This window comes from Scophthalmus maximus, chromosome 11 (assembly GCF_022379125.1).
Source record: "Scophthalmus maximus strain ysfricsl-2021 chromosome 11, ASM2237912v1, whole genome shotgun sequence".
NCBI classification, from domain to species: domain Eukaryota; kingdom Metazoa; phylum Chordata; class Actinopteri; order Pleuronectiformes; family Scophthalmidae; genus Scophthalmus; species Scophthalmus maximus.
In genome coordinates this window covers 1,065,483-1,137,571 of record NC_061525.1, presented here as the reverse complement: position 1 = coordinate 1,137,571, position 72,089 = coordinate 1,065,483, and the positions used below count along the sequence as shown (strand labels likewise).

Genomic DNA, 72,089 nt, shown 5'->3' with positions numbered 1-72,089 from the left:
TCACAAGCCACATTGTAATGTGTAAAACAAAAGGTTTCTGCCAATATTTCCCTTAACACTAAGAAGTCAATAGTTTGGCAAAGCTTCCGTTGCCTTCTGTTGGTCATTTCCTCAGGCCCCAGCCTACAGTAGCATGTTACCACCTCATGTCGAATACAGCAGCATAGACAGCAGCTCATACGACCGGTCTCCAGGTCGCTCTTTCAGGAGCGACGTGCGGTGTTGAGGAGCAGTGTGCTCGGGCAGCTCTCTGCCAGAGTACGTGAAACCTGAGCTGTGGACATGGAGCCCGGCAGATAACCCTGCTGCACGGGCACACTGCTCCTCCTCACTGCCGGCCCCAAAGCCCCGCACGAGAGACCACCGTAAAGTCAAAATTGTTCAGCGGCGTAAAGTCAAAAGTGTTATGTCCGTCAGAGCAGCGGAGGCTACCCTCCAGGGCCGGAGTGGATAATCGGGAGATTCGGGCGGATTCCCGGTGGGCCGCTTCACTTTCACTTCACTTTTGGGCCGGTCGAAAAAAACAACAACTGACAATTGTCCTGTTAGTTCACTTGTCTTTAAGTCCACAGGGCAGCCTCTGAATGACAATCTCTCAGAGGGGTTGTACCATCGGAGGGAGTTCCCGCCTCCTCCCAGATAGAGATGGACAGACGGTAGAAAGAGGCCTGGAAGGGCTGAAGAGGCCAGGTTCAAGAGAAGAGGCCATTGAAGGAGGGTGCTGCCAAATGTGCCAAACTCACAGAAATGTTTTGGAGAGGACAGACCCAAGTGGCAGCTGGGAAAGAGAGATATAGGCCTAATGATTAGCAGTGTAATTATTAAGCTAACATTTTAGGCTTAAATATTAGCCTATTTGTATCGCCCATAGTGAATCACAGAATTTGCTAATATTAAGCCAATATTGCTAAAATAAACAACAACCTCAAGCTTGATCTGTATCTTCATGATTTTTCTTGTAGCCTCTGAGCAACAGATAAGCCAGTCCCCTGCTGAAAATGAGGAGGAGCCAGAGGCCACGACTGAAGAAGGGACAGGTAGAGAGGACAACAGAGCAAACAATATCAATTCAAGTTATTTCATGTAGGATTAGATTACACACACATAGAGCAGGAGAGGTGATAGATTATATATGATATCCAGATATTCAGAATGGTGTTAACATTAGGCTATAGATTCAGAGTTACGCTAGACAGTGTAGTGTCTTTTTGTCAATATATGCAATGTGAGTAGCACATGTGGCTTACATTTTCTTACCCCGAAATGCCAAATTAGGGGCCTCCTGATGACCCCTCACCTCTCCTTGTGGCCCCTATAAGTTCCACGTCTCACATATCATACCTCAATTCGAACCAGATGTTCCTACTCAAGCCAACGATGGGCCTATAAATATAACCCCCAAGAAGTGTCCGGAGGGTTGTCTTTTTGGCCGGACACTCTCCAAGTTCTGCAGTGCTTGTAATCGATGCTAGTCGTTTTGTAATAAACCTTTATATACAATCAAGACGGTGTCGGCGGACTTCTCTTCAATACATCTTCACATCATCACTACTTAGTATACAACAACAGAATTCATTATTGCATTACAATAAAATGATTGAATAAATAATAGGTTCAAGTTGTTTAATCAAGAGTTCCTATATGTGGTCATGACATCACAGCATCTATGCCCTTCTGCCTTTTAATGCCATGCAATACAGGGGAGTCAGATGCTGAGAGAGGAAATACAGAGACAGTATCCAGTGAGACGACAGCAGCCCAGCAGAAGATCCCAGAGGTACAGACAGATGCTAGTGTAGACGAGGAGACCCATCATTATGATTATTTTTGCTCATCTTCAACCACAGGATTTAGACACGTTTTTCAATTACCATCCTCAGCAACCCACAAAACATCCTCTGCTAGCTAAAAAGGGAGACCAAATAATAGCGCAAAATGACGCAAAAATAAGCACAAATCTTTGCCTGCAACCCAACTCCTGCGGGCAAAACGCGAAATTTAAACATTGAGGTAAGAGCCGTAACTTTAACTCAGTCATGATATTCTGATGTGGTATTTCAAACTAAAAGCCCTTGAACATGTCCTGTAACAGACATCATTCCTATTAAAAGGAAACTTCCTGTTTCCACAGACTAAATCCACCTGAGACTGATAGTAGACCACCTCCCAGTGTCACTCAGTAAATTTCAGGATGTTCTGATATGGCATTTCAAAAAAAAAAGCCCAATAAATATTCATATTTCAGCCATCATTCCCATTAAATTCAGATAGGAATTTAAAGTAAACTTCCTGTTTCCACAGAATAAATCCACCTGCGACTGATAGTAGACCACCTCCCAGTGTCGCTCAGTCAAATTCAGGATGTTCTGATGTGGGATTTCAAAAGCCCTTGAAAATGTCCCATTTCAGACATCATTCCTATTAAATTCACATTAGAATTAAAAGGAAACTTCCTGTTTCCACAGACTAGTACCACCTCAGACTAGTATGGGTAAGGTCATGGGTTCAACCCCCATACTGGCCGGTGGTCACCAAACTGTACTGTAGCAAGGTGGGTCTAATCACCCTCCATTTGGTGATGTGAGGCAGGACGCAGATTTATTGATTAGAAGGTTCAATAAACTCATTTCTCTGGTAGCCTTCCACAACAGTGATAGAATTCAAGTTCTCTTGCGTTACATTTTTATACAAGATGATTTTCTTTGGTCCTGCACTTAAAAGTCTGGGGATGGAGATGTTACACGGAGTGGAGGAATATTTGTGATATATATAATAATATGTGATATTATTTTATAACAAAACAGATGACAAAAACATTGGGATACTCTTTTGTGCAGATTATTGGCCAGTATGGAGGTTGAACCATGACTTTGGCATCATGAGCACCACACTCTAACCATTATCACAGTTTGACACAGTTTAATTGAGTGGAAACATAACACCAGCCTCAGTCATGCTTTAATGTTGCACTTCCACAAGGTCGCAACATAAAGTGTGGATTCTTTTTGGATTTTGTCTCTGAGACAATTTGGCTACAGCTATTAAAAAATTCAGCAATCGACATTTGACTGTTATTTTTATTCCACCTGATTCCACCAATATAAACAGGGAGAGAAAAGCTGATGTTGAAAATATTGAAGATGGGTTTTTTGGATGGGAGGATTCCAGGTTTGGTTCCTTGAGTAAGGGTTGGATAATGGCTTGTTTGAAGTAGCTGGGGACTGTTCGGCGGGATTCTCGTCCTAGACCTCGGCCATGTCCTCGCCGTGTGTTCGTTTATTCAGAGGGAGAAAACAGTCATGAGTTCAATGCATTCAATCAAATCATGTTTATTCGCTCCAAGCAATAACAATACTTACAGAGTCTCTGGGTTTCTGTCTCACGAGTCACCAACCAGGGCTGGATCGCGCACAGGACAGGAACCTGATACAATAGTTAATTTGCTATTTATCCCGCATGGTGGGTGCGGTCTGTAGGTGGGTGAACCACCTGACTATGTGTCACGTAGTGCAGGCTCTGCAAGATTTGTTATAATGTATGTCAAGCTTTATAGATGTCAGTATTTATTTAGCTATACGTTATTCCATTATTTAGCTATATGTCATTAGTTAGCTATATGCTAATATGTCAATACAACAGTACAAAATGTTATTTCAGTACAAATCCCCCTGTTGACGTATGGAACATAAGTCACACACAAAAATACATCAGAAAAAAACCCCAGAACACAAATCACATGAAAAGAAAGTCGACTCGTCCTGTATGTTTTGCGTCGCCGCCGCCACGTCAATTGCCTGTACGGCTACTGCTGATGTCGCCGCCCCCAGCACTGCTCTCATGTCTCCTACGGCCAACTGCAACCCCACTGTTAGAGACTCAAGTGCCCGGATCCATGCCGCCCCCCCTCCCCTTATGCTGGGCAATTTTTTCTGAAACAGTTCTAGGTCGCACAACTTCCATGGTTTATAAATCTGGGTTGCGCGAGGGCTCGTTCCCTGTAGTAAAGGGAATTATGTTTGCGGAAAATTCTATAAATGATTCTGATTCCGCTCCTCTACATCTCGTGTTGTGAGTGTGTGTCGATGGCTGCACCACACCGCCCTCTGTCTCAACTTCCCCCATATTGTCGTTGTCAGATTTGTCACTTTTGGTTTCGTCTGGGTCATAGTCGGTGTCGTCATGTGTCATAGTACCTCTTATCACCACAGTTTCCACACGGCTGTCAGTAGTAGAGTGCCCTTCATTCTTACTTTTCTGCCCCCCCTTTATCATCTTTGCCTTTCCACTTCTTGCTTTTCTTACCTCCTTCTGTAATCTGCCCATCCCCTTTTCCTGTAACCCTTATGTCCGCTGTAATTGCTGACATTCCTCTTCCTTTTCTCTAATTCGCTTCTCCTCTCGTCTCTTATCAGCGTCTTCCATGTCGAGTCGTTTGAGGTTCATGACCTCCAAGTCGTCTTTTATTTTCTCAATTTCATGTCTTAGTTGTAGTCTTACTGTCTGTGAATCATTCAACATCTCCTTAAGGTCCTCTAGCCTTTCCGCACTTCCTTCTTCCTCCTCTCTTACCTCCTCTGAGGGAATCTCTTTTAGTTCTCCCTCTAATTTTATGTCTCCTTTGAATTCTATTATGGGAGCCATTAACTCGGGTACCTTCGGGTTGTACGGTGGGGGTCAGTTGGGCTGTCCCGTTGTTTCTAGTCGGCCTAAATGCTTCATCATGTACTCATGCCAAAAGTGGGTATTTACTGCTTTTTTAATATTTTTTCTTCAATCCGCGCGACCCACAACAGCCTGTGCGATTATCACATTGCTGTCCTCGATATTTAACCTCGGCAGCGGCGGTCACCATGTGTTGTTGAAACAGATATTTAACTGGTTTCAGGTCAGAAGGTTGTGGCCACCATGGTTTCTGTTCCTCTCTTTTCACATAATTTTTAAACCCTTTTCGGAGGGTTTTAGCATTCATCAAATTATTACCACATTCTGACAGTATCGTCTCGAGTTTTACCTTGAAACTAGACATGTTTTCTTATTTTAACAAAGTATACACTTCGAGGAATTCCGTGGAAAGGGGACGCAATGCCAGTGATACCGGGACGATTTCAGAAGCTTCTACACCCGAAGGTACGCTGAAATCCTGGGTGTTAATTCACGTCCCAAGCACCCCCTTTCCTTTTCGTCACGAATACACTCCACTACCATTATACCACTCAATCCCCACAGACTTGTGACTGCAACACTTTGTGTGTTGGCAAAACCTTGTCTTAGTCACAATAAACCACGCACATGCAGTTATTATTGTAGTTCCCCGAACAACATTCACTTTATTAGTCCCAGACTATTCGTATGGATCCCTGATCCTTCTATTTGGTAAGGATCCCAGATCCTATGGATCCCAGATCCGTCTATATAGTTATTATTGTAGTTCCCCGAACAACATTTACTTTATTAGTCCCAGACTATTCGTATGGATCCCTGATCCTTCTATTTGGTAAGGATCCCAGATCCTATGGATCCCAGATCCGTTTATTTGGTAGAATGCATTTAATTTGATCTAAGGAGTCAGATTCTGTGACTTAATCAGTTAATTTAGAATGATCAATATGCAGTATTTTATTACAAAAGGTTACTGCTTACCTTTTTTGTTGACCGGTCTGCACTGAATCAGTCACCGTCCTTGTCCCCCGTATTCGAGTTTGTTCTTACAATCGTTTCTCCTTGAATCACGTCGGGGTCACCAAATTGATTGGCGGGATTCTCGTCCTAGACCTCGGCCATGTCCTCGCCGTGTGTTCGTATATTCAGAGGGAGAAAACAGTCATGAGTTCAATGCATTCAATCAAATCATGTTTATTTGCTCCAAGCAATAACAATACTTACAGAGTATCTGGGTTTCTGTCTCACGAGTCACCAACCAGGGCTGGATCGCGCAGAGGACAGGAACCTGGTACATTATAGTTAATTTGCTATTTATCCCGCATGGTGGGTGTGGTCTGTATGTGGGTGAACCGCCTGACTATGTGTCTGGACTTATCGTAATCGTTATTGTGTAATTATTTTGCTGTCCTAGGCTAAATTTGGTCTGAACAGAACATCTTGTGACATCTACTGTCTGTATGTTAATTAGTCTAATGCACGTAGTGCAGGCTCTGCAAGATTTGTTATAAAATCTTAAATATAACGTATGTCAAGCTTTATAGGTGTCAATATTTATTTAGCTATATGTTATTCCATTATTTAGCTATATGTTAGTTCAGTGCAAAGTGTTATTTCAATACAACAGTACAAAATGTTATTTCAGTACAGGACATATCCTGACAAAAGGCAGTGGTTTATGATATTGACTCTATAGAGAGGTTGGAAGGACAACTAGAGGGCTAGAGGAGGATGTCATCTGTGTAAAAAAGGCCATTCCACTATGCACCCTGTTCTGTTCTTTAGATGTAATAGTATATCTGAGTTATGAGACAGTGATCTGCTGACTACAGCGGTAAGCATTTTACTCATCAAACTTATGTATAAGGATCAAAGGTATACATCCTCTGATCTAGAACACCCACTCCTGAGATCAAATGATCAAACGCATACACCCTCCTGTGATATATAACACACCCACTCCTGACATCGTAGGATCTTCTCGTATACAAGAGGCAGTGAATCTTCCTCTGATTTAGTGTCATTGAAGACATCTTCAAGGTTTTTCTACATTGTCATACAAAATCCCTTCTCTCGTGGTGACAATAGAATATTGTTAACAAGTGCTAACAACATTATCAAAAAACAGACTCAACAGACAAGGCTCCACCTTGACTGTTACTATTCTCTCTGTTAGTTCTGTCTGTGTATGTGTGTGTGGCAGTGGGCGATTTCCTCGCTGAGCTGCACACCGTTTCCTGATGAGGTTTGTTATCTCCTGCATTACAGTTGTTCAGGGCCGCAACTAAGGATTATTTTCATAATCGATTAATCGATTAGTTGTTTGGTCCATAAAATGTCATAGAATCGTAAAAAATATCCTACGTGTTTTCCAAACCCTAAGATGATCTTTTGTTTTTGTCCACACACCAAAGATATTGCGTTTACTGTCATAGAGGAGCAAAGAAACCAGAAAATATTCAATTAAATATCCATTTAGAAGCTGAAATCATAGAATTTTGACTTCCCGCCCATAAACTCTATTTAAACCGATTCATCAATTATGATATGTTGGCGATTGATTTAGTAGTCACCTATTACTTATTGATTAATTGATTAACTGTTGCAGCTGTAAAAGTTGTGACTGGCTAGGTGATTTCATTTCACAATAGGTGGGCTTTGTCCGCCCACACGGCCATAAACTGGCATAAATACGGGAGCTACAACTCATTCAACCACACCTGTTGTTTGACGGACAATACTGTGTTCTTACAGCACTGCATCTGATTTTGTGCTACTGTTTTAACTCTTTAACTTTTTATTTTTCACAGTGGCTAAAAAAGCCCAGAAGAGGTGAGACATTTATTCATTCACTGTGTGGGAGCCAAATTACAATTCCACGTGTTCATGTTTAGGTTAAATGAGTGCAGTTTCTATCTCGTTTAGTACTTGATGTGAGAGTCTCTCTCTAGGAGTGGAGCAGCACCTGGATCTTCCATGCAGCCGACTAGGAGGCGGGGGAGTCGGAGGAGCAGTGTAAAGGAGATAAATGTCGAACAGGAGAGGGGCATGGTTGGACTGGAAGATGCTCTTTTGCACAGGTGATGAAGCAGCTGGACATTTCTCACTGTTGGTCGAGTGCATACCACCCAGAGAGTCGGGGAGCTATTGAGCGCTCAAACTCTGAAGTCAATGCTCCGGACTTACTGCCTCGAGTTTATCAAAGACTGGGATGAGGGTGTTCATCTTCTCTTTGCAGCTCATGAGGTGGTTCAGGCGTCCCTGGGCTTCAGTCCAGTGGGCTGGTTTTCGCAAATATGGTGCAAGGCCCTCTCAAACCTCTGCAAGACAGTTGGCTGGGCGATAGTGAACCGAAAAATCTGATTGATTATCTATTTAAATTTTGTTTCAAACTTCACCGTGCGTGTGAGTTGGCAAAGAAAAACTTTGCTTCAGCACAATCGAAAATGAAGCCCAGGTTTGATAAGGATGCAAGAGCAAGGAGTTTTACTCCTGGAGAGAAAGTATTGCTGTAACTTCCTATTCCAGGTTCTGCTCTGCAGACACGTTATAGCGGCCCCTATATAGTTCAGGAAAAAGTAACCGAACAAGACAATATAGTCTCCACTCCAGACCGTAAGGGGCAAAGTAGATTGTGTCATATTAATATGCTAAAACCTTACCTGGATCGAGGGACAGTGTCACATTCTCCTGTCAGAGTGGAGAGTAGAGAGGCCTTGTCGCTGTCTAGTCCTGGACCTATTGATGTGCTCTCCATGGCTAAGGAACTGTCCAGTGCTGATCCCGCTATGTCATCCACACTTGACCAGTGTCTTCCACATTTGATTCAGTCCCAGGGTGAAGATGTGGTCAGTTTAATTAAATCCCACGTCTTTGTTTTCAGCAGTGCCGACTCAAACCAATGTGCTGCAGCATGACATTGATGTGAGGGAGTCTCCTGCTATAAAATAGCATGCATACAGAGTGAATCCTGATAAGCGCCTCCATTTGCAAAAACAGCTAAACTTCATGGCAGAGCCTAGCATTCGTTCGTGGAGTTCGCCCTGTGCTTTGGCTGATAAATCAGATGGCTCGGATAGGTTTTGCACTAATTTTTGTAAGTAAATTTGACCACAAAACCAGACTTCTCCTCTTCCCCAAATTGAGGATTGCATTGATCGTGTTGACAGTGCAAAATACGTGTCAAAACTGGACCTGTTGAAAGGCTGCTGCCTGTGAAGCTTACTAAGATGACATTGGTTGTCCTCCACTTCATGAGAAAGCCACATTGAACAACTTCAAAATGTGTTTGGGAGATTGTGTGATGCAAATCTCACACTTAATCTTAATCTGTTCGAAGGTTGAAGCCATCCTGTCCTTCCCTGCTCCAAATTCTTTGTGTGAGCTACGCCGTTTTTTGGGGATTACAGTTTTTGGAAAAAGTTTTCTGCTATAGCGTCTCCACTGACCGACTTTTTGAGCCCAAAGTCTCGTTTTTCACTGGTCTCAGAACTGTCAAAGTGCGTTTGAGTGCGTAAAGGCCCTGTTGACCAAAGCACCGGTGCTTGCTGTGCTGGCGTTTGATTGTGTCACAGTCAGCCACCGTCATGCCCAGTAGGTTCCCACGTCACCTCCCCTCTGTCCCGCACGAGCAATCAGCTACACCCACCTCATCACCTCACCTGGCCCCGCAGCTGCAGCTCATCACCAATCAGGTCTGTATTTAACCTCCTCTCACTCAGTTACTCACCGCCAGATTGTTCTTTGTACTCCATGTCAGACTTTCCAGCATTATCCCACGGACGGATCTCCCGGTTTTGACTCTGGTTCTGCCCCCGACTTCCCCGTATCGTCTCAGCCCTGGTTACTACCCTGCCTTTGTCCCTGGTCTCCCCGCTTCGCCTCGATCCCGGTAAAGACCTCTGCCTGCTGTCCCTGACCTTCCCGTCTCGCCTCGATCCCAGAAAAGACGTCTGCCTTCTGCCCCCGACTCCGAGCCTTGCTTGTGTACTCAACAATAAAGCTGATTACCAACTGAGCTACGTGTGTCTCGCGCTTGGGTCTAAACTGGTCCGTTACAGATCGTCCATTTAGACTATGATTGAAATCCAAGAAGAAATTCCAGAGTGTATTGGATCCTATTTGCCTGAGGCTTGACAAACAGGTCCACCACAATGTCCAGCGTAGTTGCCAGGAGTAGTCGGAATTGTGTCTCCATCTCCATTCATTGGGGCTTTAAATAGTCGGGTTTTCTACTCTTTCCATGAAGTAATCAAATAGTATTATTTCCTGTATAAAAGAAAGTGCTGAAATAATTCAGGGTTGGTCTCAGATTTCTTCTTCATTGCAGTTACAAGTTACCCAACATTATAAGCCAGGTGGTCAGAAGAGTTGCAGAGACAGAGGCAAATGCAAACTTTTCAGAGGAGCAGAAATCTGCAGTGGCACATCATATGGCCCACTCTACAGAGGTGGCCAAGTCCCACTACAGAATGAGGACCACGGTGGATGTCGTGGCCACCGCCAACCTCTTCAGCAGTTTGGAACGGTATTTGTCTTCACCACAATCACACAACATTCAACTATTCTCTTTCTCACAGCCGCTCCCAAGGTCAGTCCAGCTTGTCAGTGTTTAATCATGAAATCATCTCCATCTTGCAGCTCTTCTTCTGATGAGTCAGGGAATGAGGGGACTAGTCATAGACGGAAGAGGGCTAGAGACACAGCTGACGAGGACGTAAAGGATTTTAGTGCGTTCCTTGAGTGCTTCCCGGTGGGAGTGACTGGCCAGCCGCCCACCAAGAAGCAAAGGACAGATGCTGGGTTTCTGCCAGGCCGAGATTTTTATGACGAGTGGAGGGTGGCACAGTACAACCAGAGGCCGGAGTACCTATTGTGTAAATGTAAATGATTGATTAGCAAACAAATAATTCACAAGTGTGGACAAGAATTTTCATTTAATTTTCTAACGTTGACAGCCCAGTATTCAAGACACCCTCCAACTGTACACAAGGTTGCAAAGATCATCGGGAAAGAGTGATGAAAAGGCAACCATCCCTGTCCTGAGGACATTGTAGCCAAGTGGGAACCAGCCAAAAGGGTTCAGATTGAGAGTGATCCAGGCATCATCAGTAGTCAGGCCTGGCCATCAAGGATTTTGGCGGCAGCAAGGTGAGTAAATATGTCTTGAGAACAGGAGAGCATTTATTCTGCAGTCAAATACTGAAATAATTAGAATCCTGTAGTGGAAAAACTCAGTAATGTCACCTTCTTTTGACCACAGGAGTTGTTTCCACCAAAGCCTTTCCCAAAGGCTCCATCATCTGCGATTACCATGGAAAGGTAATCACAGCAGTGGAAGGCAGGAAACTGATAGAGTCCATGCAGGATGAGATTTGTGCTACATCTTTTTCATCAAGGCTGGTGGCCGGGACCTCTGCATTGATGCGCAGACATTTCCTTGCGAGTGCCATCCTTCTGTGGAGACAATGGGCAGGAAGATCAACCATTCAAGTAAGAACTGGAATGTGAAGCCTCTTCATTGCCAAATCAACTTCCCAGAAGGAGCCAGGGATGTCATCCTCTTTGAGGCAATTAAAGACATTTCCATCAGTAAAGAGCTCTGCTTTGACTACGGAGTCAACAGGAAGTCTTTCAGGGGAGGAGGACTCAACCTCGAATGGCTGGATAACTGAACATCATAGCAGGTAATGCCTTGGGCACACTACACAATTATCAAAGTGGTCAGATCGCTGTACCGTTCATACTACACAACGTGCTGTCTTGTAATCGCAGGTTTTCAGTGAGCTGTTAACACTACGTTATTCATCTGTTATTTTCATCCGCTTTGTGGACATCTGGTGTACAACCACCCTGCGCTGTAGTGATTTTATTCCCATCTTAAGTTCCCTCTCAATTGAGGCGAACTGCACATGAGTGAGGCAGCATGTCTTGGGGGGGATTCCAACCATGAATTTCATAAAATTTTTAAGCGTTCTGGAGAAAAAAACTTGGCGGTTGTGTCTTTCATCCCCCCCTCGACGACACTTCGGGCCCATCTGTTTGAAGAGAGGGGGTGAAATAAATCAAATAGAATCTTTAAATGTACAAACAAAATTGTAATGACATTGTCACTCACCCACGGATCCTGGCCAGGTCATCCAAAAACAGCCAGTCAGATAGATGGCTGATGTTGTGGCCCATGTAGAGGATGAAGGTTTTTACCCTGCTGACCTTTGAAACCGCATTCTCTCTCATTTTTGTCATTGGGTCTAGGCCCTCGTGGTGGGCCCTGTAGGTCTGAAGGTATTCCTCTGTAACGACACACAATTTAAGGTGTTATAAAATACATGTGAGGAGTCTGCTGTCCAATGGCATGAATAAGACAAATTAATTATCATGTTAACAACATATGCTTACCCATCGATGGTGGGAGGCTTATCTGCCTCATGAGGTTCCCCCTGCCGCTGCCTGAACTCCACGGGCTGAAGGAGGATGGGCCTGCCCCCTCCGACACGGCCGAGGACAGGCCTGCCCCCTCCGACACGGCCGAGGACCGGCCTCCCTCCTCCACACGTTCCTATCAAAGTTGGTGAAAACCAAAAAAATCAGACACACAAAGACAGGGAGAATGGAACAAAGACAAAGATAGAGAGAGAGAGAGAGAGAGAGAGAGAGAGAGATAGAGAGAGAGAGAGAGAGACTCACTTCCTCCTGCTTCTTCACTGTAGAGGTGCGGCTCCTCTGGCTGCTGCTGCTGCTTTTGCAGCTTCCTGCGGAGCACTTGGACCTCGCTGCAAAATTCATCCCTCTCTGCCTGCACCTTCTCGAGCTCACGCTCATAATTACGCTAATGCGCCTACAATATGCTGAACCACATTCAGCGACAGGGGATGATGGAGTCACGTCTGGTTCCTCCTCATTTAGACTCAGGTTCAAATCTAACACGGACCCCATCTGGGGTGGTATTGGTAGCCCTGAGGTCAGCCAATAGCTTCAGTGTGTGTGTACGCTTGTGGGACTGATGGATATGCCCATCTAAACATGAAAGTTGATACTTGCACCCTGGAACAGGGCAGGATGCAGCACGGATGTTGACCCTCCCTGATGCAAAGTTTAAGAGTATCCGCCTCTCTACTGAATTGCTTACATAGTGGATATTCTTAAGGTGTTTGTTTAGAGTGCTGTAATAGCGTTAGCATAAGGGACAGCAATACATTTTTCCTGTAAAGACACAACAACAAAAAGAACAACAATATTAATAATAATTACTGTTGAAAATTAAATGATGAAGTCATAATGGTCAAGTGCATCACTGCGCACATTCAAAGTGCCGAAATAAATACTAATGTGCAATCAAAAACACATTAAACATGACCAACGGCGAGATTAACACACTGTGATGAGAGGTATGAACACTTTGATAGATAATAGAAAAGAAAAAAAATGGCAGGAATAGTTAATTGGGCTGAATGGAGTGCGAAAGTGCGTCACTCCACAGCATGGTCACTGCGCACATTCAAGGTGCCGAAATAAATACTAAAATGCAATAAAAAACACATTAAACACAACCAATGCCGAGATTAACACTGTGGTGAGAGGTATGAACACTTTTGATAGATAATAGTAAAGAAAAAAATGGCAGGAAAAGTTTTTTTTTTAATTAATGATCAATTTAAACTGCCCAAAAGATATTAAATACAAGCATTCACATCTCTCCTATTACATGGACCATTGTCAAATCAGTCATAATAATAATGATAATAAATGACATCGAACACATTCAAGACACTACATATTAAATGATAAACATGCTTTCATACTCACGTCTTTCAGTCGGCAAACTTTTCTCGCTCTCGTGGGTTTACGGGGCTGAACTATGCCGACGTACGCTCGGTTTGGAGCGGTATTATGGTGGTTCCACGTTTCTAGGACTTTGGTGCACTCTGCGGGAACGTGTCCACTTGCAATTCAAAATGAATGGTGTTTAAAATAGGGAAAATCCTACTCTAAAGTCCGTGAAGTGGACGGAATCGTATCTTGGCCAAAAAAGGCCCCGAGGTCAGCAAGTGAGTTTTAGGGCAATTGGACTATTGGCCCCTTGGGCCCCTGGTACCCCTTCCTCGGAGTCGGCAAGTGAGTGTTGGGCGAAAAGGGGCAAATTTCCCAAAGTGGACAAAAAGTCCTCTCTAGGATGTCCACTGTGGCCTACATAAAAAAGATGGATCAATTACAAGAGAGAGGACAGACTGACATCTATATTGACATTGAATTAACATACATTTGTATTTATGTGTGATTTAGAGAGCAATATATATATAATGATGTCCACATTCCTCAAGTCAGTGTAGTACAAAGACAATGCCTCCTTTACGAGCTTGATTAGGTCGTCAAGCTGTTGGATACAGTAAAGGTGAATAATTATCTACTGTTCTGCACTTTCATAAAATCACACAAAAATGTGTATATATCTATATATATATTTATAGATATATACACACACACACGTATACATACACACAAAATATAATAAAGAAAGATTTACGTATTTTTCACTGAAGGCAGATGGTCTCCCATTAAGGATCTGTTTGAGAGTTTGGTTTCGGCCAGGGTTCTGCCACAGGAACATCCTGTTGGACTTCCTTTTCCCACTTTCCAACATTTCTTTTAGTGCCTTTAATAATGACATTCAGTTGAGAACACTGCAATATTTATATGAACAACAAGAATAATAAATGGTACAAACCTTAATTCTGTCCTTTGAAATATAGCCTTTCACTCCTTGGCTCCTGAGGCAGGTCAAAGTACTGCAAAAATAAAAACAAATATAAAGTAATACAGTACGGTGTCACATTTGTCAAAGAACTGTTATTGGCAAACATATTAAAGTGGCTTTCGATTGATTAAATAAGTGGGAGAAGCCTGTTGACTCAGTTTGTCAAACCTGGTGAATGAGTACGGCTCAGGCAGGTCACATCTGCATGTGAAAATGTCTAATGACTGATTGGGGTTGGAATTGGCACAGTCCTTGTGCAACCAGCCATTGCAAGCTTTGCACTTGACCCAATCCTCCTTTTGAACATGTGGATACAACCGCCTGCAGTTTCAAAGACACAAATGAATGAACATGTAACGACTAGAGAGATGTCTTCTTTCTTTGGGCCTAATTCAGACTGCAGTGTTCAATCGCCAGCTGACATGACATGAAATTTTATTTTACACCTACCACATCCTGTACGGCTGTTCATGGTTATCTTTCTGGTGAAATATTGCCAATAGATTCAATGCAGCTGACAGTGCACAAGTTAATAGAAATTACGTCTACCCATAGACATCAATTCCAGCGAGAAAATGTACACATACAACAGTGGCCAGAACACTTACACTGAGAAATGAAACATTAACAGGTTAACATTTTTAAAGTTATGCTGGCCCATCCAACCTCCAATTTGTCCTAATTACATGTTATATTATATAACGTCAGTTCAGCACTACTTGTTACACAACATAATTCCCCTCAATTCTTTGTGATTCGACAATTCCATTTATTACTACTTTACAATAAGAAACAGATTTGAGGAGTTACAGATTTGTGTAAAGAAACATAATATAATCAGATGTAGCTCATATGTACATCTTATGGGATCATACTTTTTCTTATTGTAACGCCCATTGAATTCGCGAGACTCCGGCTCCTTTCACTGATGCTTTAATGTCGCACATCTTAGACATCATCACACCGTAAAACTAAAATCCAGACATGAAATAAGCTTAACACAATTATCCAAAAGCACATAAATTCTTCACGGCAAATAAATGAAACAAACACAATACTAACCACTTTGCCTGCTTGTAACCAATGGGGTTAACCTTGATCTTGCTGGTATATTAACCCTTAACAAACAAAATGTGGCTTGTCTTCAGCAGCACCACTAGCTTCTGGCAGCTCCCGCAGCTTCTGGGAGCTACCGGGTGAAATCAAAGAGTAAAAAACCAAGAAGGAAGCAACAGGTAGATCACAAGATATAACATGAGGGTCCACCTTGAGGTCATGAGTGGAATTGCACATTCAGTCTACAGAGCAAGAAAACACTGCCTGCAGTTACACTCCCACCATCAAACAACGTATGATTTCAGAACTAAACATTGTAAACAGCATCTTACAAAACAAAAGGCATTATTGTAATCAAGCAAATATGGTAACATCACTTTCACAAATGAATTGACCATTTACTCAGCTTCCAGCAAAAGTACAGTTTTATGTATGGACCTTTCCAAATAAAATGGTCTAGTTGTGTGTGCCTTTCCTGTCTCGTGTTGTGTCACTGAGCTGTAGTTTGAGCTTTCTGACTTTCCCATCAGCTCCTGGGAAGACTTCGATAACCTTCGCTATCTTCCACTGATTTCTGGACGTGGCATCATCTTGCAACAGGACTATGTCATTCACTTTAGCATTTCTCCTGTCCTTGTTCCACTTACTTCTCTGTTGCAGACTCAGCAAATACTCCTTTCTCCACCTGTTCCAGAACTCATTTGACAAGAACTGAACTCTCTTCCACCTCTTCCGAAGATAGAGATCTTCTCTTACAAACCTTCCAGGTGGCGATTCAATGATTGACGATTTCATTTTCAGAATATGAGGTCAAAGGTTCTGGCCCTGATGGATCATTGAGCTGCTCTGTAGTCAACGGCCGACTATTCACTATAGCCATTACTTCATATAGGAAGGTTCTCAGTGAAGAACTGTCTAGTGTTCTTGCAGACTGGTCTAGAATGGATGTAAGTACACTTCTGACTGTACGTATCTGCCTCTCCCAAACACCACCCATGTGACTGGAAGCAGGTGGGTTCATGACAAAGCTACATCCCAGTTCTTTCACTTGTTCTTGCTCGATTTCTTTCATAAGAACCTTGAATTCATTCCGTGCACCCACAAAATTCGTGCCTTGGTCACTTTGAAGCTGACTTACATTGCCTCTTAAAGCAATAAAGCAACACAGCGCATTGAGGAAGGCATCAGAGGTAAGGTCATCTAACGTCTCGATGTGGATAGCTCTTGAGCACATGCAGGTAAATAGGAGACATCTCTTGAGCTCTTTCCCCCATCCTTTACATAAAATGGTCCAAAACAGTCCATACCACTGTAAATGTAAGGTTGGCTTCCATCCTCTCTAGAGGAAGGTCGGCCATTTTTTGTTCTTGAGTACACTTCCTAAACTTCCTACACTCAACGCATCTGAAAATAAAAGATGACACTGCTGCTACAACCAAGAATCCAAATTCCTTTGGAGCGTAGATCATTGATGGTCATTCCACGGCCTTGATGTCGCACCTTCTGGTGGAAGGGCTTAATCAATAGGCGAGACACATGATGACCTTTTGGAAGGATAGCTGGGTGTTTCATCTGGGGATGAAGTGCTGCTTCTGTCAATCTTCCTCCCACCCTCAGGATATCGTGACTATCAATAAATGGGCTTAACTTGTGCAGCTTAGTTGAATTATTCTCAGGCAGCTCTTTGCTTCAGCAATTTAATTTCTTCACTTAACGCTTCTTGAACTGTATGGATTATGAATTGTTCAGCTTCCTGTCTTTCTGCAAGTGTAGTAACTTTATCAGATCCTGTTTTCAGACCCTTTGTCTTCTTTGCATGCCGCTTAAGTCTTGCTATGGCTCTTACTGCTGTCCTAAAGTCTGAAAACTTCTGTAAACGATCTGACAGTGACCTATCCTCCTGTGCTTCAGTAGTGTGAACCTGTGCCCCTTTGAGTTCTGGGTCTTCGTCATCAAGCTCTCCCATTTTAATTTCTTCTTCTTGAGGGAGTTTTCTTTGCCACAGGAAACTCGGTCCTGTAAACCAGTTGGACTCTACAAGCTCCTTTGCGGTGAGTCCACGAGAGGCATGGTCAGCTGGGTTCTCCTTTGAGGCCACATAGTGCCACTGACTTGGCTCTGTGCTTGAACACGGTTGGCTACATATACATGAAACCACCTTGCGTCATTATTAATGTAACCATGAACAACCTTGGAATCGGTCCAAAAGTATTCACAGACCTTCCAGTTCTAGTTCAAACTTAAGAATATCACTTATTCTTGTGGTGACTACAGCAGCTGAGAGTTCTGGTCTTGGGATTGTTGTCACCTTTGTTGGCGCAACTCTTGCTTTCCCCATAACGAGCACAATGGACTTCTCAAGACTTGTTAACAGCTCTGAGGTAAGAACATGTACCATAGCCAGACACACTAGCGTCGCTAAAATGGTGTAATTCATATTGCTTGTAACCAAGCTTCCCACCACAGCTCGAGGTCACCGGGAAGTGGTTCATCCCAGTCCATCTTCTCCTTTGCACATCCTGGAGATGATGCAGCACCAAATAAGTGAATCTTCATGCGATACACTGATGGGGGAGCTTTCAGATTACCTCCTTCACACCACAGGAATCTGAGGTAGTCTTGGTCCCTTGGTGCAACATGAAACTGATGGAACATATGCTCCACATCACACATGATGGCTACTTGCCCCTTACGGAAACGACACAAGACCCCTACAAGGGCATTGGTAAGGTCTGGCCCGGTGAGTAAATGTTCGTTCAGTGATGTGTTCCGATACTTTGCTGAACATTCAAAGACAACTCGCATCTTTCCCGGCTTTTGGGGATGATAAACTCCATGGTGAGGGATATACCATGTTGTCTGATTGCTCACATTCATCTCTGGAACCCCATTCAGCATCATCTCTTTCGATCATGTCCTCCATGAAAGCCACATAATCCTTGTGGTATTGTTCATTCTTTGTCAAGCGTTTCTCCAGGCATTTAAGCAGATTCTCCGCATACGCTTTGTTGTTTGGCAGATTTGGCCTTTCTTCCTTGAAAGGCAATGGCATCTCGTAGTGTCCATTAGGCTTCTGCTTGATGCCCTCTTTGATCCTTGCCAGAAACTTGATGTCCTCTTGTGACATTGAAACTTCTTCACTGGTCTTATCAATGAAGTCTGACTCAAAGACTTTGGTTATGTCTCCTGGAGTTATCATTTCTTTGACTTGGGTCCTGACAAAATGGACTTCAGATTTGAGTTCAACTGAAGACTTGACTGCTGGCATGACTTGCCTTGTGATGATACGGTGACTCATGCCTATTTCATCATCATGTTCAAGGCCAGCATTGCTGTAGCCAGGGATGCTCCAACCAAATGCAGAATTGAGCGCTCATGGCTGGTCCTCACTACCGCTGATGACGTCTCCGGGAAGTTGGGCTTGGGGGCAGTTATAGCCTAGCAGCAATCCTACTTTGCAGTCAAGCTCTGGGGACATTTCATGCTCTAGATGTTCTAAGTGAGGCCAGAACTTTGCGGTTTTACTTGTGGGTATATGAGATTTATTTGCTGGTATATAATCCCTAGTATAAGTTGTTGGAAGTTTGATTATATATTCACAGTTAATGCCTCTTACTTGTAGACCATTCACACTTTGGCTGGACACAACCTTTGTTCTTGATGTGATCGTTGACACTTTGAGTTTCACTGACTCCTTCTTGACATTCAGTGCCTCAGCTGTATCCTTTAAGATGAAATTGGGGTCGCTCTGAGTGTCAAGCAAAGCATACACTAGAACTTCTTTGCCTGGTTCAGCTGATGTGGAGACAGACTGGAACAACAGTAGACGTAGGAGTGTTACTTTCCTCTTGAACAACTCTGTTGGAGGTAGCTTGCTTTGACTCTTGTGTAGGTGTCGGTGTGGACTCTTTGATTTTAGCTTCCCTGGTTTCATTAGACTGTTCATGTTCGGTGTCTCTTCTTTGTCCCTGGCTATACACCCATTGATCTTGATGCAAGCATGTCGGGTGATTTCTTCCACATGAGTCACATACAGTGGCGGAGCCAGGAAACTCAGTGGGGTGGCCAGGATGGGGCCAGTGATAATTTTTGGGTGGCAAGCATGTGTCCCACCAGGAGATGCAGAGCTTTTTAAGACACCTACAGCAAACATCTCATTATTACGACCTGCACTATAAGTTAATTCTCTCAGTGTATCATCAGGAATACAAAACAGGGATGCAAAATACAAAGTGTAATGGGTTTTTTTAATCAAGGTCTGATCACAATATGGATTTATCCTGAAATTCTAACAATAAGTATAATAATGATAATATTATATTTGATTTATAAAGCACTATTCATGGACCCAAAGCGCATACATTACATACAGTACAGTACTATTGTTACATGACAATGAAACCCTGATGACTTATGTGTAAGCAGTGACAATGTTTCTTCTATTCTGTCCATAAACATCTATCAAACACAGAATAACAAACATCATCTTCACAATGGGTATTAGGCGGACTCTGCAAGATTAGTTTCTCACTGGAGGGTATTACATTTCCAAAAAAGCTGGGTTGAAGTTTTAATACAAGTGCCTCTTAAAAAACAACTGCCTCGAAGGCCTTGGAAATTATTTATATGGTATCTTGTAAAGCAGAACTTCTAACTGCATTATTCACACTATTTACATTATCACTTAAATGCTATTCTACGTATACACACTCAGTTCATAACAGACGTATACTGCGATTATTGTGGTTTGCAGCAAATTGATTAACAACTTAATTCAAGTCCAGGGACTTTGCTCGTCTGGACTCCACACTTAAAATACCCAGACTGCTCAGTCGATCATCATCAATAGTGGATCTCAAGTGTGTCTTAATCAACTTGAGTGTGGAAAAGCTGCTTTCACAGGAGGCATTACTGACTGGTATGGCAATAGCAATTTTACATAACCTGAAGAGCCCATTGAATACCTCTTTAAAAGGTTCAATGATTTTAGTGAGTTCTACTATGCTAGAAGATAGAAGGATTTCATTTGGTATACCTCATGTTTGAGGTCTATTTTTCCTGAGGACACTGAAGAGACACCACCTGTCTTCAGCTGTACTGACTAACTTCTACCGCTGTGTGATCGAGAGCATCCTGACCAGCTGTGTCACAGTCTGGTACGGAAACTGCTCTGTCGCAGACCGTAAGGCGATACAGCGGGTGGTAAAAACTGCCCAGCGCATCACAAGTTGTCCACTTCCCGCCATTGAGGACGTCCAGAGGAAACGCTGTCTGCGTCGAGCCCGCAGCATCCTTAAAGACCCCTCCCACCCTGCCCACGAACTGTTTGTCCTCTTGCCCTCTGGTAGGCGCTACAGAAGCCTTCGGACCAGAACCAGCCGACTGAAGAACAGCTTTTTCCCCGGAGCTGTTTCTCTATTGAACTCTGCCCCCCGAACTCTGAACTCTGTCTCCCTTCTGATCTCTGCCCCCCGCTGACCCCCCTGCCCCTGCATATCTCCTCACACCCATCATCCCCCCACCACTCCTCCTGGTCACACATCTCTCATCCACCTGTATTATTGTCCACTGCAACTAAATCTGTATAGTATGTTCATATCACCTCAATAAGTTATCGACCTGTACATTTGTCCATATTCTGTATATTCTGTATATTATCTGTTACCTAGCATAGCATGTTCACTGCACCTTAATCTGTATACTATAATCTGTAGAATACACTTATACTTATATTTATAGTATTTATTTATATTTATAGCATCCCATTAATCCTATCTGTAAATTCTGTAATTACTTTTGTACATAGCACAGACTCTTGCACTATCTGCTTATTGCACTTCTGGTGAGATGCCAAACCTCATTTCGTTACTCTATACTTGTATATGTGTAATGACAATAAAGTTGAATCTCATCTCATGTCATCTCATCTGTGTTGAATTCATAAATAGAAGCAAATGCAAACAGTGCTTCCTCTTGGCAAAATTTATTACTTGAAGGATTTTAAGCTTGGATTCCCAACATTATTTCACTATTTGGTTTAGCAAATCGTCTGTTTAGCTCACTGAGCATGGTATCAAGCACAGGGTAGAATATGCTGGTACGGAAAGTGTCCATACTCTGCTCAGAACTCTCACCTGTTGAGGACATGACAGTATGACCATCTAGCCTTCGGCTCTGTTTTGTCTTTCTTTTTGAAGTAGGTTCCACCTCTACATCACATTTTTCAGCAGTATTTAAGATTTCTCTAAGTCCTTCAAAGTAGGATTCATCCCTGTAAGCTTGAAAACTTTGCACAAGGGCTTGAACTAGATCCACAGATGAACATAAATCAAGAGAGGGAGACTGTAGAATGTCAGAGAGACACCTTGCATCACCAAAAACCTTATTGCATATCACCAAAAGTCCAATGAACTGCAAGTCAAATTGAGCGAGCAGGCCTCGTGCATCAATGCTTCTATCTCCACTGTTTTCTGAAGCCATTTCTTCAAGGAGACGCATGATGGCAGATAGTCTATCAAGCACAGTGTGGCAAGCTATATGCCGACAAGCCCACCTTGTTTCACTCAATCGCTGAAGCTCTCTGGGTTCTCCAGGATATATTTCTTTCTGTATGTTAAGCCACTTGTGAATGTAAGAGCCAGACACAAATACATTGAGTCTCTGCAACAATGCAAAAAAACATTCAGCTTGTGGGACTGCTTTAACTGTGTTCACAAGAACCAGATTAAGACAATGGGCATTACAATGTACATAAAACACTCATGATAGAAGCCCCATCATATGATTGCCCAATCAGGTTACTTTTGTATTCCAAGCCACATCTCTCAAGTACCTGTATTATTTTATCTGTCAGTCCTGCAGCATCTAGGCAGTCTGCAAAAAAAAGTGCAAAAAGCTCTCTTTTACGGCTCCTGCATAATAATATCTTAGCACTAAAGAGATCTGCTCCTTTTTCTTAAGGTCTTTAATTTCATCTGCCGTAAGGGAAAAGACTTCACTTTCCTTGACTTTGTTTATGATGGAAGAGTGTACAATTTCAGCTAATGTATCGCAAATTTCATTTGGAATTTGGTGGCTTGTATATTTTGCGTTGCGAGGCCTTGTTATTTTCTTTTAAACAACCTGGTCATGTTTAGCAATCATGTCCAATATAGCCAAGAAGTTTTCCCTATTGTCTGCATCTGCTTTCTCCCTATGTCCCCTCTGTGAAATATTCTGGGTTGCAGTTAACAGTAGGACTTCTGCTAAACTTTTTATGTAGGCACGATTTTCCTCTATCTGCTTATGATGTTCTTTAGTTAGAGTACTAATTAACAACGCATCAGCTTTATCTGCTCTCTCATTTTCTTTCCAAGCAATCATTGCATTTGTGTGACCCTCTCCCTTTGAATGTGCACAAAACCCTCCATCTCTGAATGTTGCCTTTTTCCAGTTCTTATATCCCAAGGCTGATGTAAACACTCTCTGTGTTTGGGAGGCTAAAATGCCTGCATGCATAACAATATGCTGAGTCTTGAGTCTTTGAGTATTCTAGCCAAGGGTGTATATTGTACCACGACGCTTGAAAGTTTCTGCGCCTGTCGCCCTGGAGTGTCCTGGGAAAGAGTTGCAGGCGAGGCTGGACTGGACTGTTGGCTCTTCATTTGGAAATGTCTGTTTAAAGAAGGAAAAAAAAGACAAATTAAATTATTAAACTACAGCAGAGATTAATAACAATCAAGATAACCTAGTCATTCTGTGCCTCAGCTGACTTCTTCTTGCCACTTGACTTCTTCTTGCCTGAAGGATGATGCTATATCTGCCTTCCTCTTCATTTTTTCCCCCTCTTAAAGGGCCCATATTATGCTCCAGGCACCTTTTCAGCCTGCCTCCACGTATATTTGGTTATCTGGGGTGTCTGCCAGCCCACGGAGAATGAAAAGAAAACAATAAGTCGTTGATTCGTGGTTTGGGTTGACCGTGCAGATGGTCTGTAAACGAGCCATTCACAGCCCGGGCGTCAAGTGACGTAAGTTGACCACTGCTACTGGGGCAACCACGCCCCCAACCTGAGCAGCACCTCCCCCCTTGAAGTGCGGAAAAACAGATCGCGTCTATGCCAAAATTTTCTCCCCGCAAGCGAACGACGACCGCGGGCATGGCCAAGCTAGACTCGCGGCCGGCCGGCGTAGCTAGACTCGTGGCTACGCGGGCCAGCCGGGATATCGTTAACGTTCTATCGCCCAGCCCCTTGTGCTCTGTGTGTAATTATGGAGAACGTGTTCGCAGTGCCTCCCGGGTCTCTACATCGTGTATGTGCCTTGTCACATGCGACTGTTGTCATGGCAGCGCAACGCCGTAGTTGCGCAGCAGACCCGGGGAGGAGCGAGGCAGAGCTTTGCGGAACACGAAGGGAGGGGGGCGAGGAGTGAGCAGGAAAGCGCTGGAATCGACCATAGTCTCACAGGACTGTTTATACAGAAAGAGGAGGGTGCTGTGTGGCTTGATCCTTGAGGTGTTTTGACATGGAATGGCAAAGACATGTAGTGCACACACCTGAAAACCAATGTAACTTGTGTAAAAGGGGGCATAATATGGGCCCTTTAAATGATAAACCTATCCAAAATGCAGCATATACTGTATATACCTGACACAATCATAACAAGTCCTGGCAACAATAGCAGTTAACAGCAATTAACTAGATAAATCGAAAATCGGTCCGAAGTTACAAAAAAAATAGTGTAAAGAGAGAAGATATTAAAACACCGTACAAAGTCTGTAAGACTAGCAAAATAGATACAGTCATGGGTGGGATAGTCACAGTTACTAGAAGACAATAACAACATCCATTATGATATCATACCTTACTGTTTTGGGTTGGTTTCCTTAGACTTCCCAGTCGGAGTGTCAGGTATGGTCAGGTCTGTAGCAGGCATTCATGTGTGTGCTTGCTTTTCTTTGTAGGTCCATGTGCTTGCGCTGTTAAATTCAAAGACAGGATGGGTGCACGTGGCTAAAGGGTCCGACCTTGTTCTAGCGGTGCAAGAAAGGTTCTGCATGTTTCCACAGCCATCAAAACTATTGATGGCTGTGATGTGATGCTTGGGGTGGCCAATGGGGTGGCCTAGATTCTGCGGGGGGTGGCCGCCGCCCCCCCCCCTCTGGCTCCGCCATTGGATGAGACTGTCCGACTGTGTTTGCTGGCTGTAGCTGGTGATATGAAAGGAGACAAAAGAAGGTAAGTGTTATCCATGTGTGTGTTGTTACCTGTTGGAGTGATTCCCTGGATAGGCTTAGCGGTGTTTCCCCTTGGGATTCGTCATGGGGGGCTGATAGTACTGGGGGTACGGCGGTTAGAGCTTCCCTTTTCCTTTTCCTTAAAATTGCTCGGGAGCACATCCGTGGTTTTTCGAGGTTGTTGCCAGTTTACTGGTCGCTTCAAGCGGTTGAAGATGAGACAGTCTGATACCGGGGAAACTCCGTTGTGAGCACTGTACAAACCTGAGAATTAATTTGTTTAAAATGAAGGTGTTGCAGGTGGGAGAAGCTGATCCTATTTCTGTGGGCAACGAGGGCTTGTCTCCACCAGTAACGAGTCCAGGTGCGGGTGTAACCTTTGAGCAGCAGAAAGAATTGCTTTCGTTGCACTTTAAATTAGAGACTGTGAAAGAGGTCGCTGTAGAGAGGACACACTGGGGTATGGACATGGAGAAAGTGTTGTCTGTGGAAAAGCTGAGGCAAGAAATTGAGCAGGCAAAAATTGAATTGCATTTCCAGAAGATTGCTTTGGTTAGAGAAGGGAAGGTGGCTGCTGATGTTCTGCTGATCGATAATCCCTCAGTTCAACGTAGTTCCCAGAGGTCTGATGATTTGAGTGATTTAAAGCTTGTTCTGAGGTTTGATGAGAGGGATCCTGAGACCTTTTTTTCATTGTTTGAGCGGCTGGCTAAGGCACGCGGGTGGCCTGAGTCCATAAGTACTTTAATGCTGCAATGTGTTTTAACCATCAAGGCTTAGGTGGCTTACTCCTGTCTGTGTGACAGTTTCAAATATGCTGTAGTGAAATCTGCTGTTCTCAAAGCTTATGAGCTTGTGCATGAAGCGTATCGCCAGCGTTTTGGAGTTGGAAAAAAATTGGCGACAGGTCACATTTAGAGTTTGCGCGTGATTTGTCCACTCAGTGAGATCGTTGGTTTACTGCAGCGGAGGTTGACTCCTATGAGGATCTGTGCAATTTGATGATTTTGGAGCAGTTAAAAAATTCAGTGCCTGAGCACGTAGCGACTTATATCAGTGAGAATAAAATGAAGACGTCAGCTGAAGCTGCCAGATTGGTGGATGATTATATTCTGACTCATAGTCGTGATGGCTGGAATCCTGGGTGGCAGCGGACACAGGGAAAATTCTTTTGCTCCAGGTACATGGCCAGGTTGGCCAGTTAAACATGTGGCAGCGGGGCAGAGATACTAACGTGGTCCTCGTGAGTTACTTGCCTTTCATCAGAGATGGTTTTGTGTCTTTGGTAGGGGGGTGTGAGGTGCACATTAAGATTTTGCGTGACACGGGTGCTTTTGATTTTTTCACATTAGCATCTGCCTAGCCATTTTCTCAGGCGACAGACGCTGGTGTGCTTGTTCCAGTGTGTGGATTGGGTTTGCAGACTCTGTGGGTTCCTCAGCATAAAATGGTGTTGTCTTTTGAACACTTTCAGGGCGAAGTGGCTGTTGCAGTGCATCCAGGTCTGCCCTTGGGTGGAATTGAGATGATCTCAGGTAATGATATAGCAGGGAGCCGGGTGTGGGCTGACCCTAGTGCTCTGATACCCCTCTTATCATCACTCCAACTCCCCTGGTTAACAGTAAGCCTGACAAGAGTGCGGCAGAGTTTTTCGAAGGTTTTTGCTGCATGCGCAGTTACACGTGCTATGAAAAAAGATCAGTTGATTGAGACAAATTTCTCTGAAGATGACACTTCAGGATGTGACATGTTTTGATGTACCTTGGTCTGTTTCTCACAGTGAGCTGGTGACAGAGCAGCGGGCTGATGGTTCTCTGAAGGCTCTGCTGGAGGTGACGCGGCCGTTTGGTGAGGTGAAAAACCACACTCAGTGCTACTTCATGCAGAATGATGTGTTGATGAGGAAGTGGGTGTCTCATGGGGAGGATTTTGTTGGTGAACCTGTATATCAAGTTGTTGTGCCTTCCACATTTCGTAGTATTGCAGATTTCCCATGATGAGTCTGGTCACTTGGGTGTCAGGAAGACGTATGACCGCATCCTGAGGTATTTTTTCTGGCCCAAACTGAAACGCGATGTGTTTGCATACATTAAGTCGTGCCATAAGTGTCAGCTAACCAGCAGACCCTAATCAGAGCCTAAAGCCTGCGCCACTGTGTCCGATACCAGTTATGGCCCAGCTTTTTTAACATATCATTATAGATTGTGTAGGACCTTTGCCTCCTCCAAGTCAGGTGCTAGTTAACAGTAATGTACCAGAGCACTAGGTACCCAGCTGCGTACCCTCTGCCCTCTATTACCGCCAGGTCTGTGGTGCGAGTGCTGTCACAGTTTATTTCAGTTTTCGGTTTGCCCAGGGTCATTCAGTCATATCAAGGGTCGAACGTCTCGTCTGCTGGTTTGCATAGGTGTTAACGCAATTGAGAGTGGCTCACAGTCAGGCCTCTGCATATCATGCGCAGAGCCCAGTCGCTATGGAGCGTTTTCATCAGACGCTCAAGTCCATGTTGCGCGATATATTGTATATGAACATTGACTGGGAAGAGGGGTTACAGTGGTTGTTGTTGGAGGCCAGGGAGGTGGTTCAAGAGGGCACAGGTTTAGTCCTAATGACCTTGTGTTTGGACATACGGTGCGCCGCCCCTTGGCACTATTGCAGGACAACTGGACGGAGCACAGGACGTGGCCAGGTATAATTTGGCATCTGCGCAGAGCAAGATGAAGAAGCTGTATGATCGCCAGGTTGAGAAGCATGTTTTTCTCATAGGGGATCAGGTGCTGGCCCTGTTGCCTATCATTTCATCTCCATTTCAGGCAAAGTTTGGGGGTCCATATTCTGTAGTAAAGAAGGTGTCGGAATTAAACTATGTAATCGCTACTCCCGATCATAGATCACCTACTCAACTTTGTCACATCAACTGGCTAAAACCGTATCACTTATGTGAAAAGAAAAAAGTCGATCTGGAGGCACAGGTATCTGGTGCTCACCTAGCTTGCTTAGCATTAAGCTGTTCTTTATGGTCGTCTTAAGAACTCTGAGTCTCTGAAAAAAATGGATGGCTTGTTAAGTAATTTGGATGTTTCCATGCGCAAGCAGTTAGTCAAGGTAATTGAGAGCTATCCATGTCTGCTTGGGGACACACCTAGTCGCACACATATTTTGGAACATGATATCAATGTTGGGGAGATAAACCCATTAAGCAGAGGTTTTATCGCGTTTACCCAGAGAAGCGCAAGTTTCTTGATGCTGAGGTTAAGTATATGCTAGATAATGGTATTGCACAGCCCTCTTGTTCTAGCTGTGCCTCGCCATGTCTCCAGGTGCCGAAGTCTGACAACACGCCCAGATTTTGTTCAGCCTTTCGGAATGTTAACGATGTGACCAAAGCCGGAATCTTTCCCGCTTCCTCGCATGGAAGACTGCATTGACCAGGTAGGGTCAGCTTGTACCCTAAAGGGGTACTGGAAGGTCAGAGCGGGCGAGGGGATTACTGCGTTCATCACGCCCACAGGTCTGTATTCATATACTGTAATGCCCTTTGGTTTGAGGAATGCACTGGCAAATTTTCTACGCCTTATGAATGAGGTGGTTGGAGATCTTGAAGGTTGCTCTGTGTATTTAGATGATGTGGTAATCTACTCTGACAGCTGGAGTGACCATCTTGACCCCATTGAGAAACTGTTTGACCGCTTGGCTCGTGCACAGCTGACTGTTAACTTGGGTAAGTGCGAAGGCCACAGTGACATATTTGGGGCTTGTGGTGGGCCAAGGAAGTGTGTGTCCGGTGTGTGCAAAAGTGCAGGCTATTGATCACTATGCCCTGCCTCCAACTAAGAAGGCGCTGATGCGAATTTTGGGGGTTGTAGGTTTTTACCAGTGTTTTTGTAGAAGGAAGGAGGTTTTGATTATGTGGCGGATATGGGGTTCGGGGGAGAGGGTTGAGTCGAAAATTACGCCAAGGTTGTGGGCCTGGGCAGATGGGGAGCGGGGGTGTTTTTCTTCTGTTGTTTTTTCGTTTCACTCACAACATGCACCACACATTGATCATAGCACTCACTCACCTGCACACACTACTGACTCAAACTACCACACCTCATGGTATTATTATTATTGCTTATGTTAAATTAATATGTTAGATTACTTTACATCTTGGTACATCTCCCTCATTTGATGCAGTCTGTGCGCCGGTCGTAACAGAATGTACACTCAGGTTCAGCTGGTGCAAAAGTCTACATGGGATGGCTGTGGCTCAGGAGATAGGGCCTCTGACGGCTGTTTATGAATGTGACACAAAAGTGGGGTAAATAGCAATGCTGTATGAATGTTGTATGTTTTGACCACACTTTACTTGATTTCCATTTTTATCATCTATGCTACCTTAAGAAAATCAAAACACTGTGAACCTCTCTCATCAAAAAAGGAAGATTGTTCTTCTGCTATGCGATTTTATTATGTTCAGTGATATGTATTCTGGTTCTTACCACTAATCTCTTAAGAATGATAAAATAATGATGAAAATAGAAGATTAAATGCAGGATATCTGTTCTTAAAAGTCTAAGTAAATATGTTCAGGTCATTTATGACATTAAATAAATTATCTTTACAATATGTCCTATATCACTCTGGTCCTGACAAACATGATTAAAGCTTAAAGAAAAATCATTGAACAGATTGATGGATGTATATATATTTCAGTAAGTAATAAAAAAACAATATTTTTCTCACATCAGTAATAATAATTGAAACATCACAGACAGAGCGATTCAGATAACATGAAAACATATTCTAACAGATTAAGGTTCCTAAAAACTTTATCATGTTTATGTTCAAAAGATAATTAAAACAATAGATCGAAATGTTAGGATTAGATCTGATTCCCTTTATTTCGAAGACTTAAATTATATCGGTCATGGGTTAAAACAGAGTTGTTGTTGTTAGTATAACTTATCTTAAATAAACAGTTATCCTTTTCTGAATAATAATAAACCTATCAACAACTCTGAAAACTCACTAATGAACATGTTGTACCACATTTGTTCAGTCCATTCAGACACAATATCAGTGATAGTGTATAGTTTGTCAACACAGAGAGGTTGGTTTGGTACCATTATACCTCTACTAAAGTGACCCGAATCCTAACTTCATAGACGGTGTTAATTCCTGAGATTATCAAGTATTTGAATGTGTTTTCCTTACAGTTTGGACAGTCAGATTAGCTTTTTTTCTCCCCTGCCTGCCTTTATGCTAAGCTAATTATATCCTTAGCCCAGGTCAGTAATTAACATACAGAAATGAGATCATACTTATACAAAGGTTTATGTCAGATTAGACAAACTATACTGACTATATAATGCTTACCTTAACCATGACAGTTGAATCAGCGCCTTTCTGACTGTGTCAACCCAAACTGAATATGATGAGCCTTATTAATAAGGGATTTACTGTTGTTGAATGTAGCTGAATGTACCATTTAAACAGCAACTTGATGTTCAAAATGAAATTAAAATGTTTTCCCTTGAAGAACACTTTGGCTGAAGGTTCATTCAAAAAAGGTGTCAATAAAACAGGGCGTCATGATGAAAGACTACACTACTCACTAGAAAAACAACAGAAGTGGTCACTGGGTCATACACAACTTCTTCTTTAAAGCAATAACTTGATGAGTAATCTCTAGAGGTTAAACAAACCATGACTCTTATCTCCTTTAAAAGTAATGGTTGAATTAATGTGACACCCTTACAGTACCAGAGGTTGTTTTTTGGGGTTTGGAGTACGATGAACAGCTCAGATCAGATACAATTTCTTATCAGCAGCAAATTTTGGTTTCTTATAACCATAATCGATTCTGTTTCAAAATTTTAACCAAACCTTAACCATAGAGTCAGTAAATCAGATTTGCGATTTTTGTGACAGTCATACCTCTTTTGGAAGGCACTAGCAGATATAAAGTATATTTTGGTAATAGTTAGACTTTATTCTGTTCACAGAATGGGCCCTTTTGATTTTGACCACTGTGACAGCTCCTCTTGTACCACCTTGAAAAAAAGACGTACCCTAGAAGATAATCAGCTGCTTTACACTTTGGTTTTTCATTGCAGTTTGTAGATGCCATGTTTTCATACCTCCCAGTATGAAAATAGAACATAATCTCCTGATTGTTAGACACAGCTATGACATGCTTGTTTTGTTCTTTGCTTTTGAATATCTTAACAGGGCACTTGTGAAGGCCTTTTAGTTCTTGAGATTTGAAAATTAGTGTCTAATGAATTGTCTGTTATGGGCTTCCCTGTCCCAGATCATTCCCATCACACCAGTTCTGTCTGAGCGTTGATGTTGATGAGCTACTCTCCGTGTGGCTAGTCTATTCTTAACAGCTAGCTCAGGGAACTGTTGGGTGTAGAGATGTTCTGTGTATTGCAGTTCCGGAGTGATAAGTCTCTGACATTTAGTTCTGGGTTCTTTGTCTATGTGCGGGTTTAGGTTATAGCCCTGAATTACAGCTGCTCCATATTGGAAAGGCTTCAGCCCTGCATCTTTTATCTGGGATGGATCTACTGCCCCCCCATCTTTCAAGCAGGTGTTTGATAGTTTGAGCTGTAGCTCTCTCAACTGAGATACTTCTGTGATCAACTGCTCTTGACCAACCAAACTGTTCACTTTTTGCCAGAAGGTGGTGTTAAAGTGCAGGTAAATCCTCCAGTCCAAAGCATTCCACTTCTTGATCTTCTCTGCAGTATTTGCTAAGAGTGGATGACGGGTTTGTTCACTACGACTGTTGAGCTTAAAGGAAACCACATCTTCCAAGGACCAGCAAAGGGCATGTTTGAGCAAGATCATGGACTCATCAAAGTATTCAGAAATAAGAATAAGGTGGAAGTCTTGTTCAATGGCTGCTATAGCCATACTGGCTCTCTCCTCTAGGTGTTCAGAATCAGCAGCAATGTTGTTGTCAAAGCCAAAGTCAAAGGCCAGGATATTATGAGCATAGTGGTTGTTGATCAGTGATGAATTGTAGTTTCTCCAGTTGTTGTTTAAGAAATCATCCAATCTTTCTGTCTTGTGGAATGCTTGAATACTCCTGTAGTAAATAAAGATGGACTCCATCATGGCCACAGGATTCCTCAGGATGGAGAAGTAGAAGGTATTTTCCGGCATCACTTTTGCTACCTATGGCATAACAGTGGAAGAAATGTATTTTTGAGATGTAATTTTGGCAAGTAATGCTTTAATGTCACACAATTAATTAAAAATCTAAATATTCAGGTCAGAGAAATAAAATCTACAGAAATTGGTAATAAAAATCGGTTAAAAAAACTAAATCTCTAACTAGTCCATAAAGTTTGTCCACCATTGTCATTGATACTCATATTAATACCATACTTATATGAGGGGCCCATACCGTAAATTGGGGACATCTTATATGTCAAACATACAGCACACCCAGCCCCAATCCACCCTACTTATTTGACTTCAGTAGTTCCACTTATGACATGTAAAGACATATTGCAAGGACTATTTGTATCTAATCTGTAACATGTTCCCTATTGATCCCTACACTGGTCCATTTTTTTTTTATCAAATTCCATTCTGAAATTCAAGTCGAGAATAGCATTATGTTAAAGGTGATCACCGAGCCAACATTCCCACATATGTACATTACACATCGCCACTAACTAAATGCACTACACTATACTGCTCCTCAGCACCCTGCACTGGCTTCCAGTGGTGGCTCACATCCAATTCAAGGCACTAGTACTTGTCTCCTGTGCTGCGAATAGCTCAGGCCCTTCCTACATCCAGAAAATGGTGAGACCTTACACCCCAGCCCGTCCACTCCGCTCTGCTACTGCCAAATGGCTTGCTATGCCCTTGCTACAAGGGGTGGGCAGCCAACGCTCATCTAAATCCTGCTGTTTTCATTCCTGTCTCTCAATGGTGGAAGGGAGCTCCCCATTGACATCAGATTTCTTGTCTTTTTTCATAATAAACAAGGTGTACAGTCTCTGTAAGTACCGTAAAAGTGTCAAAATGGTCAATAAACAGACAGCTTTTTTTACGATGCCCCAGGACCTCCGTATAAATGTGATGTCATAGCGACGCAGTCAACAACACAGGAAAAATCAGGAAGCTACATCCTTGCACAGGATTCCTAAGGATATTAACACAAGAGACCAAAACTAACTCAGAATTATTTTACCTCGGCAAAATTCAAAAAACCTGTGTGGGCCGCGGCCTGCGATGTGGAGCTGCTGCTGGGGCAGAGATGCCGGCTGTTCTGGTGAAGGAGCAGGCGGATCGGCCGCTGTGACTGTCGACATGCTGCCAGTCACAGCTGCTGGTCCACCAGCGTCTCTGCCTCTGCAACTCCACTTCACGTCAGCTTTGTCCAGCTTCCAGTCCCTCAGCAGATCGCCCTGGCGTCTTCCGCCTCGCGGGCTGCCACCGACACCGGTTACCGATGAATTCTGAGTAGTCACGGAGCAGGGAAATAGTTTCTCCAGGGCAGAAGCTGCCTCGCTCCGGGACAGAACGGACAGAGCCGTCTCTGAGCACGGTGAACAGACACACAGTGAACAGAGGAGGTGGTTGGCCTGACCGTGCGTCACTCAGAAAACAGTCGGACAATCAAAAAGAGGCACATAACATTATAAGTAGACAGGCTCAAATGGACCTCTTTCTTTGCAGAGCTCCTTAAAAAGAGCTATAAAAAATGTTTTTTGGTGCTAAAAAAACCAAATGTATAGGATATCAAACTTAAAATAACTGAAAACTGACCTGTCCAGACAGCACCATAGTCCCTTAATTTATTATTTTTACAAAATCACTAAGAATAACCTCACTAAAATTACCCAAATATGGCTCAAAGACTAGCTCATCATCAACAAGCATACATGAAAAGGTTGGCTGGGCATAAGGGTCAAGTAAGTCCATTATATTTCCTCTGGATATTTTGCTCCTTTAATTGACTACCATCTTCTTAGAGATATGTATTGTATTAACTGAAAACCTGAACGCTTGAAATAGGTTTTAGCATATCTATCAGCGTACCTTTCCCACACAGGACCTAGGGGGACTTAGGGCGGCATTGCAATTTGTCCATATTGTGAACACATTTAGCCCATATGGACTCTGTATGGTGTAAATGTAATAAAACAACACAAAATGTATTATTTTCTGATAAGGCTCACCTCAGATTTTCTAAACCTCATGTGGTTGCACATGATGTGGAACTCCCGCACACTTCTGCTGCTGATGCCTTCCACAAAATGTGATGCAAAGAAGAATGGGTAAAACAATTGACTATGTTTGTTCAAAGGAAGGGCAAAGGTCAAATTCCTGCTTTCACCATAGCGATACAAAATGTTTAAGATGGTGCTGCTGGCTGTTTTGTGTGTCTTAAGAAAAACAATATGAGACTTTGGTTGGCAGGTTACTTTAGTATGGACATTATTGATGTGAGAATTTAAATATTGGACTGGAGTGGGAGTATTGACGAGTCCTTTGTGTCTGTGAGCAGTTAATTTTTTTCTAGAACTGTGAAGGACAGAAGAACCTGGAAGTCTAAAACCAGACTTGTTTTCTTGTTTTGGTTGAAACAGCTTTCCAGATGAAGCTTTTCTTGCCTCCTTCTGAGAGCCTGAAGCAAGGTTCACAGTTTTATCCACAAATTTCAACAGCATATCATCAGATGGCTCTCCATATCCCCCATTTTGGTGATGTAGATCTGAAGGCCTTTCGGTCTGCAGTGAGATCAAGTCTTGCTTTACTGCCAGCAAAGACTCAGAATGAAGGCGTTCCCTGACAATTTGCAGTGTAGGCAACGGCTGATGTTTGTTGACATTGAATGTCAGATGTGGTAGTCCTGTCATCTTGTTACTCCTAGAAGACAACCGAAACACAGTCAATATTAAGTACATGAATTAACTAAATATTTTTCAATAGGATTCTTTAAACTCATTAGGAAATTCTCAGAAAATTACATTTAGTCTTTTCAGATTGTCATTGTGGAATATTGTGGTATACACAGATAAAATGATATTTCAAGTCTAATATTACTCTGGGGTTTAGACTTCTCGGGAATGTAGTAAACAAGTTCCTCTGAATGTATCACCAGGATTCCTGGGAATTTTTAACATGACTGGAATCTAACTTAACACAAAACTGAGGAAAATGTATCATTGAATGTTTCATTCATATTTGTCTTGTGTCATTTTTCATATTCTTTAGATGGCCAGCAGATCAAAATGTCAGCTAATGGTACAAATTAAGGGGAATGAAGAACAATTAGGGTCAGGGCTATTTAAATCTTCTGTTTTTCAGCACATGTTCCTATATTAATTTAGGATGGTCGTGTATGTGTTTTGAGAATCTGTGTACATTCTGAAATTGTTCTTGAATGTTAGTTTAATGTTTGGGTGGTATGACTAGGACATGTTACAGGTGTGTAATTTATATTTACACATTTTTCATTCTTTGTTCACAAAACCCCAGCTGGACAGTAAAGCTGCCATCTTAGTTATTATAGATCATTAGAAACCTTCAATGTACAAGTTTACTGTTATATTACCGTTATAACTGCATTACAAGGTAAAACTAAAGCTTTGCAAACAGTTGCATATTAGTGTTAGTAAGATCTAGAGAAGGCCTATTTGTTTGAGAGAGACACAATCTAAAAATCCCAGGTTTCTTCTGGCTAATGGGAGAAGATTTTGGCAAAAATTCTAAGGAAATATTGGGATCCACAGCATTCAAGTTAAATCCTCATCCCATGTTCTAAAACTCTGATGATACGACAGAACATTTTCATAATGTACCCCCTCAATGTAAATAGAGACACCAATTCAGGTAAGTGGTTTTGCTGCAGACAGGGAACTGAGCATTTAAATACACAGGTTAAATACATTGGGCCTCATAGATAGATAGATAGAGACTCTATTGTCATTGCACTACTGTCTGACAGTATCACAACAAACTTGTGTTGGTACACCCTGAAGATTCAATTCAAATACTAAAAACTCAACAACAAAACAAGCAAGCACTTAAAATATAAGTAACAATATAAGTTTAAAAAAGGGCAAGTTTAAATTGTATCCTTAATGAACATATTTACTGCAGCTGTAGATAATTGCACTTTACAGATCAGGTATTACGCATTCCAGATGAAGTTCAGGTAAGATAGCAGCGTTAATAAAAAGATAAATAAACAGATAGATAAATAAATAAATGGGATGTCAGACATAGGTTTGATGAGTTATGAGATGAGTCGAAGTGTCCGGGCGTGTATGGTCCTGAATCTCCTACCAGATGGTAAGAGCCTGAAGAAGTGCAGAGCAAGGTGGGTCGGGTCACGGGTAATGTAAGTGGCCCTGCTTCCGCATCAGGTCTCAGAGATGTCACTGACTTCTGGTAGTTGAGTTCCAATGATTTTTTTTGGGCTTCCTTGATGACCCTCTCCAATGCCCTCTGTTCCATCCTGTTGCATCTGGGATACCATGCTGTGATGGATAACTCAGTATGCTTTCCACTGTGCACCGGTAAAAGTTAATGAGGAGATTCTGAGGGAGCCCAGCCTTCCTCAGCTTCCTCAGGAAATACAGATGTTGTTGTTCCTTACCAGTGACAGATGAAGTGTGTGCGGCCAAGGAGAGGTCCTTTGTGATGTGAATTCTAAGGAATTTGAAACTGGAGACCGTCTCCATAGCCTCATCATTGATGAGCGCGGGGGTCAGGATCTGTACTAATGGACCTCCTAAAATCCACTACAATCTCTCTGGTTTTGCTGTTGTTCAGGATTGTTAGTGCAACACCAGGCGGTCAGGATTTGTACCTCATCTCTGTATGCCAACTCGTCATTGTTGGAAATCAGCCCCACGACCGTCGTGTTGAACATTTTCATATCAATCAAAAATTTCTCTTACAATTGTTAGTATATTGAGTTTGTACCAATATGCAACATTGTATCCAGCAAATGCTTCTTACTTCAGAAACGTGCATAAATGACCTGCGTAACCATGATGACTGCCAATTTTTCGTATTTGTGTTTGTGCACAAGGATAGAAAATTTGCACAATTAACGACAAAATATCACATTGTGATTGTGACATTGGAGATGCTGAAGTCTTTCTTTAACAGTAAGTGATTGTTAAGTGAAGGGAAGGTTAAGTGAAGGAAATAAGCAGAGCCCTTAATGCTGAGTCTCCTTTCACTGAAAAGAATACATTTTTGTGGGATTTTTTTTAAATCTAGCCACGGCAAGGCAATCGATTACTGAAAGAAGGTCAAGTGGAAGACTCCATCCCTGCAAAATAAGTAAAATAGTTAAAAAATACGTGCCATATCAGGCAATGCTGCATAGGAAGGATTTCTGCTGGTGCTGGATCAGTACACCTTTGTTCAATGTCATTTTATACAATATGCAGCATGCAAAAGTTATTTGACATCCCGGCACAAGTGTGCACATGACGCTTGTTGTATGAACGCTCCTGTCTCATCTGCGAGTTGATTAGAGATATCATGAGCAAATTTGAGTGAATTTTGGGTAAATTATTTGAAAAAAGCTTCCATTCAACAACAACATTTAGCAGGTACAATAATACACTTAGAATTATATTATAATTCAAATTGCAAAGTTAAACAGTAACAATAGTGAGGAGTAATTTATTTATACTTTTTATATATACAGTATATCCTTTATATATCATATTAAATGTATACATTATATGTCAATGACAATTTTATTTGTATAGCACCTTTCATTACAAGTAAACCCAAAGTGCTTTACATTAAAACAGCATACACATTAAAACAAATCATGAATAGAAATAAGAATACAGTACAAGCATCAACACAAGACAATCAGCAAAAACACAAAAGTGCGACCATACAAATTCACACACACACACACACACACACACACACACTAACACACACACACACACACACACACACAGTAATTAAACAAATGCCTGAGAAAACAAGAACGTTTTGAGTTTACCTTTGAATTTGGATACAGTTGTGATGGACCTCAGGTCACCAGGCAGCTTGTTCCAGAAGAGCAGGACCACAGTAACAATGGACCTGGATTTAATTCTGGGTACAGCTAGAATACCTCTGCCTGATGACTTGAGAGCCCTAATGGGGTCCCTGAGGCAGGCGGGGCTCACAGCAAACCCGAAGAAGTGCGCAGTTGGACGGAGGGAGGTACGTTGTCTGGGGTACCATTTGGTTGGAGGGCAGGTGCAGCCACAAGTTGATGAGACAGCAGCCATTGCAGCCTGCCCAAGGCCCAAGACCAAAAATGAGGTGAGGCAGTTTTTGGGGCTGGCTGGCTATTACCGGAGGTTTATCGCAGGCTTTGGGGATCTGACCAGCCCCCTGACTGACCTCACCCGTAAACGTGCCTCAGACCTGCTCCAGTGGACGGAGCAGTGCCAACTGGCATTTGATAAAGTGAAACAAACCCTCTGTGGGGAGCCGATCCTGCATAAACCTAAGTTCTCTCTTCCTTTTGTCTTGCAGACTGATGCCTCGAACGAGGGGCTGGGGGCAGTTTTGTCTCAGCAGGTGGAGGGTGTCGACCAGCCTGTGCTGTACCTCGGACAAAAGATATCGGAGAGGGAGTCCCGGTACAGCATGATCGAAGAAGAGCCTGGCGATCAGGTGGGCGGTTGACACCCTGAGATACTACTTGCTGGGACACTCATTCACCCTCAGTTCGGACCATGCTTCCCTCCAGTGGCTTCACCGCATGAAGGATACCAATGCCCGGAACATCCATTGGTATTTGGCGTTACAGCCATTTAAGTTCAAGGTGGTCCATAGGCTGGGGGCGCAGATGGCTGTGGCTGACTTCCTCTCCCGCTCCCATGAGGGGGGGCCAGGCTCAACAGCTCCCCGGCCTAAGTGTGCCGGAGCAGCGCAGCATGTACATTTGAGTTATTTTGAGTTTAATTGTGTCCCAAGACAATAAAGGGCTTACCTCAACCCTTGGTTGCGAGTGTGTTCAGTGCTCAGGTTGTAACTGCAGTGTCAGCATTAATGTAACGTTTGTCAGTGAATCTAACCATATTCGTCTGTTTAACGGAGCAAAAAACAATGAAAAATATGCAATAATGATCAGAAATGGCATATCCAGGACAGCTGATTTTACAACATCAATACATTTGAAAAAGACAAGGTCAAGTGTGTGACCCTTTAAATCCATGGACCCTGTGACATGTTTAAAATCAAAAGATTCTAGTAAGCTAATGAATTGTTTTTTATCTGAGTTGTCACTGTCATCTAGATGAATATTGAAATCACATGAGATTATAATGCTGTCAAAATCAATAATTATTGTCGATTTAAGCTCACCCAATTCTTCCATAAATTCCTGTCTCAGTTTAGGATGATGATAGACAGTAGGAAGAAGTGCAACAGGGGACATTGCATTAATAACTAGACGTAAGTATTCAAAGCTCTGGTAAATGCCAAAAGACAGCTAGAAACACCCTTTGTAGTTTGGGTGCTCAGCTCAGCTCTATTAAGAAAGCAAGAAAAAGTTATCCACATAAATGATGTTAATAGTGTTACAGTAGGCTTTCAGCCAAATATGAAGCTGGCATATATGACTGAACTTCAAAACGGGGAGGGGAGAAGGGGCCAGAAATGACGTTTTGTTTGCCTGTGCTTTTAGTGTTTGCAGGAGGAGGGTAAAGTCTTGCTTTAGCTTCTCAGATTGTTGATATTTTACATCATTAAGACATACGTGTAATACCAGCATCGTGATATCCAGTACTGTAGCTCCAAGGGAGCGAGTTTTCAGTTTTTGCTCGAAGAAGCGAACACATGGCGGATCACAGATGACCCAACCACCAGAACAGTGGGGTAACGGTGTCTCCGAGGGCAGTGGGATGTCTGAACCATTGAGGGAGTATAGACACAGGAATGAACAGATAATGAGTCCAGAGGGGCCAGAGTGGAGTTCGGTTTTCTGTATCGCGGCGCTGGAGTGAAGTTCGGCATTGAGCTGGGACGAAGGGAGCACACAGGTGCGATTGATGAGATGGCTGGAAGAGAAGCGGATCCACTGGGTTCACCCAATGACAGCGGGAAATTATCCAAGCTAAGGACATCATACCGATTTCCCAGTTGGATATCTTGGGCCATTGGGGAGATGCCGCGAAAGGAACGCGTCTCCCTTTTTCCGGTTGTCAGCGACAATCCAGGTTGCTTTATGTAGTGGACTGAAGCTGACTGGTGGGATTTTTGGTTCAGAGTCGAGCTACAGCCAGGGATCCTCATGGACGGCGGCCGGGGTGTCAGCAGGTAGAGTGGAGGCAGCAGCATTGTCCGTGAACAGCAGGGCTTCAGGAGTGATGACCGGAGGAGGGAGAGAGTAGGCAGCATGACAGGAAGTGGAGGCACACGATATGTCTGTGTGTGCTGGAGCAAAGATGTTGGTGTCCATGAGCCTTTCAGAATCCTGGATCTGATAGAGTATGGATATTCTGCCTTCCATTATATATCCATTTAAATATTTACAATTGCTTACAAGTTATGAAATATACATTACATAAAACTTTGTTTGACTAATTTACCTGATACCTACGACAGGTCTGGACCACTCATAAATTGTGCTTGTCTGTGGAAGAAATCTCAAAATCCTAGAAAATAGGTGAATGTGAAAGTTCTCCTAAATTATGAGGCCCAATGTTTGTCCAACTTCGGACTGTTCAGAATGAGTCTTACTTTACCTAGCCTGGCGGGCGACAAAGGTCTGAATGGCAATACCGACCACAAGCATGATGAGCAGTATCCACAGAGAGTAACGCCTGATGCAGAGCCCTCTCCTCACACACCTGCAGGGGGCACAACACAACATAATAAGCCTTCCTGTATCAGTGAAGACAGAGATAGCATAGATATAGCTTCTTAAAAGGTGGGGTAGGCGATTTTTTGAGAATCACTTTCTGTCATATTACTTAAAACTTGTAACATACTGAAAGCGATGAATGAATTAAATGCTCTGACATTGAAAGGAAAAAAAGGTTATCTGCGGCCATAGCAGGACTGTAAAAACCTTGGCTAATCAGAAAGTTTGGTCCAAAGAAAATGATTGGATGAACCTGCTTTCTTCCTGCTATCTGAATCATGCACCACACATTGGGGCACGTGACCATTCTTCTACAGACAAACAAAAACGAAGCAGAGGCAACAGAGCCACAGCTACAGCTAGCAGACAAGTTTCTAAACTAAACTAAAGAAGAAAAGAGTTGCAGAATGGCAGAAAAAGTCCCTACAACAGCTTCCGGTCCCAACAGAAATACAGAATTTGAGATGGCTACGGACAATAAGAGTTTGGATACTACAAGTAACCAGAGTAAACATCGGTGTGGTTCTTCAATGCTGGTGTCAACTCAGGGAGAAAAAGGGAAAGGTAAGAATCTGCTTTGTTTAGGGTGAAAGAGGTTGTATGTATTAGCCAGGGCCAAGTTAGCCAAGCTGTAGGACACTAGGTAAGTTAACTAACGCTATGCTGGCTTGTGTTTATCTACAGCTAACGCTGCCTCTGGGTTCGCCGGGTGCCTTCATTGTACTTGTGTACTGTGAGCAAATGTCCTTTGATTGTGTATCTCTATTAGCTTAGAACGGGAAATAGCGTTATGTTTGTGTGTGTGGAGTGGGCGTAGTGAGAATGCTGGTTTGCATGGATAGAGGCTTAGTAGCAGTTGATGTGCAGGTTGCAGCCTGTATGCAATAATAAATGCTGCAATGCCTCAAATGCCAAGTCTCTGTTTTTCACAACGCTGTCGGGCAAAAGGAAGGGGGTGGTCCCGGAGCGATGCAGAGCTTTGGCACTAGATAAACCATCTCCCTGCTCCCTATTTGATGTGAATCATACTCTGAATGTTTTCTTTCTCACCTAGTATTGACTGGGAAGATGATACATGGTGTCCTGATCAGGAGACTGAGTCTGTCATTGTTGGAGGAGGATGAAACCAGGGAAGTTGACACAGTCTACAATGACACCTGTGCACATAGCTCAAACCATGCTCGTAGGGCCTGGACCCCAATCTCCACAGACCAGCCAAGAGAAATGATGACGGCAATCCGTATATTGTGTCAAAAGTAATCCTATCATTTTGGTCAATAAAGTTATATTTGCAGAGTCAAGGCGCCTACCTTGTTTTGTTTTAGTAATGAGACCAAATGCATGCTGGAGATTTAGTGTGTTGATGGCATTTCAGATGGAAATGGAAATCCCTCCTCAATGCAAGGTAATATGAACATTTCACTAAGTTGATCTCCTTTCTCTTATGCCAGATACAGCTAGAATAGACGATCTCCATCAACATGGGTTTCTGTCAGGTGTCCCTCCCCCAACCACCCAGGAGCTAGACAAGCAAGTTAGCAGAGGACCAGGTGAGTCGGCTTACTATACTGTAGGTTGAGCATTAAGTGTTAACATACTTATGTACTAAAGCTAATTTAAAATCCATATGGCTACCTTGTAAAAAATTCGGAAGTGTTAAAATTTATGCCAGGTGGGTTCTTTTATATATTTTATTTTTTTACTGAACCTCTTCTGAACCTCAGAACTACTTGTTATGATGTACAATATTGATCTAAATAAAGCCAAACCACATCCATATGAAAGTGTGGCTGGTCCACCAACACAAATACACTAACAAATCACAAACAGATAGCAACCTGGACAAGGGACAGGAACTGACACGTTCTATACTTTTACGTCTTCTGCCTTGCAGGTTTGCCAGATCTAACTCAAACTTGCTCAGAAAAACTAAACCAGTCGGATGATTTGACCTGTGTACAGAAAGCTGTGACCTTTCTTCTGACGCCCTCCCCGTGGTCATAACTCAAACATGTGTGGTCAGATTTATTCCAGTTGTCTCATAGCCCCACCTACTGACAACAGGAAGTTACAAGTTTTGTAATTTACGTCCTCTGCCTTGCAGGTTCACCAGATTCACCTCAAATTTGGTCAGCTAAGTTGTGAGACTTTGCTGATATTGTATAGTGAAACTTGTCCATGTATTAAACACTGCCATGGGGACGTATTGTTACCCATTAAATAAAAATATGTGTTTGGTTTGAGTCTCACTAAACTTGGCAGACATGTTGAGAGTGGCAAATGCTGATATCTGAATTGGCTCTATAGTTTACTGTGTAAAAATGGCTCACTAGCACCCCCTACAATATCTCCAAGTCAAGCTTCCCAGCTTTGAATTTGATAAGGATGTACAAAATTTGGTATGCACATGTTTTATGTCAGGATCTACTAAAAGTCCTCTGGGAGGTCCGGTTGGCTGCAGAGCAAAATGGCTGGCTGAGCGCTTTGCTCCCGTGAGTCAGCGCATTTACGAGCCCCAAAACACCAATTCAAAGATACAGAAGTTGATTTCGTCAAGATTATGAATGGGGGGACCAAAAGCAGAGGTAAAGGGACGCAAGATAAACCGAGTAAAGATTTACATCGTGCAGAACAAGCTGCGGACGACATGCAGGGAGAAGAAGGCCAACATGGCGCCGACTCAGCAACAGGAACGGTGCGCACGGGACTCAAGACTCTGGTTACCAGATGGAAGGAAATTGAGACATATGTTGAGGGTTATCAAATCCAGTCAGTTTTTGGGGAAAAGGAAATCCCTGTATTAGTCAAAAGTAAAATTGACTGAATAACTTCTGGTGCACTTGAGTTTTGGTTTACCTTTGTAAGGCAATATAAACTAAGGAAAGACCAGAAAGTACTTAGATGGATAGCCTTTGACACTCAGTTTAAACCAGGGGAAAATTATTACAAATTCAAGCAATGGGCAGTAAAAGGTATTAAGGCAGTATGCACAATAATGGAAAAGAAGGAATTGCAGGCTTTCCAAACATTAAAAGAAAAATGTTCCCTTCATAATCAAGACTTATTTAGGTATATACAATTCAGACACTATTACAACAAGGAATTGAAGATGGAAAAATATATGATGAATGCATATACACCAAATAGTAAATGTGTTAAAGTAATCTCCATGTTTTATGAAAGCATTATTAAGCACGGGGAACAGTTTTTTCCCCGTGGCAATCAGAGAGGCGAGGGGTACACCCTGGACAGGTCGCCAGCCATCGCAGGGCCACATACAGAGACGTACAACCATTCACTCTCACATTCACACCTACAGTCAATTTAGAGTTTTCAATTTACCTGACCCCATTCTGCATGTTTTCGGACTGTGGGAGGAACCTGGAGAGAACCCACGCATACACAGGGAGAACATGAAATCTCAACACAGAAAGGCCCTGGTTGGTTTGAACTGGGACTCAAACCCAGAACCTTCTTGCTGTGAGGTGACAGCACTTACCACCACCGTGCAGCCCAGTTTTTATTAATATTGAATGTTATTTTTGATATTCTTAAGATTATATGCAAGGAGAAAATTCATATTAATTAAGGTGGAAGAAAAAGGAATGCCTGTCATGATCTCCCCCTCCTTCTCAATTCCTACCTGCTCCTCTGCACCTCCCTCCTCCTGCCGGCCACTCCCTCCTCATCAGCACAACTCCACTCACCTGTTCACCGCAGCTGCAACAGATCACTCATCAGTCCGGTATATATACTCTTCTCCACCATGCACTCATCGCCAGATTGTTCTATGTCATCCGTACTAGTCTCTCTAGCATTTCCGGGACGGATTCCCCGGTATCGACCCTGCCTGCTCCCCGACCTGTCTGCTCTGTCTCTGCCCCGGTGATCGACCCAGCCTTCCGCCCCGGACTCTGCCCGCTCCCCACATGCAACTGTGTTGAGGACTGTTATCATGCTGAGAAAGTCGGTGAAGATATGACCACGTGGAGTGGAGTAATGGCATTCTGATGTTTCATAGCGGCACATAGAAATTCCACGCCACGTTACGGGGAGTGCGTAAGAAGAAATGTCACAGACGTCTCCACATCACATCATACAAGTGTTTTCTGAGTAAGTTTGAGGTGGATCTGCTCAACCTGTAAGGCAGAGGAAGATATTTTATTATTGAGCAACATCAAATGTTTCCGCTAGGCCATGGCCATTGGGTTTGACATGAGAAAAATATTTAGATATCTTTTCCTCACAAAGGTCTTTAGATGACAGCGACCGAATATGGATTTGCTGTGATTAATTCTGTAAGAGGAGTTCGTTAAAGTATGATGCAGCAAAATCAATTTTGCGAACAAAATTAAAAATGGCTGACATCCAAGTGGGCAGAGCTAATGGCTCCCAGAGTCTTCTTTGTAGGTCGTCACATGTTACATTTGCGTACCAAATTTAGTTAATCTACATCAAGTCTAAAGGTGGGGGCCTTGATATTAAATGTTATAGGGGGCGCTAGAATGCCATTTTGCCCCAATTAGACTAATCAAACCATTTTAGACAGCCCCTCTTAACCTGTCTGCCAAGTTTCACTGGATTCTAAGCATCCCATGTCCCTCAAACACACATTCATATTTGATGGCGAACTATAGGTTGCCAGGCAGCACCGTTTAACACATGGTCAAACGTTTCATAATATGGACATGATAAATGTGCGTAACAAATGTCATCCATACATGTGAAACCTGAGAGGGGGGCTCAATTTTTGCAAATTTGTAGGTGGCGCTGTCGAAGCATTTTGCCACGCCCAGCTAAAGCTTACAGGAAGTTAATGCAGAGATGCTTTCTAGTTCCTGTCAGAACCCGTGCTGCAGCATTTTGGATTAACTGGTGTTTTTCACAGACTTGTTGGGGCATCCTAACAGTAATGAATAACAATAGTCCAGTCTAGAAGTGAGCCCACACACTACACAATCCATCACCAGGAGAAATGTCTCCAAAGTATGTTTTGTCAAGGATACATCGGCATGCCGAACGACTCTACCTCCTGAGCCACAGCCGCCCCCACACGAGCCTCTACAGGCGGACATGTTCACTGAGTTTTCCCTCCAGCTCGTCCATCTCGCCAATGCGTCAAGCATAAATCCTGCTTAAGTGTTGCTGTTGTAGACACTTGTGTGCTGGTTGTGGCCTTTTTAAGGTCAACTCTTGACCACTGATCTTCATCTTAGGGTGCAACCACATTTGTTCAACATTCTGTTCCTTATTTCACAATGATAGATGTTTCCTGTTACAGTGCCGACATTTACCCTAACTCATACATGGCTCTTAAAATAGACCCCAGAGCTGCAGGATCCAAACCGTCATTATTATTATTACTATTATTATTATTAATAACATCATTGTATTTATAAGTATCAGTTTTCACTAATTATAAGTATCAGTCTGGTAGAAATTAAAGCAACTGTTATACTACCCCCCTATCCCCCGATATGTTTACAGTACATGTCACTAACCCTGTTTGTGTTTTCTATCTCACCTAGTGTATCTCTGACCCCAGAGCTAAAGGACCCAAACCCGTCATTATTATTGTTATTATTATTATTAATATTAATATCATCACTAATAATAACAACAATTGGGGTTTGTTGGGTTTTCCCTGTAATATTGTAATATTGACCTCACTATGTTAAGTGCCTTGAGATAATGTATGTTGTGATATGGCGCTATACAAATAAAATTGAATTGAATTAAATTGAACTTCAAGTTACTGTAAATGCGTGATCAGGATTAGCATATTTACTGTGAAACATAATTAATATGTGATTAAAACAGCAGAGTGGCAAATGCACAACAATCAAACAAAACAACAAGCTCGGTTCCCATACCAGAGGCCTGGGAGTTAGAGGATTCTTCGTAGTTTCTAAGCTGTTCCTAGGATTGCGTACTTCTGTTTTTCAGATTTTCTTGATATCAGCAACCTCCTCTATCTGTCGGTGGTACATGCCGTGTAGGGGCTTGTCCTTCCATAATGGTTAATCCCCCTCTTCTGTAATATCGGATTTCTGCTGTCTGAGGAATTATTTAGCAACTCATCTTGGGGGCCATCTTCCTAATGTAGTCCTGGGTCTTGGTTGTTTCAACCCTGGACAGTGGCTCGATGCTCACCAGTCCTGGACCTCCCTCGCCGTCTCAGGGTGCTGGACTTGGAATGAATACCTCCGTACATTGTGAGGAGCTTCCCTGTATAGATATCAGTGGCCACTATCTCTTCCTTTGGCCAGCTTATTATGCCAGCAAGCGTATCTGCTGACTGTCAGGGCATACATGTTGATGGCTCGAACCTTGTTTCTCCCATTCAGCCAATTTTTCAGGACCTGCCTTACTCTGTGTAAGTATTTGGCTGTCGCGGATTTTTTGCCTGTGGGATCCCAAGGTATTTGTAGCTGTCCTGAACATCTGCAATCCTGCCTTCTGGTAGTTCAACCCCCTTGGTTCTGATCATTTTCCCTCTCTTTGATATCCTTCCAACCACACTTATCTTGTCCAAACGACATTCCAATGTCGTTGCTTTAGATCCTGGTGATGGGGATCAGTGAGTTGATGTCTCGCTCATTCCTAGCATACAGCTTGACGTAATCCATGTAAGGGAGGTGACGGTTGATGGTAGCTCCACTTCGGAACCAGTATCCATAGCCACTCTTTGAGATGAGCTGGCTTCAGGCCTATGCAGAACAGCAGTGGGGATAGTGCATTACCTTGGTATATGCCACATTTGATGGTAACTTGTGCAATCACTTCTTATTGGCCTCCAGAGTTGTTTTCCACAGCCCCATTGAGTTCTTGATGAAGGATCTTAGTGTCCTGTTGATATATATTTCCAAGCATTCTAGTATCCATGTGTGTGGAATTGAGTCATAGGCTTTTCTTGTAGTCAATCCAGGCAGTGCCCAGGTTGGTCTGCATGGTCTTGCAGTCCTGGGTGACTGCTCTGTCCACCAGTAGGTGGTGCTTGGCTTCCCTGGTATTGCTGCCAATTCCTTTCTGAGTCATGCTCATGAATTGGGCCATGTTCAAATTAATCTTAGCGACTGTGATGCCTGACAGGAGCTTCCATGTTGTAGGTTATTCAAGCAACCATGGTTCTCTGATACCTGGATGAACCGATCCAGACGACAGAATCTGAGAATCGTTGGTTTACCAGAGGGAATTGATGGAAGTTCGCCATCATACTTCATCTTGCAGTTTATCCTCATCATGGGAGGCAGAGCCTAAAGCCACCAGGCTCCTCTACTCTCCTTTCTCTCTTTGATAAAGCTTATACTTAGAGCAGCTCAAGTGTCTAATAAACCATTTCTTTATTAAGCTGCTATAGGCCTAGGCTGCTGGGGGAACTTACTGAGCATCTCTCTCCCTCTCTCGCTCTCTCCCTCTTTCTCTCTCTCTCTCTCTCTCTCTTTCTCTGCCCCCATGTATTTACATTACATGTCACTAACTCTGTGTTCTCTCCCTCTGTATGACCTGCAGGATCCAAACGTGTCATTATTAGGGCCCGAGCCAGCTAAGCTGGCGAGAGCCCTATTGTCGTAATGATTGTCGTAATGATTCTTCTTATTATTATTATTTTTCAGGCAAATGAATCGCTAATTAGAGCCCCTAAACATACTCAAAAAGTTGTAAAAATTTGCACACACATCAGAACTGGTGAAAAATTTGATATTTTAGGGGTCCCGGAAAATAGCGTCGCAAAATGACTCACTAGCGCCCCCGACAAAGTTGCAAAATACCCTCATAAATCAAATAGTTTCGCCAAAATTTACGAAAATCGGTGAGCATGTGTATTATCCCAAGACACACGAAAAAACCTCTTGCAGCCATGACCTTTGACCTACAGGACCTCCGCCATTTTGGATTCCATCACCAAAATCTCGCCATTTCCCGACCTTTTCCGTCATCGTTCTTTGGCCAACGGCTCGGAAACATTTCACACCAGCGACTTCAAAGTTGGTGCGCGTCATCTCCACATCCGTGGGATCAAATCAAGAGAAAATCCTGACTTTTCACCAGAGGGCCTGGACGTTATTCCTTGATAAAGTTTTAACCTCCGCCGAACCCTCGCCGCCAACCAGGAAGTAAACAGGAAGTGGCTCTTCATTTCACATGCATTGGTCCGAATTGCACCAAAATTCTCAAGCATGATACTGGGGGGACCCTCAACACATCCTCATGTCAATATTGACCACACGCTACAGCGCCACCTGCTGGGAAAAATAAGTAGCATGCTCTACACTTTTGAGTCCCGTACGTTCCAGGATGACCGCACCGGCCTCAAATTCGGTCAGCGTGCTTCTGACAAATTGGTCTTGTCATGTTTAGGGCCTCGGCACCATATCTTAAACGCTGTTCCTGTGGCGGCTCTGTAATCGCCACGAAAATACGAATACATGGTTGAGGGACTCAAAATTCTTGGAGCTTCTTGAAATTTCACACACACGTTGACAGGGCCCAATTCTGGGATCAGAAATGGTTTTTAGGCGTAATTGTGTCAAAATGGCTCCACAGGGCGCCATAACGCTCCCTAAAACCTTTAAAACTAAAAGCCCCCACCTTAAACATTGAGCTACCTGAACCAAATTTGGTGAGCACCTGCAGCTTGGGAGGACCTACAAAAAATGTACACAAACACGGGAAATTGGCATTGAATGTGGCAAATTTGACCTCTTGAGCAAAGGTCGTTGCCGTAGCGACGCTTTCTGAACTTTTACCTAAAAATGGTGTGTTTCAAAGACTTGGGATGCTCGGAATCTCACGAAACTTGGCTACCATGTTCAGAGCCGGGAGCCCATCTGTGTCATATTTTTTTTAGGCCGCTCTGTGTCAAAATGGCTCGATAGCACCACCTACAGACCTTTAAAGTGCCTACAATGTCAATTTCACCACCTTTCACTTTGATCCAAAATTATGAAAATATTTGTGGACGTATATCCTCCCGGGACCTACAAAATACCCCATGGCACCATGACGTCAAATCAACAGGAAGTCCACCATTTGCAATTACATATGCCAAATTCTTGCTTTACGGGCCATTTTCAGATGTCCTATTTGATCGAACTCCTCCTAGACGATTAAACGCAGTAACTCCATATTCGCTCAGTATCATCTACAGACTTTGGTGATCAAACGATATCAAAAGAATTTCATTCACTGCAACGGTGTGGCCGTGGGCCTGCTGCAAACTTCCACGTTCATCTCTGACGACCGACGGGCGACATTTTGGATCCAGTTTCTACAGATGTAGTGCTCTTTGAGGAAAAGCGGCCATTTTGGATCCAGCGAGTACCACTTTGGGGTATTTTTTCACATTTTACTATAACGAATTACTCCAGCAACACCTGCTACCAATAGGAAGTAGCATGTCGCCCTCACCCCACCTACATTACATTATTGGCCGCAAGTCACAGCGCCACCTGCTGGCAAAAGGAAGTGGCTCGTTATCACACATGCATGGTCTAATATGTCCCAAATTTCTCAAGCATCATAATAGGCCCGGCCTCAACACAGCTACATGTCATTATTGACCACAAGCAACAGCGCCACCTGCTGGCAACAGGAAGTAGCATGCTCTACACTACTATGTACGATCTGTCCCAAATTTCTCAAGCATGATACTAGTGCGGCCCTCAAGCCACCTACATGTCAATATTGACCACACGTCACAGCGCCACCTGCTGGCAACAGGAAGTAGCATGCTGTACAATACTATGTCCGATCTGTCCCAAATTTCTCAAGCATGATACTAGTGCGGCCCTCAAGCCACCTATATGTCAATATTGACCACACGTCACAGCGCCACCTGCTGGCAACAGGAAGTAGCATGCTGTACAATACTATGTCCGATCTGTCCCAAAATTCTCAAGCATCGTATTTGGCCCGGTCTCAACACAGCTACATGTCAATATTGACCACACGTCACAGCGCCACCTGCTGCCAACAGGAAGTGGCTCATAATTACACATGCATGGTCCGATCTGTCCCAAATTTCTCAAGCATCATAATAGGCCCAGCCTCAACACAGCTACATGTCAATATTGACCACACGTCACAGCGCCACCTGCTGGAAACAGGAAGTGGCATGCTCTACACTACTAGGTCCGATCTGTCCCAAAATTCTCAAGCATCATAATAGGCCCAGCCTCAACACAGCTACATGTCAATATTGACCACACGTGACAGCGCCACCTGCTGCCAACAGGAAGTGGTTCGTAATCACACATGCATGGTCCGATCTGTTACAAAATTCTTGAGCATCATAATAGACCCTGCCTCAACACAGCTAAATGTTAATATTGACCACACGTCACAGCGCCACATGCTGGAAACAGGAAGTAGCACACTCTACACTTTTGAGTCCTGTGCATGGCATGTTCAGCCAAATGACACTTTTGAGTCCTGCGCATGGCAGGTTTACCCAAATGATGCGCCGCTTTGACCGCGACACGCCCCGCCATCCCCCGTGCCCCGGGCGTACTCGGGCCCGTCCACTGCTGCTTGCAGCTTTAATTGTTATTATCATTATTAATATTATTATTGTCACTAATAATAACAACATGATTGTAATTGTTTGTGATTATAAGTATCAGTCTGGTAGAGACTAAAGCGGCGGCTGTACAACTGTCCTCTCTCTCTCTCTCTTCTCTCCTACTGTCTCTACTCCCACCCTCTTTCTGCCCACCTCTCCTCTCTTCCCCATTTCTCTCCTCACCCCAACCAGTCGAGACAGATGACTGCCCACAACTGAGTCTGGTTCTGTCAGAGATTTCTTACTGTTAAAAGGGAGTTGTTTCTCTCCACTGTGGCCAAGTGCTTTGCTCATTGTGGGATTTGTTGGGTTTCCCTGTAATATTGTAATATTGACCTCACTATGTAAAGTGCCTCGCTATGCAAATAAAATTGAATTGAATTGAATTGAATCCACAAACTCGTCGGCGGTGAGACTTTCCCAAAACCACCAGAGTTGGACAGAGCACACAGACCGTGGCCTACTCTGGTTCAAGGTCCTCAGGCTATCATCGCAAGATTCCACAACTTTCTGGATAAGGAGCGTCTGCTTCACTGGGCCAGGACGCAGAAGGAGGACATAGAGTTCAACGGCAGCAGGATCCTGTTTTTCCCTGACATGAGTGCAAGCTTGGCCAGGCAGCGAGCACCTTTAAAGATGTCAAAGCTAACCTCTACATAGCTTGAATAATAATAATACATTTCATTTATAGAATTACTTTCGCACTATGCCATTCAATCTCTGCAGGGGGTCAAACCACTGTCACACCCCCACTGTGGCAGAAACATTCTAGGAACAGATAAAAGATAAGTCAGTGGTCAATGATACTTAGCACCGACAGCTAAAAGTTATGCTTCACCGGTGGCTATTTGATGTTAGAGTTTGATGTTTAAACCTCCGTTATGTATCTGAAGGACTTTATCTGGACAATAATTAAGAATGTTCTTCAACATTACTTTGATTCGTCTTCGATTTGTGCTGTGAACCACATCAAGAAATAAACGTCTCCCGCTGAAACTGCTCATCGGCTGCTTCGACCTCTGCAAACATCCTGAAACCTGAAAATTCCTTACAGTTGATGTAATGGGGTTGTTGACTATTTAGAGTTCAAATATATAACAAGCCATCCGGCTTTAGGATTGCACATGGGTTTGAAAAGTTCAGACCAATTTCCTTTTTGAGCATACTTAAGTACAGTTTAAAATTTTAGGTATTGCACTGTTAGACGGTACATCTGTTCACAGTGAGTGTGTGATTTATATACTTCAGTCAGGACCACTATGGTCAAAATTAATTAATTCCAATAATTGCCATTGGTTATATTTGGCGGTATGGCTCTGTTCTGGGACCTCCCTGCCCTTCAAACACGCACATGTGGAAAGCCTGGTGAAATAGTATTCATATTTGTAAAACTTTTAAAAATGTAAGTGGTCAGGTAGTCTAAAACAGTAGTTCTCAACGTGGGGTCCCCGGATCCCCAGGGGTCCACGAAATACTTTGCTATAAATTATAAAATTGTGCTCTATCATTAAAAAATGCATATCTACAGATGGGTGCCATTTGTGCCAATAAAACAAACATAGTGGCCTTGACTCCCTTCCCAGTAACTTTGGGCCAATAGAAACTCTGATATGATAGTGACACATTAAGTGACACTTCAGTCAGGGTGCAACCAACTGTTCCCGCTGCCACTTAGCATAGTTTAAGGTCTACCAGCCAGCTAGCTAGCTGGTGACCATGGAGAAATATTTGAGTCGGACCACATCGTCAAGTGACACTGAGCCTAAATCAGCTAAATTGAGGAAATATGATGACAGTCATATAGAGTTTGGTTTTATTGAAAACAGCAACGGGAGACCAAAATGCGTGATGTGTCTCAAGGTGCTAGCAAATGAAGCCAGCCAAGCTCAAGCGACATCTGATTACAAAACACTCAGAATATAAGGACAAAACAAAATAATTTTTCAGTCGAAAGAGCGGGGAATACACCCGCCAGAAAACACAAATGGTGAACCTGGCTGCAACAGAGAAAGCACAGAAGGCTTCTTATTTGGTGGCTCAACGGATTGCTAAAAGTTAGAAGCCACAAACAATTGCGCAAGAACTCATACTGAGTTGTATGTGTGAAGTTATCCTTGGGACAGAGGCAGCTTATAAAATGAGAGTTGTACCTTTCTCAAATGACACTGTGAAGAGGAGAATTGAAGAACTATCGGCTGACATTCAGTCACAACTACTGGACAGATTGTGTACATCAACTCTACTCTAGGATAGACTATTTTTATAGACAATGTGCTACTTCCCTCCGTGAACTCCTCTGAATATTCAGCAATAATTGTATCAGACCATTCCCCGGTATTGCTTGACCCCAGATTCAACTTCTTAGCAGCTATAAATCCACAATGGAGACAAAATACATTGTTACTGTCTGACAAGCTGTTCCGCACGTAAATAATACTAATGTTAGAGGATTTTTTTTATCTTTCACGATTCAGATGAGACTAGTTCTTCATTACTCTGGGAAACCCTAAAAGTATTCCTAAGAGGTTAAGTAATTTCCCACTCTACTTACTACAATAGGCAACGTAGAAAGATACAAAAAGACATAATTAGCAAAAAAGCTGATATTGATGGGCAATATGCGACGAATCCTACTCCTACTGAGCTGTGCCAACAAAAAGTGAATTTCCAAACTCAGTTTGACCTTTCCCCCACACAGAAGGCAGAGTAGACTATATTGTGGTCAAAAGGAACACCCTGCTGGCCCTTCAACTCAAAAGCCAGTCAGGATCCCGTTACATTCTTCAGATCCATGACCAATCAAACCAACATACAATGTGTCCCCTTGAAATTAACGCCGCCTTTAAATCGTGCTACACTAAACTTTATACATCAGAACCCTCAAACGGCTTACACTTGGACACATTTTTCAATAACAGACATATCAACTATTGACGAAGAAACCAACGCAAACTTCGAGCACCCAATAATGCTGAGAAATATATGAAAGTAACAAGTAGATGAATGGTGGCAAAGCACCAGGCCCAGATGGGTTTACGACAGAGTTTTATAAGAAATTGTCAAAGCAATTGGCTCCATTATACCCAGGTATGTTCAATCATTCCCTATCTGAAGGAACTGCCGGGAACCCCAACTGAAGCCTCAATCTCTGTCATCCTCATAAAAGGACAAAAATCCTGCAGAGTGCAACTCTTATAGAACTATTTTGCTTCTAAATGACAAAATTTTGTTGACTAAACCCTTGTTTAGTCTAAAGACTCACAGCTCTCTCCCTCTTGTAGCAACTCACTCGCTTACTCACACCAGTAACACGCTCTTATCTGCGCTCCGCATTGTAGATTACCTATTTAGCTTTAGCAGCTAACAATGGCTTCCCGAACAGCCGGGTGGACAGGGCGGCTGGGTGACTGTCTGCAATAAGAAGCATAGTCCTAAACTGAAGCCCACGGTTCACCACCAACCACTCAACGTTTTCAATAAATTCTCCCCCTCTCATCAGACCCTCTGAGGAACATGTAGTTTCTGAAGCGAAACCAGCAACCATAGTCTGTATCCCTGGGGCCAGAGCAGGCACCGTTGAATCCTATCTAACACTGCTGGCTAAGGATAAACATAGATATGGTTAAATTATTATTCACATCGGCAGTAACAACACCCAATTACGCCAATCGGAGGTCACGAAGATGAATATTGATTCGGTGTATACTTATGCAAAAGCAATGTCGGACTCTGTCGATTTCTCTCGACCCCTGCCCAACTTGAACAGTGATGACATGTATAGCCGTACATCATCAATAAGCCGCTGGTTGTCGAGGTGGTGTCCAGATAACATTGTGGGCTTCATAGGCGCACCTTTTGGAGAATTCTTGGTCTGATGCTGAGAGACGTTATTCATCTTAATTTGGATGATGCAGCTCTCATTTCTAAAAACCTGACTCCTAGACGGTCAAACCTGTGACATTTCACAGTTTGGACCAGGAAGAAGAGTTGCAGTCTTACACGCTTCTCTGTGCTTTTATTACAGCAGCCACCCCCACAATACCCCGTAATACCCCAAAAGTAAATAAAAGAGGTATGATTCATAAGAACCTTATAAAGATCAACACAAATATTATAAATGAACCTAAAAATAGAACAATAAAATGTGGATTATAAAATATTAGGTCACTCACATCTAAATCTTTGTTAGTGAATGATCTGATAACTGATCATCACATTGACCGTGTTAAACCCCAAACATTTTGGCGCTTGGCTTGTCATTCTTGACATAATTTGGCCCTTTGGGAAAATTGGGGAACCCTGGGCAATGGAATGAAAAAAGCCTCACGGAGACCTGTTTTTAGATGGACCCTTTCTGAGCTCTGAAATCCTGACTAGTAAATCTGCCCCGTAACAATTTTTTTACATTATCTCCAGGTTCGCTATTTTGTTAAGGAGCATTGCACTACATTCCTTCATTTGATCTCTGAAGATCCATCGAGTATTTAAGATGAACCTGAAAATCTGTCAAAGCTGACATCTAAGCTATACACCTACATTCTTTGATCTGACCTCCCTCCACTTACCAAATCAAACAAGAGTGGGAGACTGAACTTGGACTCCGGTTTCAAGTGGTGTGAAAAAGTCGAATTACAGGTTAATTACTCTTCCTTTTGTGCTCATCCTAATCTCATACAATTTAAAATGCTCCGCAAAAAACATTTAAGCAAAGCAAAATTAGCTTTGTCTGTACTAGTGAGACCTGTCATAGATGCACTTCTACCCTCTCTCATCTAGCTCATACTTTTTGGTCGTGCTCAAAAATAAAGGGATTCTGGAAAAACTTTTCAGATCATCTCAAACATCCTATATATTGAAAATTGCACCTTGCCCATTTATTGCAGTTTTTGGAGTTCCCCTTAACTTCCCTTAGTTTACAAAATTTAAATTAAATGTCCTGTCTTTTGTCTCTCTTATACCCTGTAGATGTATTATTTGGACTGGAAATCTCTCCAGTTTTTAGACTCTTTTTTTTCTTCTTTTCCTCGCTGTTTGACTTCTTTTTTACTGATATTATTATTCATTTTTGCTTGTTTGTATGTTCCATGTGTTTGTTTCTTTGTCTAGAAAAATGTAAAACTGGCCATGATTGTACTTTCAGATGATGTTTAAAAAGGATGTGATGCTCAAATAAAACAGTTCATGAACACATTTTTTACAAAATAGAGTACAATTATATAATTTGATAAGGTACATTTTAGTTTTTCTGTTATTGTAAGCTATTCCTGATTAGAAGCTTGAATTTTCTGACCTTTCTCACTATAGGTCAGGTTTTTTGGATCCATTTGAATATCCAACCCATCTGGAGTTGGAGATGCCTGGATACTATTGTTGATGGTGAGCTAGGGCCCAATGGAGGGGAACTAGAAACTCAATTGCATGCAGAAGAAGTTTCTACACACACAACCAGCGTACTCTATGGTGTGGTAGTACGAACAATTGTCACTTCACAGAGTGAAATGTACAGTATTATCAGCTAAAAAGCTGTATAGTAACTGAACAAGATTGGGGTAGGATTGAACTTTAAATCTAAACCAATTGATAGAGCTGTGACTTGATTTTTCTTTTCTTTATATACTTACCCGGCTAAAACTGTGTTTTATTGTTAATGAATGGTTTTTTTTCTTACCTTCTCGACTTTCATTAAAAGGGAAGAATTTTTTTTTAATATTTTTTGTGTTGTTTGGTCTACACCTGGCTCCGTAGTCAATCCTAGAGCTTCAAATGTTCTTCTTGGCCGAATTAAGTATCATACTCAGTATATTCCCTATAGCTTCTTATATATATTCCTGGTGGAAAATTCAACCTTGAAAAATCCCAATCTGGGTCAGCGCTGTTAAAAGTCCACAATGATATTGTCTCATCTGTGAATGCTGGGAATACTGCTGTGCTGGTGCTGTTGGACCTCACAGCGGCCTTTGACACGGCAAATAATCGGCTCCACCTCCGATCGGCATTGATGTGAACTTCACAGCCGGGTGAATGCGCTAATTTGCGCGATGACGGAGGCAACAAAGGCTCGACTCCTCCGTCGGTAACTGCTGTTACCTCACAAACTGTAGTAAAGAGACCTCTCGCATGTAGCTGGCTCGTTTAGCCAAGCTTTGGCTCGTTGGTGGTGACAACTAACACAATCCAGATCATCAATGAGGTTTAGAACGGGGCACTTTATTTCAACCCTTCGGTGGACATTGTGGCCATTAACTGTTGGTAACATGGATGGATGTGCGGAGTCCATTCCATGTGGCTGCAACTACATACACAAACACAGCGTGCAGCGCCAACCTTCTTCTTCTCTCATACACTGACACTTCAAAACCCATATGGCCACCTGCTTAAAGGGCCAGGCTTCGCTCGTAACACTGCGCTGAGTTTGTAAACTTTGAAAGAGTGACAAGTACAAGATATAAGGTAACGTTGACCACTGGCTCACTGGCTACCATGCTTTCTGTTGTTTACTACACTGTTCTTCTTCTTTGTTTTATGGCGCGCACTCATTACCGCCATCTATGGCCACCAACTGTCACTACACGATCATCAGACTCTAGTCTGCTCACAGTGCGGGTCGAACCCGCGTTTAAAAAACCTGCGTCTACACGGTAATTTTGGTGTGAAAGAGGTATAAGTGGTTCAGCTCTTATTTGGCCAACAGGAGCTTTGCTGTTATGATCAATGACCTCTGCTCATCACATGCTTCTCTCTCATGTGGGGTGCCACAGGGTTCTATTCTCAGCCCTATTCTTGTTTTCTTTATACCTGTTGCCTTTAGGGGCAGTTATAGCCAAGCACGATTTGTCTTTTCATTGTAATGCAGTTGATTTACAAATGTATCTGCCTATGAAATCAAACGGTTGTAATGAACGAAACTCTCTGCTTAATTGTATTGATGACATTTAGTGGCTATCACAAAAGTTACTTCATTTATTTATCTCTATTAACAGGGTACATATCCAAGGCTTTTATGGTTGCAATGATTAGATCTTTGCATGGCACATGCATTTCTGTGAGCTCCCGGTGATATTCGGTTAAATTCCTGTACAACATCCTTTTAACAGTATGGGCACAGGTTTGAGTACCCATGTTGTAATAACATGCCGCCAAAGAGGGTTAAAGACATGAATAAGGTGCTTTCCTCTCCAATGAAGGAAGATAATGAGCTCAATGCTAGTAGCCCTGGTAGCTTAACAGGTAATGCTAGCCCTGCAGCTGCAGGAGAACTGGCTCAAAACTTGGATATTGGTCAAAAACTGGACATGATGAGCAATGACTTTGCCACTAAAATTGATGTAGCTGTGAACGCAAATCAGGGTGTTAAGAGAGATGTGCGTGACTTCTCGGTTCGCATGGAGGAAGCAGAGCAGCATAATTGACAAACCAAACAAGTAGCCGTCTTCACGGACAAGCTAGACGAGCTTAAAAAACTAACCTCAGGCATGTGGAGAATTATGACGCTATCACTGTCCAGCAATGGTTACCTGAAGCATTCGGACCCACAATTTTTCCTGTATAACCCACTCGCGTATAGACTATTTTCTGATTTCCTCCTCCCTATTTTCCAATGTATCTGGGTTTTTTTATGATAGTAGGGTGTTGTCGGACCACGCGCCCATCTCATTATTATACCTCACAGTTTACAAAAGGTCCCTTTAGATGGTGCCTTCACCCTAAAGGCGCCAAAGGACATGGGATTTAAGTCCTGGTTTAATAAAGGCATGAGAACAATATTCTAATGTTGTTTGATGAGCTGAAAGACAAATACAGTATACCACAAATCATTTTTTAAATACTTTTAGAATTTAGAAGCTTAATTCTTGCAATTTCAAGTAAATCAGCGCAACTACCTCCAATTTTCACACTGGAAACATTCTGCTCAAACAATTGTCTCAGTAAAGAGCAGGTAACTCAGTTATATAACATGATAGTGCATAACCATTAGGACAGCTCTGACAGCAAGAGGCTGGGGTGGGGGCATGGCCTGCATAAGACATTAGCATAGACGGTTGGAAAAAAAATATGCTCAAAGGCGCAAACACAGACTATCAATACCAGATGAAGACTTATACAGTATAATTGGGTAATGAGAATTCATATCACTCCTGTTAAGTTAAATCAATTTAATCCTAATATACCTGACCAATGTTTTAAGTTAACTTGTATCATTGTCTCTGGTAATGTGAAAATATACACATTTTCTGGAGGGCAGTGACAGGCTTTATCAATAGAAAGATAGATAACTTTATTGTCTGTGCTTTTTTGAACACAGAGTCTGTATGCTGTGAGAAGGACAGGCGGGTGTCAATCTCTGATCCCAGATAGTTAAAGGACTCCACCTGCTCCACCAAGCTGACCCTGTTTACTGAGAGGTTGAAAGAGATGGGTAGCTGTTTTCAGCTGTTGGTGTTTCTCAGTTGTCAGTGGGAGTAAGGCTGTGTCCGAAATCACCCCCTAACTATTATATAGTGCACTATACAGTGCCTTTGCGAATTTGTGGTGTCCGAATTCTTAGTGATATTTCCTATACCCTATATAGTGCACTGATTGTATCCCAGAATGCAACGTGAAATGTAGTGGACAACAGATGGTCACTAACGGAGCACTATATACCAAAATCACCCGCAGATATGTTTAAGTTTGATTGACTAATAAACCAAACTAATTTAAGGAGTATGCATAATGTTGCCGCAGCACATTACTGCTAGCAAAGAAAATGTAGTTCCAATCACTGTGTTCAGTTGTATTGTTTGTGAAATGTTTAATTAAATAAAATAGTTTGTGAAATTGATGAGGACTGACCGATGATATTCGAGAGAAATTTCAAACGATGACTTGTCTTTAATTTTGAACATCGTTAAGCGTAAGTTACTGCACACATCAAATACAATGATTAATAGAAATAGAACTGCTGCCTTCAGAAACTGAGCAAAAACTTTTTTATACAGGAGATCACTCTAACAATAGTCGTGGTCCTGAAGAACCGGAGCAGTGGTGTTTGGTGCTGAAAGAGCATCAGCAATGCCCACGCAGCTGTTCCCCACACTGCTGGTGTGCGTGGAGCTGACCACATCCGTCATCCGGTCCCGGTGCCTCTTGCACAGGTTCAAAACAGGTGTCCCCATTTCTGAGGCAGAAGTTGTGGAAGATAGCAAAAGCAGGCTGCACCTCCAGAGCCTTAAAGAACCCTGACCCTGGGTAACCGATGAATACATCCAGGAACTGGCACTGATGGTCACACATGGCTTACATCTGGATGGAGTGGAACAGTTTCCGGTAGAAATAGCACTGAGCAGCCGCACTCTGGGGCTTTATTCCAATATGGCAGCCATCAATGCTGCCCAGAACCCTGGTGAATGCTGTTGATCCAGCAAGGCGCTCAAAGACAGTGTAGATTCTCTCAAGCTCCTCCGGTGGTGGAAAGTAAATGACCCTGTTCTTCAGACCGAGGATTTTGTTAGCAACCCTGTGGATGGTGTCAAGCACCGTGGAGCGTGGGATGCTAAACGCTCGTGACACGATACGGTAAGAAGTTGCGCTTGCCAGCCAGAACAAAAACACCAGAACCTCTAGGCCCTGACCCCAGCCATGGTCAGATGGAGAGTGGAGAAGGTGGATGAGCTGATCAACTGTGGGTCTGGGGAGGCGGAAGTCAGGTCGCAGGTCACTTTGACCATCAAAATACAGGGCCAAGACTTTTTTTTTAAATAAATGTACAGGCCCAGCATCATCTTCATCCTTTCACTTACAATTTGACTATGTCTTTCTTGTCTCGCAGCAGCAACACGTCTCAGCTTTCTCTCTCTTCTTGCTATTTTTGCCTAATTTTTGTCAAAAACCATTAAGAAATGGTGAAAATACACACAGACATGTTGATATTGGTGGGCATTTTATCGAGACAAGCTTGAGCAGTTTCGTGAGTATTTCGATTGATGGCTGGTTTATTTTTTGTTTTGTTTAACAGGCAGGAAAAATGTAATTTGTGGCGCTAAAATAATATATGAGCAGAGCAACGCACCACAACAGAAACGTAGGCATATATATATATATATATATATATATGTGTGTTCCTTTATTTAAACAAGACCATTCAAAGTGTGTTTTACTTATAAGTATTAATACAAAGTGTAAAATAAATATTTTAAATATAATGGGATCGTTCACCAGCCGGCGTTGTTGTAATTACGTCATAATCCTGGGATAAAGACGTAATTACCATTGCGACCGAAGTAGTGTCTGGAATCGCAGCTGGTGAGTGCACTATATAGCCACCGCATGGTAAACAACCATGTAGACAACTTGGCAATCAGCACTTGCAAAAGTCAGCATTTGTTTGAAGCGGCAGCTTCAGAGGCAGTCTCAGCCTCACCATACGTAGACAAACTCAGACTAAGATGTGGAGTCTTTTTGAGGACTCCGTACGAGTCGGACAAAGTATCTCTTGATATTTATTCTTTCATGTATCATGTGTATTCTTTCCATTATTCTACATTACTCTTCTCGTAGATACCTTAGACCATATACCCATGCACAACAGTACCGTAATCTTTCCAATCTTATCTACCCCTCCCGGTCCTTATAGACTCAGCACCTTGTCACAGGGGGCGAACTGTCAGTCTGCAACTCGCCGACGTCCTTGCTCTCACTGAGATCTGGATAACCCATCCATCTCCGTGGTTGTTTCACTCAGTGCGGTCTCACGGAACCTCCCTGTGAGCAGATGAAAGACAATGGCGCAAATCCAAGTGCCCAGAGGATCTTCTTGTCTATAAATCTCTTCTTTCCTATTTCTCTGCCTCCTTATCTGCTGCTAAAAGCTCTTTCTTTGAATCTCAAATTCAGTCTTCCTTCTCCAACACCCCAAAAAAGGTTTCCTTGATTCCACCCACTCCTCCACGTCCGTCGTCCCTTCTTCCAAGAGACTTTGTAAACTACTTTGCAAAAAAGGTAGATGATATATTCTCCTCATGACCTGTCCCTCCTACTGATGCTACCTGGCCTATACCCTCCTCCTCATCACCTTCTCTATTCGCTTTTTCAACACACCCTCCAGTGAGGTACTACCCTTGGTCACTTCCCACCTCCCAACCACCTGCCCCCTTGACCCTATCCCCTCTTACCTCTCTAATGCTCCTGACCTCCTTCCTTTCCTCACCCACCTCATCAATACCTCTCTGACAACTGGTTACTTTCGCAACACTTTAAAATCAGCAAGAGTGTCCTCTTTTAAAGAAAACCACACTCAACCCATCTGTTGTTAAATATAACAGACCGGTCCCTCTTCTACCATTCCTTTCTAAAACACTTGAAAGTGCTATCTTCACTCAACTTTCTGCATATCTCCACTAGAACAACCTTCTTGACCCCCATCAGTCTGGATTCAAGGCAGGGCACTCAACAGAGACTACCCTCCTAGCTCTCACAGAAGAAGTCAAACATCTCAAGCAGCATCCCTCTCCTCTGTTGTTATCCTGCTTGACCTCTCAACAGCTTTTGACACGGTGAAGGACCAGATCCACCTCTCCACCCTCTATCACAGTAGTGGCCAAACACGGTGCCAGCGAGCACCTGGTCGCCCGAAGGCAGCCAATAAGTCCCCCTCCAGTTCTAAAAACACCAATAGAGCTAAAAAAAAAGAAATGATTCCTAATATTTAAAAATATGATAAAATAAGGATTAACTATATGATATGTTTACTAGCATAATAAAAACATTATTTTATGATGTATAATTTATAACATTTTGCTTTGACCCCGATGAACTTCGGCAAGCTGAACGTTGAGCCATGACATTATGTTGCGCATCCGCTCCACTCCCCTCTTCTGATGCATTCATTCAACGCCAGCTAGCTAGCATATCGGAATGAACAATGGCAGAGAAGCTGAAGAAAAGAAAAAAAAACTTTAATGAGCAATGCGAGAAGAGTTCTTCTTCACAAAAGTGAAGAAAAAGAGCGTATGTCTTATTTGTGGGACAACAGTGGCCACAGCGAAGCGGCACGACGTAGAGCGGCACTTCAGTTCATGCCACAATACCTTCAATGCTAGCTACTCGCCAGGTTCCTCTTTAGAGGTAGAGGAAGCCTGTGAGTTAAAGGCAGCTTTGGGCAAACAGCAGTCTTTTTTTACCAGGTCGATGAAAAAGTCTCAAGCAGCAATGGAAGCTTCATTTAGAGCTGCTTATTTCTTGACGAAGAGCAAGAAAACTTTTTCAGAAGGCGATGTACTGAAAGGAGCAATGACGGTGATCACAAATGCATTGTTCAAAGATGAGAAGAACGGGCCTGAAGTAATCGCCGCTCTCTCCGACGTTCAATTTGGGGCCAGTACAATCGCCGGAAGAGTGTCAACCATGTCCGAGGACTTGACAGTGCAGCTGGATCGAGATCTGAGTACGTGCAGGTGGTTCAGCATCCAGTGCGACGAGACAGTGGACACCATCAGTACAGTGCAGCTGATAATGTTTGTGCAAATGGTATTCGATGACATCTCTACGAATTGATGGAAATGGAATGGAAATGGACTGTATTCATATAGCCCTACGGGTTGATATCTACGACGCGGTGAAGGGATATTTCATGGAGAAAAGTTGCAGTTGGAAAAGCTTGTGTCACTGACACCAAACGGTGCCCCCGCAATGACCGGTCGTCACACAGGCTTTTTTTTGTGATGCAAAGGTGACACAAATTTCCCTAGATTACTACATTACCACTGCATCATTCATCAGTACGCCTTAAGTGCCAAAGTAACAGGCTTTGATCACGTAATGACTCCAGTTGTGAAGATCCTTAATAGCTTCTGCGCCGAAGCTAAACAACACAGGTGCTGGAGGAGCTGTCAGCTCAATACAGTGACCTGCTACTACACACAGAAATCTGGTGGCTCAGCAGGGGAAGGGTCGTAAAGCTTTTTTAATCCCTTTTGGGTGAAATCAAGGAGTTCATCTTGAAGACTCAATCAGAGTTGCAGTGTCAAATTATACCCCTGATTACAGTGCACTTGTAAACAGTGTTGCCAACTCCTCAGTAAGGAAAGTAGCTATTGGCTGTAAAGGTTGCTAGAAGTCGCTAAATGACGCCATCGCCTAATTTGCATATTGGCCATGTGCATGTACTTGTAACGGATGCTGTAGGAGAGAGGAATAACGTCGTGGGAGAGACAAAAAGGGAGTAAAAAAAACCCTAAATATGTTTAGAACTCCAAATTAACTTTCTTCTGTTGATTCTTGTTTTTTTGTCAAAATAAATGCAGTGATTTATTTGAAACATCAAAAAATGATAAGCTCAGGAACTTAAGCTTTAACTCTGATTCTATTGTACAAAAATGTGACAATTTGTTATTGTTTGACCTTAAAATGTGAAACAGGCTGTTGAAATTTACAGAGAAATCATTAAACTTGAATGTTTAAATATGAATAATTGCTTTCCTATGACCATTTTCTAAAACATTAATAGTGATTGTGAGAAATCAGTTAGCATAGATGGACAGTCTCATATTGTGCAGTCTATTAAATGCATAATATTCACCATTAAGGTAAACTAAGCAATTTAATTTTATTCTGGGACATTACATCAAACAAGTAGCCCTTGATATCATTCTCTACCCTTAAGGTAGCTCTCGGTCTCAAAAAGGTTGTTGATCCCTGCTCTAACATCTGGAGTCTCAGGCTCAGCACTGTCCTGGTTTACATCCTACCTCAAGGACCTCACTTACAGGGTTACTTGGAGAGGATCTGTGTCTGAACCCTGCAACCTCAGTACTGGGGTAACTCAGGGCTCCGTTCTGGGCTACGCAGATGACACCCAACTCATGTGGTCCTTCCCACAATCTGAAAACCAGGTGGCAGCACTAATCTTTGCATGCCTGGCTGACATTTAACAGTGGATGTCGACGCACTACCTGAAACTCAATCTGGACAAGACAGAGATGCTTTTCCACCCAAGGAAGGCTTCTCCTACCAATGACCTCTACATCACCATTGACAACTCTGCGGTGACCCCTGCTCAAACTGCAAGGAACCTGGGTGTGACACTGGATGACCAGTTGTCCTTCACTGCCAACATCACAGTGAAGACCTGCTCATGCAGATTCATCCTCTACAACATAAGAGGATATGTCCGTTCCTTACCGAGAAGGCAACGCGGGTATTGGTGCTATAGGCTCTTGTCATCTCACGCCTGGACTACTGCAACTCCCTCTTAGCTGGTCTGCCGACGTGTGTCATCAGACCTCTGCAGCTCATCCAGAATGCAGCGGCCTGGTTGGTCTTCAACCTACCCAAGTTCTCCCACACTCCACTGCTCCTCCTCATCCTGAAATGGCTTCCGGTAGTGGCTGGAATCCGATTCAAGGCACTGGTACTTGCCTACCATGCTGCCAATGGCTCAGGCCCGTCCTACATCCAGAAAATGGTCAAACCTTATACCCCAGCCCATCTACTCCGCTCTGCATCTGCCAAGCGTCTTGCTATGCCCTCACTACAAGAGGTGGGCAGCCACTGCTCATCAAAATCCCGTCTGTTTTCTGTCCTGATACTCAATGATAATGTAAAAAAGAATCTGTTGCTAACCTATTATTTGTTTATTTGCACAGGAATATTTAGCTGGAAGTCAGGATTTAAAAAACATCATAGCACAGAAACAGCACTGCCGAAGGTTACTAATGACCTTTTCATGGCCTCAGACAGTCGACATGTCTCTATTCTCGTTTTGTTAGATCTTACTGCTACATTTGACTACATTGATCAAAATATTCTCATATAGACACTAGAATAATTGTGATTAAATGAACACTAAAATGGTTTAATTCTTACTTATCAGATAGATTTCAGTTTGTTAATGATAACAGTAAGTAATGGAGTTCCACAAGGTTCTGTGCTGGGATCTATACTTTTCAATTTTTGTCAAAATTATTTCTCTCTTTAAAAGAAATTAAATGCGCGCTATGTTCAGTGTTGATACATTTTGAATAAACAACTGATCAGCGCTGTGAAGCAGCACCAGTAAAGGTGAAAAGACATTGTCAACCACAACATCAGCGACAACAGATGAAAGCCCTTTCCAGTTGGCACCGAGCATGTAGCAAGTCCATTTTATTCCGGATTGGGCGGACATTTGACAAGATGATGGAGGGGAGAGATGGATTAAATGGACGCTTCCTTATTCTGCTTCGGATTCCTCCTCGTCTCCCTCTTTTCCTCGGTCGTAGCTCCGACAGTAGGACCACAGCAGGCTTGGTGTTGCATAGCAAGGAAGCCTGGAGTAATAGTAGATCCCTGTGGCTGTAGGTGAGTAGCCTGTCGCTGGTATCAGGCTGTAGTGCGAGGCCATCACGGATCAACCATAGCGTTAACAATACAATGGTGAACACTTTGTGAGCTATCATGTTTGATCAGTCAACGGTAACTAACATTAAACAATTTACCAACAATATACGGACAAATACAATTAGACAGGACAAGACGAGACGTAGTGCGCCAAAAACAGAGTACCATGTCTGCTGTTGCAGCAGAGCATGCATCAAGAGCATTTCGTGCCTGAAAATTTTTATCAGTAAGTAAAATTATAGTATTATGCTGTTAATGTGTTTGCAGTAATTAGCATGTGTCGGTGTCTGCACTTGGTACCTGGCTTGTTAGCTTAGCTCGCTAAAGCGCTAATTAGCCACCTAGCCTGGGGTTAGCCCTCGAGCAAGACTCCCAGCTCTGCTGACAAGGCTAGCGGGATCAACACAACACAACACTGACATGAGCCAGTAAAAAGGCGTCTGCGTATGGTTGGAAAATATGGTCAACCACGTTAAATTTGCCATACGAACAATGCAATGTTAACTTAACATTAATGCTCACTGTCAAGGTACATTAGGGTGTTTGTAACGCCAGTGTTGATGTCACATATCAGCATTGTTTCAAAAGATAACGTTAATGTATAGGATGCAGTGTGTTCTTGGTTGTGATGGAGTTTTTTTATTGAGCCTTTACGGTAACTTAAAATGCAAGAGAAGAATACAAGAAGTTTGATTCATATATTCTACTTAAACCGACACGATAAATAATTACGATGCAGAAACAGACTTATTGTGAGGCCTGTGACGTGGACATACAGTTACTTCTTCAGTTGTGCAAAGGGTCATAACGTTTATTTAAACACAATATATTGAGTATTAGATTTGATGGTTGGTGTGACATTGGTGAAAACTAAGCATGACTGTCACATGAAAAATACATTCATGAAATAGAACTGTAAAAATAAGAGCTGCTGTCCACCAGCTCTATTTTTATTTTTTTTGCTAAAATGCTCTAATGAGATTACCAACTTTGAAGTAATTTGAAAATTTTCATTGTTTGCACATACAGTCTGTTAAGGAGGTAAATCTTTTTGACTGTGTAAAGCTTTCCTTCAGACAGACTGGATCAGTGGAAGCTGAACATGAAGCAGAACCGTCGAATCTCATTGCATTTAATGCAGGAATGTCTAGAGTGAGAGCTACTTTTCCTCCACATATGGTTTGTGAATAACTTAATGGTCACATTTTTCCCTAGTGAAACATGAGAACAAAGCATTCTACGGTGCCAGTAAGCTTTGATTACAATTAAATATTCAATACATACTGTACTGTACATTAACTGTGTTGGTAGAACACTGTTGAATCTAAAACCACATTCAAATCCACAGTTGAATGTCTACAGAACATAATCCCACAAACTTGTTTATTTACAAACCTTTTACTATTTTTTATTTGTGTCTTGTCATTTTTATTAGGGAAGGACAAGCCTGAAGGACTCCACTATGCTGACCATGTTCTGTCTCCAAGAGCAAAGAAGAAAAATTGAACACTCGGTTCAAATTATTACATGTACTGTTACACTTTTAAAATATATTTAAATCACACAAACCTGTTAATGCTTAATCTTTTGTCTGTAGTATATGAGTTATTTGTCAATTAATAGTCAGATTTGAATGTGAAATCTCACATTCAGTCAGTATTAAAGACAAAAATAGTGGAAACGTAGAAAACAGAATTCATGAGCCAGAACCAAAAGTTACAGATTAAATCTCAGATTTATTTTTAGTGAAGGTACAAAACACAAAAAGCAGGACAATAATAAAATAATAGAACACATTTAAAATACAGACTGGGCCTGTGCAAGCGGTAACAGCTGGGCTCAGAAAGAGCCCAGAGCTGATGCTACTGATCTCCCTCAGGTTGTCGTCACCACAGTGGATGATGTGGACTTCAACTGCTGCTCTTCCTCACGGAGTGGAAACAGAGTGGAAAAAGGCTTTTCCACCACAGTCCACCACTCAAACACAGCACGCCAAGGTTTGCACCTCGACGGACACCTCGACGGACAAACTCATCACCACGTCCACATTGTGACTGTAGGATTACAATTAATAAATGAGTGATTAATGCTTCAGATAATGAAAAATGTGAAGTCCACTAAAGAGTGTAGCTCACTTTTTTTTAGTTGGCAACACTGCTATGTCACATCTGTAGGATAAAATGGAACCAAGAGCTACACCTCAATATAGATGACAGTCTCTAAAGACTTTTTTTGAAGACAGACTATATAACTGTTAAGTCAAGCTGGTACTTAATTTGTTTTGTGCAGCTAGTTGAAGCATCACAGTTGAACTCAACAACAATTGATGTGCTGAAAGTAATAAACATAAACAAAAAGTGCCTTTCTTACAGTCATATTCAAGTAATAATCTTGCACAAGAATGTCTATAGCAGTACAGGTGAGGTTAAGATTACCACGGACTTCTGCTAGTCTGAAAACTTGAAATGTGCACTGTTTACGTCAGTGGTGTGGGGAATTATAGATTTTCTATTTTCTTGTTTGGTGTATGTGTATGTCCCTAAGAGGCTAAAAAAAAAAGAAATAAACGACCAAATAACTAAGACTAGCAGCCAGTGTCAATAAAACATTTAGTGTATCCCAAGAACACTAACCATCACATGTAAAAAAAAATATTTTAAAATATAGTGGTCCAAACTACCACTAATACAATTTTTTTTTAAAAATTGTTGAGACAGTGTGTTATAATTTCAGTATCAAATAATTATTTCAAATTTTGTTTCATAGTTAGTGATACTTACCACATGTAACGTTGGCTGTGACTATTGGTTCAGGAGCTCACGTTACCGCAGTCATTACTGACCCGAGGCAGTCTCAACTTAGCTTAGCCCCTTAGCCTCAGCTAACTGGGTAGCTTTCGACGTAGGTGTGCGTGTTTCAGCGACCGTTTTGATATATTTGGATTAACCGGGTAAAAGAGTAGTCGGTCCCTGCCAAGATAGCGAAGGCTGAGCCGCTGCTGAACCACCCACTTTGGGCTTCAAAGCCGGCCTGCAGTAACCAATGGGTGACGTCATGGATGCTAAGTCCATCTTTATGTACATTCTATGGTGTGAACATACAACATGAGCGGAGCCGTGCGAGGCTGCAGTCTAAGAGCTGCTGTGGGGACAGGGTAAAACACATACATGAGCCACACAGGAGCAGTTAGAGAGCCGCATGCGGGTTCGCCACTTCTGGACTAGATGCACGCCGGGGAAAAATATAATCCTATCTTAACACTTAACATTTTCGTCCCGTCTCGTCAGCAAAAACAAAACATACATTTTGTCAGAATTTTTATTATCGAAGATCTATTTTTAGCTCGTCAATGTCTCATCTTAGTCATGAAATTAACATTGCCTTTGGCAATATTATCAGACGGCACCACATTCATCTCCATTGTTATGCAGATGACACCAAGCTGCACTTATGTATGAAGCCAGATAAAACTAATCAAATACACAAATGTCAGGATTATCTTAAAGACATAAAGGCCTAGATGACTTGTAATTTCTTACTTCTAAATTCAGACAAAAGCAAGGTCATTGTATTCTCCCTAAACTCCTCAGAGAAACCTTGGATGGCATAACCTTGGCGTCCAGCTCTACTGTGAGGAACCTTGGAGTTACCTTTGACCAGGACATGTCCTTTGACGTCCTTTCACATTAAACAATTTTCTAGGACAGCCTTCTTTCACCTGTGCAATATCAAGAACATTCGAAACATCCTTTCTCAAAAGGATGCTGAAAAACTACTCCATGAATTTGTCACTTCTAGACTGGACTACTGTAATTCATTACAGTTAGGATGCCCCAATAAGTCTGTGAAAAGACTTAATCCAAAATGCAGCAGCACCAGTTCTGACAGGAACTATAAAAATAGATCATATTTCCCCAGTGTTAGCATCTCTCCATTGGCTTTGTGTAAAAAAAATTTTAAAAATGTTGTTCCGTAAAATGTTGATCGTGTTTCACAAACCCCAAGATAAAGTTTTGTTTTGTCCTCACACAAAAGATATTCAGTTTACTTTCACAGAGGAGCAAGGAAACCAGAAAATATTCACATTAAGAAGCTGAAATCATAGAATTTTGACATTGTTGAGAACTACTTGAACCAATTAATCAATTATCAAAATAGTTGGCGATTCATTTAGTAGTTGATTACTAATCGATTAACTGCTGCAGCTCTAATCCCAGTTGATCACTTCGCTATGTAGTTTATTATATTAATAATAATGATAATAATAACAACAACAATAATTGTATTATTATTTTCATAAGAACGAGTCTGACAGGTCTTAAAACAACAGTTTTGGTCACTTTTGCTTCTCTTTCATGCTCCCTCCTCTCTCGCATTTCTATCCTGTCACTGGTTCTGCTAAAAATGTCCTCCTGTTAAAAAAGTTTTTTCTTTTCCTCGCCATGGGCTGCTTATTGTGGGAACTGTTTGGTTTCTCCGCATTTTTGTAAAGTCTCAACCTTAAAGTGAATTGACATAATGTATGTTTAGATTTGGTGCTATACAAATAAAATTTAATTTAATTTAAATAATATGTTTTCAGTTTGCTCTTAAGGTAGGCAGAGAGTATTTGCAGATATCAGGACATAAGGAGAGGGACAAAGCCACAGGTATCCCCAGGCGACAGCAACATCTGGAGCCCAGCCCTCCCCTCCTCTAGGCCTTCCTCTGTAGTCCTTACAAACGCACATGAACTTTTACCCTCTGTGTAAGTGAAAAGGTAGCTCAAGGTAGGCAACTCTTTCTTTTTGAAGAATTCCATGCATCTCCCAGCAGTGCTTATTCAAACGCACAGCCACAGTGAGTACAGATCTTTGTGTACTCACCCTGAACAAATGACAAATATGTTCTCAACTAAACATCATGCAGGCTGTTGATATGAAGCAGGGGCATAGGGGGAAACCAGCACAATGGGGTTTGTAACATTTAGAGGAACTAATATGAGCATTCACAGTAAGCCGAACCAAATGTTTAAAAAAAAGCCCACATCCAAATAACAGCAAATGAAAACTGACAAATTTTTAAAACCACATATAAGATTAGGATTGTATGTATGTGTGTATGTATGTGTGTGTGTGTGTGTGTGTGTGTGTGTGTGAAAGTTTCATTAGTCCAACAATATTCATATCATATGCACCTCTACTGAGCAGACACTTTTTAAAAAAATACGATTAGATTGTCTCTTCATTCTCTTCATCTCCAGTTATGAAGGCAAACTCCATCTGAGAGGAAGAGACAGCTTCTACATGAAGGTGACACTTATATGGTCAAGAAGTAATGCATAATGAATAATCATAATCAGCTTTCTGACTTTGACTGGACTACAGGTAACAACACCAACCAACATCAACAAAACCTGGGCTACTGTTACACTTATCAGATCTAGTCAACAGGCTGTAATCTGATACTGATAGGTAACATTTCACTCTGCCTGAAACCTGGATACAGCATCAGCACTGAGCTTAGTGACGTTAGCAGCAAACTCTGATTTGGCCTTATGACTTGGGTGCCATTCAAGAGACAGTTTTACTGTGGATTCACATGGTTTTAAAGCTTGCTTAAAGTCTTGTTTAAGTAAAAAAATACAAAAGAGC

At 42.5% G+C, this 72,089-nt stretch overlaps 1 protein-coding gene and 3 long non-coding RNA genes across 5 annotated transcripts; 1 reads left to right on the top strand and 3 right to left on the bottom strand.

Moving 5' to 3' along the window:
• Positions 1 to 3,063: 3,063 nt before the first annotated feature.
• Positions 3,064 to 6,141, bottom strand: LOC124850783. The gene is made up of 2 exons (XR_007031690.1): positions 5,641 to 6,141; positions 3,064 to 3,516 (listed from the first exon to the last, which is right to left on the bottom strand). It is a non-coding gene; the product is annotated as an uncharacterized LOC124850783 (long non-coding RNA).
• Positions 6,142 to 6,637: 496 nt separating this feature from the next.
• On the top strand, positions 6,638 to 11,062 carry LOC118299278. Its single transcript, XR_004789810.2, has 7 exons — positions 6,638 to 6,904; positions 7,470 to 7,491; positions 7,611 to 7,739; positions 9,419 to 10,186; positions 10,300 to 10,541; positions 10,617 to 10,809; positions 10,922 to 11,062. It is a non-coding gene; the product is annotated as an uncharacterized LOC118299278 (long non-coding RNA).
• LOC118299264 lies at positions 11,053 to 14,924 on the bottom strand. 2 transcript variants are annotated; one of them, XR_007031720.1, is made up of 4 exons: positions 14,183 to 14,924; positions 13,465 to 14,032; positions 12,058 to 12,861; positions 11,053 to 11,951 (listed from the first exon to the last, which is right to left on the bottom strand). It is a non-coding gene; the product is annotated as an uncharacterized LOC118299264 (long non-coding RNA). The 2 variants fall into 2 exon arrangements; XR_007031719.1 differs by having other exon boundaries at positions 13,465 to 14,924.
• Positions 14,925 to 29,408: 14,484 nt separating this feature from the next.
• Positions 29,409 to 34,636, bottom strand: gal3st2 (galactose-3-O-sulfotransferase 2). Its single transcript, XM_047335804.1, has one exon. It carries the CDS (start codon positions 31,838 to 31,840, stop codon positions 30,938 to 30,940), a length of 903 nt encoding a protein of 300 aa, XP_047191760.1. The 5' UTR covers positions 31,841 to 34,636; the 3' UTR covers positions 29,409 to 30,937.
• Positions 34,637 to 72,089: the final 37,453 nt, after the last annotated feature.

Bases quoted from the DNA above. Each gene is read 5' to 3' on its own strand.
- gal3st2 (XM_047335804.1), bottom strand. From the start codon at position 31,840: ATGCCGGAAAATACCTTCTACTTCTCCATCCTGAGGAATCCTGTGGCC.